General features: G+C 51.4%; 1 protein-coding gene and 1 long non-coding RNA gene across 2 annotated transcripts in view; one reads left to right on the top strand and one right to left on the bottom strand.

Annotated features, from left to right (window-relative positions):
* Positions 1 to 10,686, top strand: part of LOC142906502 (uncharacterized) — a 12,237-nt gene extending 1,551 nt beyond the window's left edge. The window contains exons 1-2 of the long non-coding RNA XR_012930340.1: positions 1 to 6,646; positions 6,683 to 10,686. The exon at positions 1 to 6,646 is cut by the window's left edge and continues 1,551 nt beyond it. This is a non-coding gene — a long non-coding RNA (uncharacterized LOC142906502). The remainder of the gene's footprint in view (positions 6,647 to 6,682) is intronic.
* A 15,935-nt stretch (positions 10,687 to 26,621) lies between these two features.
* Positions 26,622 to 69,978, bottom strand: LOC116957920 (uncharacterized). Its single transcript, XM_032980374.2, has 8 exons — positions 68,889 to 69,978; positions 67,707 to 67,851; positions 61,228 to 61,444; positions 49,599 to 49,731; positions 45,906 to 46,159; positions 43,663 to 43,803; positions 39,402 to 39,630; positions 26,622 to 36,840 (listed from the first exon to the last, which is right to left on the bottom strand). The coding sequence occupies exons 1-8, from the start codon at positions 69,568 to 69,570 to the stop codon at positions 35,813 to 35,815; spliced, it is 2,829 nt and encodes a 942-aa protein (XP_032836265.2). The 5' UTR covers positions 69,571 to 69,978; the 3' UTR covers positions 26,622 to 35,812.
* Positions 69,979 to 72,089: the final 2,111 nt, after the last annotated feature.

The following is a 72,089-nucleotide window of genomic DNA, read 5'->3' as shown; positions in this document are numbered from 1 at the left end:
ATAGACTCGCACAGACACCCACAGACTCACACAGAGACCCATAGACTCACACAGAGACCCACAGACTCACACAGAGACCCACAGACTCACACAGAGACCCATAGACTCACACAGAGACCCGTAGACTCGCACAGAGACCCATAGACTCACACAGAGACACAGAGACCCGTAGACTCACACAGAGACCCATAGACTCACACAGAGACCCGTAGACTCACACAGAGACCCACAGAGACCCACAGACTCACACAGAGACCCATAGACTCACACAGAGACCCACAGACTCACACAGAGACCGGTAGACTCACACAGAGACCCATAGACTCACACAGAGACCCGTAGACTCACACAGAGACCCATATACTCACACAGAGACCCACAGATTGACACAGAGACCCACAGACTCACACAGAGACCCATAGACTCACACAGAGACCCATAGACTCACACAGAGACCCACAGATTGACACAGAGACCCACAGACTCACACAGAGACCCACAGATTGACACAGAGACCCATAGACTCACACAGAGACCCACAGATTGACACAAAGACTCACAGACTCACACAGAGACACATAGACTCACATAGAGACCCACAGACTCACACAGAGACACAGAGACTCACACAGACCCATAGACTCACACAGAGACACATAGACTCACACAGAGGCCCACAGACTAGCACAGAGACACAGAGACACATAGACTCACACACAGAGACCCACAGACTTACACAGAGACCCATAGACTCACACAGAGACCCACAGAGACCCACAGACTCACACAGAGACCCACAGAGACCCACAGACTCACACAGAGACCCACAGAGACCCACATAGACACACAGACACCCACAGAGACACACAGAGACCCACAGACTCACACAGAGACCCACAGACTCACACAGACTCGCACAGAGACCCACAGACTCACACAGAGACCCACAGACTCACACAGAGACCCACAGACTCACACAGAGACCCACAGACTCGCACAGACACCCATAGACTCGCACAGAGACTCATAGACTCGCACAGACACCCACAGACTCACACAGAGACCCATAGACTCACACAGAGACCCACAGACTCACACAGAGACCCACAGACTCACACAGAGACCCGTAGACTCACACAGAGACCCATAGACTCACACAGAGACACAGAGACCCATAGACTCACACAGAGACCCATAGACTCACACAGAGACCCGTAGACTCACACAGAGACCCACATAGACCCACAGACTCACACAGAGACCCATAGACTCACACAGAGACCCACAGACTCACACAGAGACCGGTAGACTCACACAGATACCCATAGACTCATACAGAGACCCGTAGACTCACACAGAGACCCATAGACTCACACAGAGACCCACAGATTGACACAGAGACCCACAGACTCACACAGAGACCCATAGACTCACACAGAGACCCATAGACTCACACAGAGACCCACAGATTGACACAAAGACTCACAGACTCACACAGAGACACATAGACTCACATAGAGACCCACAGACTCACACAGAGACACAGAGACTCACACAGAGACCCATAGACTCAGACAGAGACACATAGACTCACACAGAGGCCCACAGACTAGCACAGAGACACAGAGACACATAGACTCACACACAGAGACCCACAGACTCACACAGAGACCCACAGAGACCCACAGACTCACACAGAGACCCACAGAGACCCACAGACTCACACAGAGACCTACAGAAACCCACAGACACACAGAGACCTACAGAGACACACAGAGACCCACAGACTCACACAGAGACCCACAGACTCACACAGAGACCCCACAGAGACACACAGAGACCCACAGACTCACACAGAGACCCACAGACTCGCACAGAGACCCACAGACTCACACAGAGACCCACAGACTCACACAGAGACCCACAGACTCACACAGAGACCCACAGACTCACACAGAGACCCACAGACTCACACAGAGACCCACAGACTCGCACAGACACCCATAGACTCGCACAGAGACTCATAGACTCGCACAGACACCCACAGACTCACACAGAGACCCATAGACTCACACAGAGACCCACAGACTCACACAGAGACCCACAGACTCACACAGAGACCCGTAGACTCACACAGAGACCCATAGACTCACACAGAGACACAGAGACCCATAGACTCACACAGAGACCCATAGACTCACACAGAGACCCGTAGACTCACACAGAGACCCACAGAGACCCACAGACTCACACAGAGACCCATAGACTCACACAGAGACCCACAGACTCACACAGAGACTGGTAGACTCACACAGATACCCATAGACTCATACAGAGACCCGTAGACTCACACAGAGACCCATAGACTCACACAGAGACCCACAGATTGACACAGAGACCCACAGACTCACACAGAGACCCATAGACTCACACAGAGACCCATAGACTCACACAGAGACCCACAGATTGACACAAAGACTCACAGACTCACACAGAGACACATAGACTCACATAGAGACCCACAGACTCACACAGAGACACAGAGACTCACACAGAGACCCATAGACTCAGACAGAGACACATAGACTCACACAGAGGCCCACAGACTAGCACAGAGACACAGAGACACATAGACTCACACACAGAGACCCACAGACTCACACAGAGACCCACAGAGACCCACAGACTCACACAGAGCACCCACAGAGACCGACAGACTCACACAGAGACCTACAGAAACCCACAGACACACAGAGACCTACAGAGACACACAGAGACCCACAGACTCACACAGAGACCCACAGACTCACACAGAGACCCCACAGAGACACACAGAGACCCACAGACTCACACAGAGACCCACAGACTCGCACAGAGACCCACAGACTCACACAGAGACCCACAGACTCACACAGAGACCCACAGACTCACACAGAGACTCACAGACTCACACAGAGACACACAGAGACCCACAGACTCACACAGAGACCCACAGACTCACACAGAGACTCACAGACTCACACAGAGACACACAGAGACCCACAGACTCACACAGAGACCCACAGAGACACACAGTGTCCCACAGACTCACACAGAGACACACAGAGACCCACAGACTCACACAGACTCACCACACAGAGGTATTGGCACTTGAAGTGTACCGCTACACCGGGATTGCCGCTTCCCGGCCTGGAGCCAAAGAGTGGCGCAATGTAGAAGTAGAACGAGTTGGCAGCAGAGGCGAAGACGACGACCAAATGATGATGCTGATGATGATGCTGATGATGACGCTGATGATGCTGATTATGATGCAGGTGGTGATGATGATGCTGATGATGATTCAGGTGGTGATGATGCAGGTGGTGATGATGCTGATGATGATTCAGGTGGTGATGAGATGGAAACTGGCACTATTTAGACAACAACAACAACCGCCATTCGCCACTAAGTGGCGGTGACGTCACCACGACGCTTGTGCCAGGCTATGTGCACCCTGAGGCCACGTGAAGCGTCGAACGCCCGCTGGCAGGAGGTCACTGGGCAGACCCAGGTGCCACGGGTCGACTGACTGAGACGACCGAGATGACCGGCTGATGTACCGCCTGTGCCCCTCTACTGTGCCAACTATTTGGACACACACACGCACACATACACGAGCACACGTGCACACACGCACACACACACAGACGTACACACACAGACGTACACACACGAGCACACGCGCACACACACACACGCACACACACCCGCACACACACACGCACACACACACGCGCACACACGCACGCGCACACACGCACACACACGCACACACACACGCGCGCACACGAGCACACGCGTTGTGCGGGCGAGCAACAAGAGGCACGTGTGAAGTGTTGTTTTGGGAAAAAATGGAAGGAACCGGAAAGAGAGGAAGACTCCTCACAGAAAATGGCTGACGACGATGATGACGACGACGACAGTGATAATGACGATGACGACGATGATGACGACGACGATGACGACGACGATGATGACGATGATGACGACGATGATGATGACGACGATGATGATGATGACGACGACTTCGAGGGATTGGGTGCCGGAACGATGTGCCGCTAAATCTTGACCCCAAAGCTTTCGTGAGCGCAGGAATTCATATGCTTTGGGTCTTTCGGTAAAGTCGCGTGGATGCAGTGGTGGGGTGGGTGGCACGTGCCCCCCCCCCCCCCCAATGATCCGATCTAAATCCCTAATTTCGATCGGTTCATTGGGGTTTATTGGTAACAAATCGGCATTTTGCGACCCCCGCTGCCACCGTGTAGCAGATTATCACGTGGCCGGGGACTCTATGAGATGATAGGACGACAGTCTGGGTCCATAATTGGCGATAAGTAACGGCAAAGCGGTTATAAGTCACTCGCAGAATTGTGCGCGGTTGCGTCTACAGAGTCCACGACTTCGCTGAAGGCGTCAACACCTTCAGTGAGCGCGTTGCCGATTACACAACGCGCGGTTCCAATTCGACCCCTCGCCATCACCACACACGCGTCTAGTAACAAGCAAGGGACAAGTCCTACTAACAAGGCCTTACTAACAACGACTTACTAACAACTCCTTACTAACAACGCCTTACTAACAACTCCTTACTGACAAGTCCTTACTAACAAGTCCTACTAACAACTCCTTACTGACAAGTCCTTCCTAACAACTCTTTACTAACAAGTCCTTACTAACAACTCCTTACTCACTAACAACTCTTTACTGACAAGTCCTTACTTACTAACAACTCCTTACTCAATAACAACTCCTTACTCACTAACAACTCCTTACTCACTAACAACTCCTTACTGACAAGTCCTTACTCCCTAACAACTCCTTACTCCCTAACAACTCCTTACTGACAAGTCCTTCCTAACAACTCTTTACTAACAAGTCCTTACTAACAACTCCTTACTCACTAACAACTCTTTACTGACAAGTCCTTACTCACTAACAACTCCTTACTCAATAACAACTCCTTACTCACTAACAACTCCTTACTCACTAACAACTCCTTACTGACAAGTCCTTACTCCCTAACAACTCCTTACTCCCTAACAACTCCTTACTGACAAGTCCTTACTTACTAACAACTCCTTACTCACTAACAACTCCTTACTCACTAACAACTCCTTACTGACAAGTCCTTACTAACAACTCCTTACTCCCTAACAACTCCTTACTAACAAGACCTTACTCACTAACAACTCCTTACTCACTAACAACTCCTTACTGACAAGTCCTTACTTACTAACAACTCCTTACTCACTAACAACTCCTTACTGACAAGTCCTTACTTACTAACAACTCCTTACTCCCTAACAACTCCTTACTGACAAGTCCTTACTCCCTAACAACTTTATCATTTTTCATTGCTGTAGGGGTTGCCCCCCACCCCCTCTACCTGGAAATTCTGGCTCTGCCTCTGCGTAGATAGGTTAAAATAATAATAATAAAATAAAACAACCAAACTTCGACGTTTCGATCGCAACACAAGCGACCTGAAACATCGGTTTTCTTTCTGTTTGTTGACTTTATAATTTTGTTTAACCTAATCTACGTGACTTTTTACCGAAAGACCCAACGAAGACGTGGCACCACCTGATCACATTGGCACTGCAAGACAGAGATGAAAGTGTGAACGGCAAAATCACGAAATGTGCATTGGACACCTACTGCAGACTATCTATCTGCCCGTGGATCGTGATGATGATGATGATGACGACGATGACGATTTACTATGTTTTCGTTTAGCAGGTTAAAGCCGACTTAGATGCGTGTAGCGCTTTTATCAGAAGCGCCACCCTTGACATCGCAAACAATCGCTCAACGAAGCGGCCCATCGTTTGTGGACATCCATAGCAGCAGCCAAAGCCAAAGAACTCTCGGACACGCGTGATATCGATTCGACTTGTGGAGGGGAGGGGGCTGGGGGGGGGTGGAAACCGGAGGACGCAGATAAAAATCCACGCGGCCACGGGGAGATGGAAGCGCGCAAACTCCAACTACAGTAAACACCTTGGGTTGCGAGTGAATTGGTCTGCGAGCGAACATTTGTAAGTGAATATTAACTTACATTTTTATTTAAAGCTTTCGTGACTGCAGGTGATTCACATCCTTGGTTCTTTCGGTGAAGTCACCGCCACGTAGAAGGGAAACAATAAAATAATACAAATATATAAAACAATGAAATTCTCACTACGTTTCGACTGCAACACAAGCAGTCATCATCAGGTGTGATGATCAGGTGTGATGATGTGATGATCAGGTGTGTGATGATGACTGCTTGTGTAGCAATCATCATCATCAGGTGTGTGATGATGACTGCTTGTGTAGCAGTCATCATCAGGTGTGTGATGATGATGACTGATTGTGTTACAGTCATCATCAGGTGTGTGATGATGACTGATTGTGTTACAGTCATCATCAGGTGTGTGATGATGACTGCTTGTGTTACAGTCATCATGAGGTGTGTGATGATGACTGATTGTGTAGCAGTCATTAGCTGTGTGATGATGACTGCTGCTTGTGTTGGAGTCATCATCAGGTGTGTGATGATGATGACTGATTGTGTAGCAGTCATCAGGTGTGTGATGATGACTGCTTGTGTTACAGTCATCATCAGGTGTGTGATGATGACTGATTGTGTAGCAGTCATCAGCTGTGTGATGATGACTGATTGTGTAGCAGTCATCAGCTGTGTGATGATGACTGCTGCTTGTGTAGCAGTCATCATCATCAGGTGTGTGATGATGACTGCTTGTGTTACAGTCATCATCATCAGGTGTGTGATGATGATGACTGCTTGTGTAGCAGTCATCATCAGGTGTGTGATGATGATTGCTGATGTGTTGCAGTCGAAACGTCGTGAGAATTTTATTGTTTTATACATATTTTTTATTATTTTATTGTTTCCCTTCTACGTGGCGGTGACTTTACCAAAAGAACCAAGAACATCAACTCGATGAACGAGCGAGGGTCCTAGCAGTACGGGCAGCAGTGCGCGTGCTAGACACGCTTTGTGCTCCCGAGCGTCACGTGATCACGAGCGCGTTTCCCGGAGCGGATGATTGATTGCTCGCGATCGCCCGAAGCTTTTGCCGTTTGTGATCAAATCCACGAGCTCCCTGCGCGCCGGGCGAGGCCGTTAACGTGTCCTAGCCACCGCGGTGTTGTCCCGACTGCCGTGACGGTCACCTCGTAAATTTACGTTGCTGCTGGCGTCACAGCGACGAGCGCGACGCCGCCGCCCCCGTGCCGCCCCATCCGCGACCGCCATCGCACCGATCTCTGTGATGGGCGGCCCCGCCCTGTGATGGCGTCATCCAGCAATCGCCTTTGTGACGTCACGCGCGCGTTGCGACGCCATCGGTTTGCGTCCGTGCAAACTGCGTTGTCGGAGCGAGCGCGAGTGTGTGTGTCCGCCGACCGATGGGCTGTCCGGTACAACAGCCCGACTCTCTCTCTCTCTAAATCGTTCTTGAGGTTAACATTTGTTGAATGTCACCCCGGCCTGAAATCCTGGCTCCGCCCCTGTGTGTTGTGTGTGTGTTGTGTGTGTTGTGTGTGTTGTTGTGTGTGTGTTGTGTGTGTTGTTGTGTGTGTGTTGTGTGTGTGTTGTTGTGTGTGTTGTGTGTGGTGTGTGTGTGGTGTGTGTGTTGTGTGTGTGCTGTGTGTCTGTTGTGTGTGTGCTGTGTGTGTTGTTGTGTGTGTGTGGTGTGTGTGTGCTGTGTGTGTGCTGTGTGTGTTGTGTGTGGTGTGTGTGTTGTTGTGTGTGTTGTGTGTGGTGTGTGTGTGCTGTGTGTGTTGTGTGTGTGTTGTTTGTGGTGTGTGTGTGCTGTGTGTTTGTGTGTGTGCTGTGTGTGTTGTGTGTGTGCTGTGTGTGTGTGTTGTGTGTGTGTGTTGTGTGTGTGCTGTGTGTGTTGTGTGTGTTGTGTGTGGGGGGTGGGGATGGAGGGTGTCGTCGTAATGACGTCGCTCACGTGACATCATCGCTGGGTTTGCTATGACACGGCCATCGTCGTCGCTGCGGTGTTGACACGGCAGACTCTCGATTTTACCCGCGCGCGGTTTATCCGATTTTGCGGATTAACCGTGGGCACCTTCGATTTTGACGAGAATTAACGACGCGTGGATTCTCCCCCCCCCCCCCCCTCCTCAGGCCCAAATTAATAATCTAATCTAAAGACTGTTGTAGATTGTGCGATTCTTGGAAGTGTCGATTGCAAGTCAAATATGTGCTCTGGTTCGTCCGAAATCCATCGCGATCGCCTCTACACTACAGTAGTAGCACATCATTACAACGGTGGGCGGAGCTTGATTGACCTTGATCTCGGCGTGGCTCTGATAGCCGTTTAGTGGGTGGAGTTCTTCTGCACGGGGGGCAGGAAATGAAATTGTTTTTTTTTTTAACCCGTTTTAAGTGAGTGTGATTTTTTTTTGTATGGACTTTTTGTTACTAAAACAAGGTCCGCAAAATTCTCTACTACAAGTGCCTTTTTTTGTTCTTGAATCGACTCAATTTTCTTCACTTGAGCATTGTTTATAATCACGTTTGAGTGAACTTTGAACATAACTCGTGATTTCTTGGCATGGGGGATCTCCTCGGATTATCCACGGCCTTGAATTACCCGCGGCCCGTCATTCGCGCGGAGCGTCGATCGCTCTGCCGCAATTGCCGCCGTTACGTTCGACTGCAAAGCTGCCGCTTACGATTGAGGGCCATTGCTGGTTTGGCCCCCCGCTGTGACCGTAAATCGCTCCGTGTCGTCCGCCCGGCCCATTGATCCCCCCGGGGACCGCGCGGAGGTGGAGCCGAGGGTCTAGCGGCGGTCCGCGCTACAAACCCGGCGACCGCGAGTCCGATTCCCGCTCGCGGCCAACGCCAACGGCCGGCGATGATTATCTGAGCCGGTCATGGGCCTCCTCCCCTAGGTCGACTCAGCCTCAAACGAGTTACCTGGCGCTCTGTTGTAAAAAAAAAACCGCCGTCACTCGGGTAGGCAAAGGCAGTCGAGCGTGGTGCCGGCCACCTTACCCCATCGTGTGCCGTGGTTGCCGGCCTTCACATAGGCGCTGCTCGCTAACAGCACTTGCCTCAACAGTCTGTTACAGGCTACACGGATGGTGGGGGGGGGGAGAGTCTTCGTTGGAAACCTAATAACGGGGGGGGGGAAGACGCAGATCCAGCCACGCGAATGTGGAATTTCCACCGCTCGGCATGACTTGCCGTGACAAATTTGGATATGGTGGAGGAGGCGTGCGGGTAACCTAACGGCGACCACAGCTCTGGGAGGCTCGGCTGGGACCTGTGAGCTGGGCAGCCGCGATGGCTAGGGAGATGTTAACGCCCTCGCCGAGTATCCAGGAGGTCGTGGATTCGATCCTCGACCCTTGATGCTTGCTGCATGTGTGGAGTTTGCGTGTCAAGCCCAGGTGGTCGCGTGGATTTTTCTCCGGGTTCACCGTTTCCCCCCCCCTCCCCCCCCCCTCTCAACATTTAGAATCCACATGCGTCTAGATCATTGTGACTGCTTACAATGTGCACACGATGGATATGCCACTGCATTGGGCTATCGTTTGTGATAGCCAGGTCGCTTCTGAAATATATATCCATGCCCACGTAATGCTCTTAATGTGAGGGCCCACTGCCCACTGCCCATAGTCCACCACCTTCTAACCTCGGGTAGCCGAGTGTGTGCCCTTTGCCCCGGAACATTTACAATTGGGTGACAACACAAAATAATCTAGATTTGACTTTTTTTTTTCCGTGTAGAGGTCATCGGTTATCTTGTAGAGGTCATACCGTGATCTTGTAGAGGTCATCGGTGATCTTGTAGAGGTCATCGGTGATCTTGTAGAGGTCATCGGTGATCTTGTAGAGGTCATACCGTGATCTTGTAGAGGTCATCCGTGATCTTCTAGAGGTCATACCGTGATCTTGTAGAAGTCATCGGTGATCTCGTAGAGGTCATACTGTGATCTCGTAGAGGTCATCCGTGATCTCGTAGAGGTCATGCCGTGATCTCGTAGAGGTCATCCGTGATCTTGTAGAGGTCATACCGTGATCTTATAGAGGTCATCCATACTCTTTGGTTCTTTCGGTAAAGTCACGTAGGTATAAAATAAAATGAATTAAATCACGACGTTTCGATTGCAACACAAGCAGTCTTCATCATCAGGTGGGGAAGACCACAGCAAGCCACTTCAGCAAACACAAATTCTTGCTGTGGTTTTTCCACCTGATGATGATGATTGCTTGTGTTGCAATCGAAAACAAAAACAAACCTAAATTTCGATTTAAAGCTTTCGTGACCGCAGAGATTCACATTCTTGGTTCTTTCGGTAAAGTCACCGCCACGTAGAAGGGAAATAATAAAAATATAAAACAAACCTTATCGTTCACAATTAAGTTTTTGGCTACCAGGGACACTGGGACATCGATTCCATAAACCACCCACAGGAATCTGTCCCGGCCTTATCAGGAGGTTTGTTAGCGTTGGATGGGGTGGATGCGGGGTGGGCTGTGAAGTTGTGGGTCACCTCGGACCGGTGCTTTCCCGTCAGCTTCACGTCCCTCTTGAGAGCGAGGTGCACTGCTACTCCTGGCACTTGCATTGAATGTTATAGCCATCACGTATTATAAAATGTACAATAGCACGCCCAGCGATTGTGTGCGACTCGATGATTCTCACCGGCTCGTGTCACCCACGCTCGTCACTCGCCTAACACTGCCACTTTACAGCATTGATTGTTGTATAGTTCTACGTAAGATGACAGCGATTGAGGGTCGCCAAGAGCGAGGTTGTTAAAAGCGGTGGTGCAGTTACAGCGACAGGGAAACAGGTGGGAGTGGTTTTGGGGTAGTGATCGGCGTTGGGGTAGGCCTGATCCTAGCTGGGAGACAGGGGTGGGGAAGTATTATGTTGAATTTCTATCGCACCGTACGTAGCCAATCACGCTAATCGAAGGCTTGGGGGGGGAAGGACAACAAACTAAACACACAAAAAAACAGTTCTAAAGAAATCAGTTTTGTCAACGTCGATGACCATTTTAAAGTGTGGCGCTCCCAACGGCTTCGCAATATCGGAAGGGAGAGCGTTCCAGACGTAGGCCTCGACAAGGTAAGGGTAAAATGTTGATTTAAAGCTTTCTTGACTGCGGTGATTCGTATTCTTGGTTCTTTCGGTAAAGTCACGTTGAAGGGAAACAAAATAATAAAATATATCTGAAATATATTTAAAATATATATTTTATGTTATATATTTTATTATTTTATTTTATATATTTTATTGTTTCCCTTCAACGTGACTTTACCAAAAGGGAAACAATAAAATAAAAAATATATAGAATAATAAAATATATATTTTATTGTTGCCCTTAAACGTGACTACCGAAAGGGAAACAATAAAATAATAAAATATATTAAACAATAAAATATATTTTATTCTTTTATTGTTTCCCTTCAACGTTACTTTACCGAAAGAACCAAGAATATAAGGTAAGATAATTTACCCTTTTTACCGGGTAAAAGGGTAAAGGTGTTGACATGCCAAGGGGTAAGGTAAAGGGTAGGGTAAAGGTAGCGTGAAGTATTACCCGGTAGGGTAAAGACAGCGTGAAGTATTACCCAGTAGGGTAAAGGTAGCGTGAAGTATTACCCGTTAGGGTGACGGTAGCGTGAAGAATTACCCGGTAGGGTAAAGGTAGCGTGAAGTATTACCCACTAGGGTAAAGGTAGCGTGAAGTACTACCTGGTAGGGTAAAGGTAGCGTGAAGTCTTACCCAGTAGGGTAAAGGTAGCGTGAAGTGTTACCCAGTAGGGTAAAGGTAGCGTGAAGTATTACCCACTAGGGTAAAGGTAGCGTGAGGTATTACCCAGTAGGGTAAAGGTAGCGTGAAGTCTTACCCAGTAGGGTAAAGGTAGCGTGAAGTATTACCCACTAGGGTAAAGGTAGCGTGAAGTATTACCCACTAGGGTAAAGGTAGCGTGAAGTATTACCCAGTAGGGTAAAGGTAGCGTGAAGTATTACCCGGTAGGGTAAAGGTTGCGTGAAGTGTTACCCAGTAGGGTAAAGGTAGCGTGAAGTATTACCCACTAGGGTAAAGGTAGCGTGAAGTATTACCCAGTAGGGTAAAGGTAGCGTGAAGTATTACCCACTAGCGTAAAGGTAGCGTGAAGTATTACCCAGTAGGGTAAAGGTAGCGTGAAGTATTACCCAGTAGGGTAAAGGTAGCGCGAAGTATTACCCGGTAGGGTAAAGGTAGCGTGAAGTATTACCCGGTAGGGTAAAGGTAGCGTGAAGAATTACCCTGTAGGGTAAAGGTAGCGTGAAGTATTACCCAGTAGGGTAAAGGTAGCGTGAAGTATTACCCGGTAGGGTAAAGGTAGCGTGAAGAATTACCCGGTAGGGTAAAGGTAGCGTGAGGTATTACCCAGTAGGGTAAAGGTAGCGTGAAGTATTACCCAGTAGGGTAAAGGTAGCGTGAAGTATTACCCAGTAGGGTAAAGGTAGCGTGAAGTATTACCCGGTAGGGAAAAGGTAGCGTAAAGTATTACCCACTAGGGTAAAGGTAGCGTGAAGTATTACCCAGTAGGGTAAAGGTAGCGCGAAGTATTACCCGGTAGGGTAAAGGTAGCGTAAAGTATTACCCGGTAGGGTAAAGGTAGCATGAAGAATTACCCTGTAGGGTAAAGGTAGCGTGAAGTATTACCCGCTAGGGTAAAGGTAGCGTGAAGTATTACCCAGTAGGGTAAAGGTAGCGTGAAGAATTACCCGGTAGGGTAAAGGTAGCGTGAAGTATTACCCGGTAGGGTAAAGGTAGCGTGAAGTATTACCCAGTAGGGTAAATACAGCGTGAAGCATTACCCAGTAGGTTAAAGGTAGCGTGAGGTATTACCCAGTAGGGTAAAAGTAGCGTAAAGTATTACCCGGTAGGGTAAAGACAGCGTGAAGCATTACCCAGTAGGTTAAAGGTAGCGTGAAATATTACCCGCTAGGGTAAAGGTAGCGTGAAGTATTACCCGGTAGGGTAAAGACAGCGTGAAGTATTACCCGGTAGGGTAAAGGTAGCGTGAAGTATTACCCGGTAGGGTAAAGACAGCGTGAAGCATTACCCGGTCGGGTAAAGGTCGCGTGAAGTATTACCCGGTAGGGAAAAGGTAGCGTAAAGTATTACCCAGTAGGGTAAAGGTGGCGTGAAGTATTACCTGGTAGGGTAAAGGTAGCGTGAAGTATTACCCGGTAGGGTAAAGGTAACGTGAATTATTACCCGGTAGGGTGAAGGTAGCGTGAAGTATTACCCGGTAGGGTAAAGACAGCATGAAGTATTACCCACTAGGGTAAAGGTTGCGTGAAGTATTACCCGGTAGGGTAAAGGTAGCGTGAAGTATTACCCGGTAGGGTAAAGGTAGCGTGAAGTATTACCTGGTAGGGTAAAGGTAGCGTGAAGTATTACCCGGTAGGGTAAAGGTAGCGTGAAGTATTACCCGCTAGGGTAAAGATAGCGTAAAGTATTACCCGGTAGGGTAAAGGTAGCGTGAAGTATTACCCAGTAGGGCAAAGGTAGCGTGAAGTATTACCCGGTAGGGTAAAGGTAGCGTGAAGTATTACCTGGTAGGGTAAAGGTAGCGTGAAGTATTACCCGGTAGGGTAAAGGTAGCGTGAAGTATTACCCGGCAGGGTAAAGGTAGCGTGAAGTATTACCCGGTAGGGTAAAGACAGCGTGAAGTATTACCCGGCAGGGTAAAGGTAACGTAAAGTATTACCCGGTAGGGTAAAGACAGCGTGAAGTATTACCCGCTAGGGTAAAGGTAGCGTAAAGTATTACCCGGTAGGGTAAAGGTAGCGTAAAGTATTACCCGGTAGGGTGAAGGTAGCGTGAAGTATTACCCAGTAGGGCAAAGGTAGCGTGAAGTATTACCCGGTAGGGTAAAGACAGCGTGAAGTCTTAACCCGCTAAATACGGTGCCTTGTTTACCGCTAAAAGCTCCGTGGCGTAGTCCGTGGCCTCTATTTAACAAGTAATCATTAAATAAAAACTTTTAAAAACACGCTTTTATGAAATGTACGAGTAATGTCAGAACTCCACGACTCCAGGAAGTGACCCCGAAGCTCGCCATAATATATATAAAAAGGAATGTTTAAACATTTATTTTTAATGATATAATCTAGTATTGTCATCGGTGTGACATAAGTATACCAAGTTTGCAGTCGATACCACATTGGGAAATGGGTTAAAGCTGAGTTACAAGATTTGAGGATACATCAACGACAACAACAGTGAGTTTAAAGAAAGCGTGTACAATTGGAATAATCGAGAGTATTCTATATGATAAAAGCGCTCTACCTAGCATTTACCTGCTACAAACCTTGTTCATGTGTAGTAGTACCCCAGTAATTACCCTGTGATCGGGTAGTTTGTATGGGGTAAGGGTAAAAGGTAGTGTAAAGGTAGGCACATATTCTTGGTTCTTTCGGTAAAATCACGTTGAAGGGAAACAATAAAATAATAAAAATATATATATAACAATACAATTCTCACGACGTTTCGACTGCAACACAAGCAGTCATCATCAGGTGTGAAAACCCAACGGCAAGAGCATTTGAAAGAAGTGGCAGTTTGTATTAAATAAATAAATACAAACCGCCACTTTTAATAAATAAATACAAACCGCCACTTTTAATAAATAAATACAAACCGCCACTTCTTTCAAATGTTCTTGCCGTTGGGTTTTCACACCTGATGATGACTGCTTGTGTTGCAGTCGAAACGTCGTGAGAATTTTATTGTTTTATATATATTTTATTGTTTCCCTTCAACGTGACTTTACCGAAAGGGAAACAATAAAATAATAAAATATATAATAATGAAATATATATTTTATTATTTTATTGATTTCGTGCAGTCACGAAAGCTTTAAATCAGAAAGGTAGGCTCGTGTTTTTAACCTTTTACCTTACCTGCTGAAGGGTAAAAGGTAGGGTAGAGTGATTGTATTGTGTAAGGTAAAAGGTAGGGTAAAGGTAGGCTCGTTTTTACCTTACCTGCTGATTTTTTTTATTATTTTCATCGTCACGTAGTCACGTAGAAGGGAAACAATAAAAATATATTTTTATTATTTTAATGTTTTTTTAATTCTTTTATCGTCACGTAGAAGGGAAACAATATTATTTTATTGTTTCCCTTCCTAACTCGAATGCCTTGTCTTCGAGTTAGTCTACTCACTCGCTGGGTGTGCCCCGTACTCTGAATAGTCTACACACTTATTGGGTGTGCCCCGTACTCTGAATAGTCTACACACTTATTGGGTGTGCCCCGTACTCTGAATAGTCTACACACTTGCTGGGTGTGCCCCGTACTCTGAATAGTCTACACACTTGCTGGGTGTGCCCCGTACTCTGAATAGTCTACTCACTCGCTGGGTGTGCCCCGTACTCTGAATAGTCTACACACTCGCTGTGCACGTGAGCCTTGGGGTCCTATCTCTAATCACCATCGCCTACACTTATAATAAACAATCGCACGTTGCTCTCCGCAGCAATCACAGCACCATGTCGCAGAGTGCACTATGCACACGTGCCACCCAATCACAGGGTGAGCTCGCACCGTCTGCACGTGGTTTGCGTATGGATGGGATTCAGGGTGGAGCGTGAGCTATGACCTCTACAATATCACTAATGTATCCATGTGCATGGGTCTCCGATCCGGTCGATAGTCAAAACACTCCCCCGTGCATTTCCATTCCATACATATGTAGTGGGTTCCAGGACACGGAGACGGCAGAGTAGAAGCAGCACTATTTATTTAAACCTTAACAAGGGTTACACTTGAAGGGGTAGCGGTCCCTCCACCCGTATAACTCAGGAACACACCCCAGGCTCTCTAGCCTAAGCTCTAGGCTCCCAGTTCCTCCTGGTAGGGCTCTAAGGGAGGCTATCAGATCATCTGGCCCTGGTTAGGCACAGATCTCGGCACCCCGCCGACCAGACCGGCCCTTAGAAGGACTCTGACTCTGGGGCTCTGGGGCCGCACCACTGGCTTGCTGTGCCGGCCCTGAAAAGGGCAGCGGTCACAGGAGTTCAGGGTCTCACCTAGCTGGCCTTCTTTCTTAACTGGTTGCTTCAGCCTCGGGCCCAACACTCTGCCCCGAGCTCCCTGGCTCCCCCACCGCACTTTATACCCACTGGAGCCTTAGCGGACGTTGTTGTAGCCACCAAGGTGTGGGTGAACCACACCTTCCCGTGCCATGTGTTTACTCCCCACAGCACCCCTACATCTATGAAGTGCACAGACGGGACAAGGCAGTTGCCCGCCTGTGTCTGCAGAGGAGAGCTTTGATCTGGTCCAGAGCGCGTTGAGTGACCCCCTTTGTGGTGCTGCTGCACCGCCGTTCAGGGGGCTCATCCCCCCCCGCCCCCGCCCCCGCTCGGGGCTCGTGGGCACAGCGGCCTCGCCATCCCGTGCGGCTGGCTCCCGGCCCTCTCCCTCGACCGCGGGGGGGGGGGGGGGGGGTCTCCTCGACCGCCCCCCGTGCGTTCGTCGGCCGGGCCCCCGTCGACCGCTTCCGTGAAACTTCTTTACGTCGGGCGACGCCCGCCCAGGGCCTTGCCGGCCCGGCAAAACCCCCGGCGGCCGCTGTCGGGGCAAACCGGGCCGGGTGCACGGCGCGCGGCGGTGCGGTCGGCTGCGGCCGACGGGGCCCTCGCGTCGCGGTTAGCCCCCGTGGGGCGGGTGGGTGAGGGTGTCTCCCGGGACGGCCCGCGCGGGGCTGCCCAACCCTGGCCGTCGACCGCCCGCGGGATAAACGTCGGGTCGGGGCACCGCTCTGTCAGCGCCCCCAGGGGTGTTCCTCCCTCCCCTGGGGTGCTGCTGCCGGCCTACGCCGGCGGCGCTAAGCAGAGCCGACTTTGTTAGAGGACCGCGGCCTCCCGAAGAGGTCAACGCTGCGGACCTTTGACGAAGGGGCCCGTCGGGGCGGAAGGGGTCGAGCACCCTGGCTCGTAGGGCAGACGGCTCGCTCCACACCTCCACCAGGCACGGCCACACCCCCCCCCCCTAAGTCGCTTGCCCCCTCGTGTCCCCTCAGTTCCTACCATCCGCCCCCGCCATCTGCCGCCCTCTCTATGCCCACCCCCCCCACCCCCCACCCCCCCCATCTTCACGACGTGCGACTCTTACTAACCTCATCGCCATCCATCCACACTCTAAAAATCCACTGCCTCCCCACTCCCACCAACCATCAGCTCCATTCACCTCGGCCTCTGTGAAATTCCCGCTCAGTCTGTAACAAGTCCGGCTAACCTCCCCAACCCCCCCTCCCCCCCATTTCCTTTTTCTCAAAAACCCTTCAAGCCCTTAGCAATCACAGAAACCTGCGTATCCACATTCAAACACTGCCACCACAGCTAAGCTTTCCATATCCCGCACCAACTTCATCCATTCCCCACGACCATCTGGCATGCCTCTGGATGGCGTTGGGTTGCTCTTCTCCGCCTGGATCCCATCGTTTCCATCTGTTGCCCTTCCATCCTTTGCCGCTTTCGAATTTCAACTTTCCTCTTTCTCGTTCCCCTTGGCAATTTAATTTCAAATCATTTAACGCCCCCCCCCAACCCCTGGTCAGCCCTTCTCGTTCTTTGACGACTCGGATCGCCTTCTCTCCACTCACCTTCCTATCTCATCTCCGCCGATTCTTCTGGGACACTTCAACCTCCGTCTTACTTCCCCATCTAGGTCATCGACTTGAATGTATCTCGCCGACGCTTTCAATCTGAACCTCTCATCTCCTCCGACTCAACTTCTCCGGTAGCACGCTTCACCGTCTTCACTTTCCGCTTGCTCAGCTTCCCATGCCCGAGTTGATCCTCGTCCTCCGTCCCATCACCTATTACTTTCTGATTTTTTTTGTTGCATGTTCATAGTTCCATTTATTTTGGTAGAGCCCTGTGAGCCATTCGGCTCTTGAATTGGGTGCAACCGCAACAAACAAACAAACTAAAACACGAACAAGAAAACATCTTAAAGTGACTCTGTGTGTTGACTGTGCAAACAGAAAATCCATGGGAAAAAAAACTTCAAAATATTCCTGAAAAAAAGCACCGTACACCACCAGCGCTGTGTGCAAAAATCCCAGTGGGATGCAAGTCAAACAACAACAACAACAACCACAAGACAACTTAGATTAAGGCCATCAGTCTAACTGACCGTGACACTCTCAATTCCATCCTCCTCACTCTACAGCCCTTCCTCCGCCCCCTCCCCCCACCTCACCTCACCGCCGAAATCTACGCTCGCTTCATCACTCTGCACTTCCATTATCTTACCTCCCACCCCAATCTGATTTCCCCCTACCTCCACCCATACAAAGCACCATCCATCCCACATTCTGCACTTCCCAAATTCACGAGACACTCTTGCCCCTCTGCTGCCATTCACCCATCATAATCATCCTCCTAGGCCTTGGCTGACACCTGGGCTACAGATTCAGCTTCGCCTCATACACAAAGCCGAGCGAACCTGGAAAACCCTACCCACTGCCGATTCCCACTCTACTTACATTTCCTCACTTCCGGATTCCACTTCGGCACCTGAGGCTGCTCACCAATCCTACTTTCTATCCCTCATGTATTCCCTTTCCACACGCCCTGCGGGCTATTTTCTACCTTAAAACACTGCGCTACACCCTTCTCCATCCTCAATTGCCATTACTTATTTTGCCTCCCTCCCCCCCCCCCCCCCCCCGTAGTCCTCTCCAACTATTCCTCGGAAAAGGTTACCCAGATCTGTTCTACCCTCCTCACTTTTCTCCCTTCTATGCCAGCGCCATACCTGCCTGCCCCTCTCCTCGCCTCCTCCTCTAATTCTTCGTCCCCTTTAAATGGCCTCCTTCCCCCGCTTCCCTCTCCGAGCTCTCAAACATTGTCTACAGAAACCTCGCCCCACTATTTTCTCCCTTGATCCCCCTACCGCCACCCCTGCTTCCATCCGCAATCCTCACTACCCCCCCCCCCCTTCCTCCCTCCCTCCTAGCTCTCTTCAATTCCTCCCTTTCATCTGGCATCTTCCCCGACTGCTTCAAAGCCGCCATCATCCTACGCCAGGCTCAAAACAACTTTCCCTAGATCCTTCCATCCCTGCACACCAAATCGCCCTATTCCCTTTGCTTTCCGTACTTCTCAAAACTCCTCGAATGCGTAGTTCACACCCCGCCTCACTCCCTGCATCTCTTCTCACCCTCTCTATCCCCTCCACCAGTCTAGTTTCCGCCCTCTACATGCCACCGAAACCACTTGTCCCCTTGGCTAACTCACGTCATCCGTAAGAGTTTGTTTTTGGGTTGGATCGCGTAAATGTATAAATGCGTCGTTAAAACCCGCAACCACCCGACACAGCCAACTAGTAAGGGTCTTCACGTAAACAGAACGTGGCCAATTCGTCACTAGTACAGCACTCGTGTGTAGTGTATAGTGTAGTGTATGGTGTAGTGTATAGTGTAGTATACTAGTACAGCACTAGTGTATAGTGTAGTGTATAGTGTAGTGTATAGTATAGTGTATAGTGCAGTATACTAGTGTATAGTGTCGTGCATAGTGTAGTGTACTAGGGTAGTGTATAGTGTAGTGTATAGTGTAGTGTATGGTGTAGTGTATAGTGTAGTATACTAGTACAGCACGAGTGTATAGTGTAGTGTATAGTGCAGTATAGTAGTGTATAGTGTCGTGTATAGTGTAGTATACTAGTGTAGTGTATAGTGTAGTGTACAGTAGTGTATAGTGTAGCGTATAGTGTAGTGCATAGTAGTGTATAGTGTAGTGTATAGTGTAGTGTATAGTGTAGTATACTAGTGTAGTGTATAGTGTAGTGTATAGTGTACTATACTAGTGTAGTGTGTAGTGTATAGTGTAGTGTATAGTGTAGTATACTAGTACACCACACCGGTTGCGTGTTGTAGAGCCAAGCCACACCATTTACAAAACCTAAAAAATCCTCTTACGGATGATATTGCTCGCGAAAGCCTTCGTGTTAAACTATACTGGTCGCGAAAGCCTTCGTGTTAAACTAACTCACGTCACTCGGGCCTTCCATCCGTCCTAATTTCGCCCGACCCGTCTGGGGCTCTCCACACCCTTGATCCCTCCGTGCTCTTGTCCACTCCGTCTGACCTCGGCGTCTCTAGGACCCCACTTCATCGTCTCCGCCCTCGCCTCGCTTCCCGTTCGTCCACCGCCGTCTCCTTTGACAAACGCGCTGCACTTCACAGACCGGCGGGTATCGATTTCAGACTGGTGGCGACACCATTCACGTATCCGTTCCCTCGGAACTCCCGCGTGATACAGAGGGAGCGACACTTCGTTGTGGCGACTGCAGGCTCTGCACAACACACACACACAGACGGGCAACAACGCTTCTTCTGGTGCTGCCCGTGGTGCTCGGTCTCCCTGCCTACGCCCTCGCCACTCCACAACAAATTCAAAACTCGGCCGCATGCACCACAGCCGTCTTTAACTTTCCCTTCACCTCTCTTCACTTCCTTATCCTTCAACAACTTTACTGGCTTCCTGTCACTGCTGTCTCTTTAAATTGCTCACCTTGGTTTTCAAAGCTGTGCCTGGACCCTCCCCCCCTCCCCACCTTACTTCTCTTCTCTCATTTCCTTATGCGTCCCATCACGCCCGCTCTAGTCACAGCTCTGCCTACCTTTTTGCGGCCTCTCCACCCCTGCGCTGAGTCTCGCGTTTGCTCTTTATATCTGCTTACCCCCTTACACTGGAAGAAAATCCCTCTCCACATCCGACTCACCCCCTTCCCTTTCCCCTTTTCGCACTGCTGTCAGGTCGCCCTATGTCTTACCTCTACTCGCCTTTTCCCTGCCAACTTCCGCCACCCCTACCTGCACCACCCAGCACCCCTAAATGCCTCCACCGCTGCAGCCTCCGCCTCGCTCTCTCCACCCTCGTCACCACCCCATCCCAAATCCCTCACCTCGCCATTTTGTACCATACTCGGTAAACATTGTCAAGGGCATTGCTGAACGGCGCCTTTATAGATAAAAAAAAGTCAAATAGAATAGTGTCCGTCGATTCAACGAGTCTGGGCTTGAGACCCATTCAAGTGAACCTCATGGTGGTACCCGGGGCTCTCGCATAATGTCCGCGATGCAGTCATTTCTAGTCCGGTGACGGTCGTCAATGCGGTCAATCGACTCGCCTCTTAGCGAGCCGCGCGCTACGATGTGCTACTACGGCGCGTACGAACGTTCGGGGTTTCAGCGGAATCGTCCTCGCCGCGTTTCGACATCGCGGGGGGAGTGTGGCACCGACTTCAAGTTGATTGGTACCCCAGTCGCGGAGTTAAGTTACGCCCCGTGGGGAAAAAAAAACCCATAGTGTCCCATAAATTAACATGTCTAATTGCCTCGACCATTTTGTATTACAGTAAACACCTTGGATTGCGAGTGACTTGGTCTGCGAGCAGTTTTGCAAGACGAGCAAAAAAACATTTGTAAGTGAATATTAACTCGATAAAGGAGCGAGGGTCTTGGCAATACGAGCAGCAGTACAGAGCGCGTTAGACACGCTCTGTACTGCCGAGCGTCACGTGATCACGCGCTTTGATGCACGAGCGCCCTGGATTACCAAACGCGTTTCTGGAACGAATTATTGCTCGCAATAGCAAGGTTTTACTGCCTTTGGTTACCCCCCCCCCCCCCCCCCCGGGGGTACTGCCAGAAGGATCAAGTGTGGTAACAGCGCGAAACGCAGCCGCGTCTCTACGGTCAACGTCCACAGCATCGCCACTAGGTGGCAGCAGCCTCGCCGCGTTGTAATGGGGCCTGAGTTTCACTCGTTATTCGCGGGACCGCCTTCCGCGGTCTTGGGCCTCCCGCGAATCGCGTCTGGTGATAGCCAGGTCGCTTCTTTAAAACACACATATATAAGTTAATACCTCAGTGGGATTTTAAGCTGTGCAAGATAATACATTAAAAAAAGTATTGTTAAGTGTTATTTCTAGTCGGGACGACAGCGCTGTCGTCCCGACAGGCCTGTTCCTTCACCTGAAGAAGGCTACTTGTGTTGTGGCCGAAACGTCGTGAGAATTTTTATTTTATTATGTTTTATTTTTATTATTTGATTTCCATTCTACGTGGCGGTGACTTTACCGAAAGAACCAAGAAGATGAATCCCTGCAGTCACGAAAACTTTAAATCAAGAAATGTTATTTCCAGATTTTAAGTTTTCATGACTGCAAGGATCCATACTCTTTGGATCTTTCAGTAAAGTCACGTAGGTGAAAAAAATATGTAAGTAAAAAATTGAGTACAAAAATAATGAAATTAAATCACGACGTTTCGGAAGCAACACAAGCTTCCGTCATCAGGTGGGACAACCGCAGCAAGTGTTATTTGTATGTTTTTTGTTTGTTTGTGATTTGTTTACTAGACTATCGTGCGTGTGTGTATTGTTTTTTTTTGCTGTTGGAACGTTCTCACCCCGTGCCCTCTTTCTTGGACATCTGTGGCAAAAAAAAAGCTTCGTAGCTATATCTCGTGGAACTTTTTTTTATCAGTATGATAGTATGGAAAATAAGAATAGGTTTACGCTTTCTGGCAATAAAACAGTTAAGATGTTCAGATACCAAATAGATAACTTTTGCGAGCAATCAAGTCTCCATTAGCCACACAGCGCTTGTGGTGAACAGCTATATAGCTGCTCACCCCTAGCGATAGATGCTCTGATACGTGCGTAACGAACGACTTCCACGACACGTTCAGGCTTGCGTCCTTCCTTTATTAAGTTATCACTGCTCGGCTCCGCACTCTTTAGATAGTCGCCCTCCCTCTCTCCCTCCCTCTCTCTCTCTCTCTGGCCGCATGCGCGCGGCTCTCTGCTCCTCCGTTCCCGCGCGGCTTCCCTCGCTCTCGCTTCCCCGCGCACCGCTGGGTCGACGGCGCGCCGGGAGTCGGGAGAGCTTCTCCCGCGGCCGCCACGCGGTCGCTGGCTGACGAGATGACGGAGACGCAGCCCGGACCCCGAGGCTCCCCGGACCGAACCCCCCCCGAGTCCTCCTGCCTCTCCTTATATTCTCCTTATATCCTCCTTGGCAAAAGCGAAGCCCCGCCTCTAACCACGAAGCCCCGCCTCTGACCACGAAGCCCCGCCTCTGACCACACCCCCTTCAGAACCTTCTCGATGCTTCCCGCTCGTACCCCTGAGCCCCGCCCATGCACTTTGGCCCAGATCGAACCCCGTAGCCCGGATTGGCTAAAGGCCGATGCGGCAATGCCTACGCAGCCCTCCGTGCGCCGGTGGTGCTCTCCTCGTTACACCGTGCGTTGTTTTTGCACTGGTCCGCCTTTTGGCATTGTCCTCTGGTCCGACACCGGTAGCGAGGTAAGGCCACAAAGAAGGCCTCAGTCTCCGCTGTAGGCCAAAGAGTTTCAAAGGCAACGCGTACATCATGAGAGCAATGATTGTTGCACACTCTTTGGTTCTTTCGGTAAAGTCGTCACATAGGCATAAAATAAAATGAGTCACGACGTTTCGGGCGCTACACAAGCGTCCGTCATCCTAGTGGGAAAGCATTAGGTCTGCTGCTGGAGGCAGACTGTTTTAGAAAAAATAAATAACCAAATGGTATGGATTCCTGCAGTCACGAAAGCTTCAGATCAAGATTGATTGTTTGCATGTTCACCACACGAACTGTGTTGTGGTTAATGGAGTACTTGATTCCTCATTGATGGTTTTAACATATTAACACAACTCGATTTATTTCCAGATAAGGGGTAAAAAGCTATTCTTATTTTTTCATAGCTTTATAGCTCATCGGATTCCTCCAGTATAAAGTACAAGTTATGATTCTATCTTTTGCAGTGCCCAATGCCTCGATGTCTCTCTTCTTTCTTTCTCTTATTATTCTCGAATTGCGTTCTGCATAGATAAGTTTCCGTTTGAGTCACAGGCTGCGTAGTACCAAGCTGTGGTCCGATGAACGGCGAGGCGTTCATTCAGCACTGCCGGATGAACGGTATTCAGCGTCTAGATTTGAAGCTTTCGTGACTGCAAGGATCCATACTCTTTGGTTCTATTCGGTAAAGTCACGTAGGTTCAAAAACAAAACAACAAAAATCACGACGTTCTGGCCACAACACAAGTGGCCTTCATCAGGGACCGGACTGTGTTCACTCCAGCGCTGTCCTCTGGACAGTCCGGTCCCTTCACCTGTTGAAGGCCACTTGTGTTGTGGCCGAAACGTCGTGATTTTTGTTGTTTTATTTTTTACCTACGTGACTTTACCGAATAGAACCAAAGAGAACGGTATTCAGCTTGTACGGAGGTAGGTCGAACTTCTTTCATGGTATATGTAGCCAACTATGCTCATCGGAGGTGCGGGGGAAGTACAACAAACTATGGACCTCATCTGTGAGTCTATGGGTCCCTGTGTGAGTCTATGGGTCCCTTTGTGAGTCTATGGGTATCTTTGTGAGTCTATGGGTCTGTGTGAGTCTGTGGGTCTCTTTGTGAGTCTATGGTCTCTGTGTGAGTCTATGGGTCCCTGTGTGAGTCTATGGGTCTCTTTGTGAGTCTATGGGTCTCTGTGTGAGTCTATGGGTCTGTGTGAGTCTATGAGTCTCTGTGTGAGTCTATGGGTCTCTGTGTGAGTCTATGGGTTCTGTGCGAGTCTATGGGTCTCTGCGTGTGTCTATGGGTCTGTGAGTCTATGGGTCTCTTTGTGAGTCTATGGGTCTCTTTGTGTGTCTATGGGTCTCTGTGTGAGTCTATGGGTCTCTTTGTGAGTCTATGGGTTTCTGTGTGAGTCTATAGGTCTCTTTGTGAGTCTATGGGTCTCTTTGTGAGTCTATGGGTCTCTGTGTGAGTCTATGGGTCTCTTTGTGAGTCTATGGGTCTCTTTGCGAGTCTCTGTGTGAGTCTTTGGGTCTATTTGTGAGTCTATGGGTCTCTTTGTGAGTCTATGGGTTTCTGTGTGAGTCTCAGTGTGAATGTGTTGAACTTCTTTTGCACAGTATGTAAGCCATCTGTGCTCATCGGAGGTGGGGGGAAGGGCAACAAACTATGGGTGTCTGTGTGAGTCTGGGTCTGTCTGAGTCTATGGGTCTCTGTGTGAGTATATGGGTCTCTGTGTGAGTCTATGGGTCTCTGTGTGAGTCTATGGGTCTGCGTGAGTCTATACATGCATGTATGTTGAAATTCTTTCGCACCGAATGCAGCCAACTGTGCGAATCGCATGTGCGTGGATCATAAACCAGTGATTAATGACAGTCATTCGTGCTAGGGTTCGTGTGATAATTAGGGGTAGTGTTAGCGGCACGTGTATTGTGAGGGTTATAGTGGTAGCATTAGTGTTCGGGGTTGTAACGGGGGTAGCATTAGTATTAGATTTAGTGTAAGGGGGTTTTGATATGGATTACCGTTCACCTTCAGGGGGTAATTTTAGTTTCAAGGGGTATTGTTAGTGGTCGCTAGTGTCAGAACTCACAACGCACGTCCTCACGTTTTGGCAAACATTTTTTTATTATTATAATCAACTCTGCAATTCGCACACCATCAAACTATCATCGGAACACTCCACCCCCCCCCCCTCCCTCCCATAGCACCATCGGATACCGTGGCAGTACGATCGGACGCGGTCACAGGACGGTCAAAATCGTGGAAACGATCAGTACCGTCACCAGGTTGGCGCCAAGGAACCCCGGCGATCGGTCGCGGTAATGGGAATGCAAATCGGAAGGACGGCAACAAACACGGAGGATCGGCAATCGGCGGTCACGGACAACGCTAAGCCCACGTCGTCGTTAATTTGGGGGTTAGATAAACAGAAGAAGCCCTCATCAAGTCTTAATGATGCTGATCGGTTCCACGAAGCCGGACGTCAAGTGATTTTGGTCGTTAAGCGAGTATAGGAAATCCACGTTCAATTCTTAATTCGTTCCGGTAGCATCAAAAGTGACCCGTTTTCACCCGAAAGACGTACTTGATGGTATCTAAACAGTGGATGTTAATACACAACAGGTACTAACAACATGAGAAAACACACAGCATTGAAAGGAACTTGGTTAATCAATGCATTCATATTCACTGTAGCTACGACAGCCCATCGTGAACGGGGGAATGGTCGGTAATGGAATACATTGGGCTCCATGGAAGTCCGTCATTAAGTTACGAGTTGTTAACAGGAGTTCTGCAAAGGTGTCTCTCGTTAAACCCATGCCACCTCCACCACTGCCACCACCCACCAATCAGTGAGGGGGTTTGGGGGCCGTCCATAAATGACGTCACGCGATTTTGGACGATTTTTGACCCCCCCTCCCTTGTCACATGACGTCACAAAAAGTCAGAACCCCCCTCAAATGACGTCACAACGCTCTGCCATCCCCCCCCCTCCCCAACAAAAAAATATGAATAAAACATTCTACAAATCGCTTTAAACTATTGTTGTCATTGTAGTTGCGGTATTTAATGTGGCGCTGCACTCTGATGTTGTAGGAGAAAACATTTATTAAAAAGTTTATTTAATTAAGTAGAACGCGTTGCCTGTATTTATTTACGGTTGTGAATTTTGACGTGACGTCACATTTCTCAAACCCCCCTCCCCCCCCCCCCCCCGCTAGGTGCGTGACGTCATTTATGGACAGCCCCATAAGTGGCACGGAGCGACAACTGGGACATCGGCAGCAACAATCCCCGACTCAAATCGCAGTCCCGGCAGTCACCCAGGAAAACGATCGGACGCCACCCGGCAAGATTCCGCCCGCCGAGGAAACATCGGCTCACGGGTGTGGGGGGAGCAAATCCGGCGTTCCGACAAATCGCAGTACAACAGAGGGTCATCTCACACACACACGCACGCACATCCATCGGAACGCCATCGGAACCCCCCCCCCCACGCCGCCGCAAGCAAAGATCTCAACGCGCGTTATCGATTGCCACCAACGGGTAAAAACTACGCCCACAGCTACAATCGGACGCCGTGCAAATCGGATGCATGGAATCATCAACACGCCGTCAAAATACCGCCGGATACAGGAATAATTATTGTCCTTAAATGACGTCACGCGATTGTGGACGATTTTGTGAGCCCCCTCCCCCCCAACACTCGTCACACGACGTCACAAAGTCAGACACCACCCTCAAGTATGCCGTCACAAATGTCTGACCCCCCCCCCTCCCCTCAAATATGACGTCACAAATGTCTGACCCCCCCACCCTAAAATATGACGTCACAAATGTCTGACCCCCTCCCACCCCCCCCCCAGGTGCGTGACGTCATTTATGGACGGCCCCTTATCAGATCAAATCTGGCACACAATCAAGTGACCACCATCCACAGTGACTACAGAGACACCATCGATCGGAGAAACAATCAGGAACAATCAGGAACAATCAGGAACAATCAGAAACAATCAGGAACAATCAGAAACAATCAGGAACAATCAGAAACAATCAGGAACAATCAAGAACAATCAGAAACAATCAGGAACAATCAGGAACAATCAATCAGAAACAATCAGGAACAATCAGGAACAATCAGAAACAATCAGGAACAATCAGGAACAATCAGAAACAATCAGGAACAATCAGAAACAATCAGGAACAATCAGGAACAATCAGAAACAATCAGGAACAATCAGAAACAATCAGGAACAATCAGAAACAATCAGGAACAATCAGGAGTGCAATCATGACGACAGTCGCGTCTACCATGGGAAACGCAACGAGTCAATCGCTGCCCGTCGATTTTTGGTTGGTACAAAAAAGTATAAAATTATTTCATCTTTATAATTGGTCGCCGCTCTCTGATCGGCCATCCACAACCGTGGCTCTCATGGTATTGTCACCCAGACAACACCGTGACTAACACCCTGACAACACCCATACCCTGACAACACCGTGACTAACAACAACTACACCCTGACAAGACTGAACACAGTCAGGAAACACAGTGACAGCTTCACCCACAAACGATGCAGACGATTGGCAACACCCTGACAACACCCTAACAACACCCTGATAACACCAACACCCTGACAACACCCTGACACCCACACCCTGACTAACACCCTGACTAACACCCACACCCTGACTAACACCCTGACAACACCCACACCCTGATTAACACCCTGACAACACCCACACCCTGACAACACCCTGACTAGCACCCACACCCTGACTAGCACCCACACCCTGAAAACACCCTAACACCCACAGCCTGACTAACACCCTGACTAACACCCACAGCCTGACTAACACCCTAACACCCACACCCTGAAAACACCCTGACTAAAACCCACACCATAACACCCTGACAACACCCTGACAACACCAACACCCTGACAACACCGTGACAACACCCTGACTAACACCAACACCCTGACTAACACCCACACCCTGACAACACCCTGACTAACACCAACACCCTAACACCCACACCCTGACAACACCCTGTCTAGCACCCACACCCTGACAACACCCACACCCTGACAACACCCTAACACCCACACCATGACAACACCCTAACACTCACACCCTGACAACACCCACACCATGACAACACCCTGACTAACACCCACACCCTGACAACACCCTAACACCCACACCCTGATAACACCCTAACACCCACACCCTGACTAACACCCTGACAACACCCTAACACCCAGACACCCTGACAAACACCCACACCCTGACAACACCCTGACTAACACCCGCACCCTGACTAACACCCTGACTAACACCCGCACCCTGACAACACCCACACCCTGACAACACCCTGACTAACACCCGCACCCTGACTAACACCCTGACTAACACCCACACCCTGACAACACCCTGACTAACACCCACACCCTGACTTAACACCCTGACCATCACCAAACACCCCCCCCCCCCGGACAACCCTGATGACACAAGGGGCGTGGACAACACCCCGCCAACACCGTGACTGACAACCCACCTACACCGTCGTCAACACCGCAAACGCCCCGGAACGCCCCGGAACGCCCCGACACCACGAACAGGGCACGAACAACCAGCGCGGCACAGCCACAAAACACCGCGCCACGTCCACCGACAACCCCCAAACCACCACCACCACCACCACCACCCACCCCACCGTAACACAACAGGCGGAAACGGTCCTCAGAAAAGACTGAAACACAAAAACAACCTTTGAACTTTGGGATGTCGTGACGGGGTTCGGATCATTTTAAAAGACCGATCGGAAGAGAGAGAGAACCCCCACCACCACCACCACAACACAACATATTTGTGCGATTATAAATATTTTGACACAATTAGCACCCCACCTTGATTGTAATGAGGGTAGTTAGCCGGTGTGGTGGTGTTTTGTTGTTGTTGTTATGCTACACCGATGTGTGTGTGTCTACATCAAGGTGCACATGGCCTGGCACGAGCGTCGTGGCGATGTCACCGCCACTTAGTGGCGAATGGCGGTTGTTGTTGTTGTTGGTGATGGTCGTGGTTAGAATTATTGTGAATGTCGTAGTGGTGATAATGGTGATAATGGTGGTAGCAGTGGTCGTGATGGAGGCGTTCGCGGTGATGAAAGTGGTGGTGTTGATGATGATTACGCTCTGTAACGCAATTTTTGTTCCTGGGCAGCAAGGGTTACTTCGCAATTGCTTATGCCTACAAAGTATAGAAAATGTTGCGTGTACCGGCACAATTGCGTTCCCGTTTGTGTACTTGTCAGAGTGAGGGGTGGGGGGTGGTGAGGATAGAGGAAGTCACTCTAAAGAGCACCCCCATGGGAAGTTGCCCCCTTGCCAGCGAAGACCCTCCCCGTTGTCCGCCGTCTGCGTGTTCATCCGCCTTCACGGGATGACCGATGAAACGCGCGCCCCTGAGATGTTGGCACGAATTAAAGACTCCCCCCACCCCAACCTCCACTCAAGCGCAAATTAACGATCCCAACAAACAAGGAAAAATTAACGGTTATCACATCACTCATTGGTTTTTTTTTCCGGTTAAGTCGCGTACGTAGAAATACCAATAAAATTAGACGAAAGTAAATCAATCGCGACGTTTTCGAGAGCAACACCTGATGAAGATCGCTTGCGTGGCGGTCGAAACGTCGCGAATTATTCATTTTAGTAGAATTTTATTGGTATTTCTACGTACGTGACTTCACCGAAGAAAAAACCAATGAGTAATTTATGCAGCCACGAAAGCTTTAATTCTTGGTTATCACATTGTCGTTCTGGCGAAATGCTCATCGGACGTAAACTAAACTATGCGGATTAAACCACGAGCGAAACTAATTTCATTTTACCAAGGTAAGGCTCTGCAGCCGTTTTTCAAATGCGCACCTGGCTTGCACCAACGACGGCTCACAGAGACACGGAGATGCATCGAGACCCACAGAGACACACTGCAACTCAGAGACCCATAGACTAAACTATAAACTAAACTAGTTCTTATTTTACCACTGAAACCCCCACTGAGCTGCAATTGCAGCCCTTCTTCAGAAGCAATCTGGCTATCACAAACGATAGCTCAACGAAGTGGGATCATCGTCATGTGGAAATCCATAGCAGCAGCCAAATAACTCTAAACACATAGAGACACATGGAGACACATATAGATATATAATCTGGAAATCCATAGCAGTAGCCAAATAATAATTTATAGAGGCCCATAGAGACGCATAGAGGCCCATATAGATACATAGAGGCCCATAGAGACGCATAGAGGCCCATATAGATACATCGAGACACAGAGATACAGAGGCCCATAGAGACACATAGATACATAGAGGCCCATAGAGACACATAGAGACACATATAGATACATAGAGGCCCATAGAGATGCATAGAGGCCCATAGAGACACATAGAGACACATAGATACATAGAGACCCATATAGATACATAGAGACACATAGAGATGCATAGAGACCCATAGAGATGCATAGAGGCCCATATAGATACAAAGAGACACATATAGATACAGAGGCCCATAGAGACACAGATAGATACATAGAGACACATATAGATACAGATACATAGAGACACATATAGATACAGAGACCCATATAGATGCATAGAGGCCCATATAGATACATAGAGACACATATAGATACATAGAGGCCCATAGACACACACAGAGACACATATAGAGACACATATAGATACATTGAGGCCCATATAGATGCATAGAGGCCCATATAGATGCATAGAGGCCCATATAGATACATAGAGGCCCATAGAGACACATAGAGACACATAGATACATAGAGACCCATATAGATACATAGAGGCCCATTGGCGAAACTAAACAATTTCTTATTTTACTGGCGTGGAAATGTGCGGCAGATAAATACCCTCGATGCATGTTTCTGAATGTGGAGGGGAGAAAACCGGATGACTCGGGGGGGGGGGGGGAAATCCACACGACCACGGGGCGAGAGACGCGAAAACTCCAAATTTACAGCAGACATCAGGGTCGGGACCGAACCAATGACCTCCTGCATACCAGGCGAGGTAGTGCATCTCTCCCATCGTGCTCAAACCGAAGAAATGCACCGCTCCAGTGAAAACGAATTCCACGGTAGTTGCGATACCTTTACAACGGCGGGGCGGAGCTTGACTGACGTCCGATTGGCCGTCGCTCTGCTGTCATCCTCACTCAGTGGGCCGAGCTTAACGCTGCCCGGGCGGGGGGCCGGGAAATTGTTATCGTCACCGAGCCACGGGGGGGGGGGGGGGCGACTTAAATCGTTCGTTCCAAATCGAAAGAGGGAAATCGTCTCGAGCGATTCCTCCGATCGTTTATCGCGTCGAGCCTTCGATTGAACCTCGCGGGCCGGTAACCCCCGGGGCTCCCGCATAATGCCCACGGATGCGCAGTCATTTTCACCCTGTCGATGGTCGGCGAAGCGGCAATCGACCTCGCCCCCGCGGGCTGCGCACGACGGATGCACTGCACTGCACCCGTCCGTTCGGTTCCTGTCGGCGAAGTCACCGTCGGTACGAGATCAAATAAATTAAACCGCCACGTGATTTTAACACGGGCGAGCACCGTCATCGGCTAATTGTTCTCTTGCACGTGGTTGTCCCCAACCCAACCTGATGACGGGCTTGCTTGCGCGGTCGCGCCCGAAACGCCGCGATTTGATTTGATTTATTTTCTCTACCCCGCGTGGTGACTTCACCGAAAGAGCCAAAGGGTTACGGATACCCCTGCAGTCACGAAACCTTCAAATCTACGATGCACCGCCAAGGTGCGAGTAACCGCGGCGAGAGCGTTCAGGGTTTCGGCGATGACGATTTCGGATCCATTGGTTTTACCCCCCCCCCCCCAACACAGTCGCGGAGTGAAGTTACACAACCCCCTGGGGAAAAAAATAAAAAATAGTGTCCCAGAAGTTAACATATTTCATCGCCTCGGCCATTTTGTATTATCTGGTACCCACCCAGGGTACTGCCATGAGGATAATTTCACAAAACTGTACGACGGCAGGGAAACGGAAGCGTTGGGGCAAGTGGCTGTATCGTGGCGAGCAGCAGCGGCAGCGGCTACGAAGGGTCACGACCGTGGCAACACGAAGTGAGGTGGCTTAGCCAGAAAACCATCTCCCCGAAGTGGCAACGCTCGCTCCACACCGCGCCAGGTACTCAGGACCGATTCAGACAATCGTCACCGGTGCCGGTGGCCGTGAGCGGGAATCGAACTCGGTGCCTCGGCCGCTGCCCCCCACCGAATTGGCGTCAGCATGGGATCGAGCGTCTCCCCCTCGCTCATGCGCAATGGGTTTCTGTTAGCGAGTAGCAGCAGCAGCACTGGGGTACAGACAGAGGGGGTGGGTGGCCAGCACCATCAGACAAAGATCCCCCCTGTGTAGCCTGCAACAGGCTGTTGGGGCAAGTGCTGTTACACACACACAGACAAAGATCCCCTGTGTAGCCTGTAACAGGCTGTTGGGGCAAGTGCTGTTACACACACACAGATAAAGATCCCCTGTGTAGCCTGTAACAGGCTGTTGGGGCAAGTGCTGTTAGCGATCAGCAGCTATGAAGGCCGGCACGGCACAGGAGGGGGTGGGTGGCCAGCAACCACGCCCGGCCACCTTTGTCTCCCCAGTGGCGATGTCTACCACACACCATGACACACACACACACCCACCGGGGTACAACAACAGGCACCACCACCGCCCAACTGAGGTACGTTTTGCTGTTTAGCAGCTGCAAATCAGATCGGACCGGTCTCCCTCTAGATACACTCCGACGGGAGAGAGGGGGGGAAAAAACGCCCGAATCGACACAATTGCCTTGCACAGTTCATATAACATATATACAGTGCGGTTTGGTACAGTGCACATCCGTGCGGCAGGGAAGTGCCTTGTACAGTAAGTGCCTTGTACAGTAAGTGCCTTGTGTACAGTGCGCGCCCACTGTTCGGTGCCCTACCGTGCGTGGTGCGCCTTGTACAGTGCACGTCGAGGTATAGTTATGGTACAGTGTTATCTTGCACAACACGTTAAGCGATGATTTTGGTCGTTAAGTGAGTAATTGGAAATGCACGGTTAAGGGCTTAATTTTCTCCGATAGCATCGGAAGTTACCTCCGTTTTTCACGCTAAAAAAAACCTACGTAATTTATATTTGAAGAATGAATATTAATTACACAAATATATACTGAAAACAGAATGAACACATACTATGCAAAGAAACGTGGTTAATCGATGCATTCATTCATATTTACTATACCTACAACAGCCCGTCGTTAACAGGGGAATGGTTGGTAAGCGAATACATTGAGCTTTACGGAGCCACTACACTACTATATACTACACTATACACTACACTATACACTACTATACACTACCATACACTATACACTACACTATACACTACCATACACTATACACTACTATACACTACTATACACTACACACTATACACTACTATACACTATACACTACACACTATACACTACACTATACACTACTATACACTACACTATACACTACTATACACTACACTATATACTACTACACACTGAGCTCTATGCAGGCCCTACACTACACTATACACTACTATACACTACACTATACACTAATACACACTGAGCACTATGCAGGCCCTACACTACACTATACAATACACACTACACTATACACTACTACACACTGCGCTCTATGTAGGCACTACACTATACACTACACTATACACTACACACTGAGCTCTATGCAGGCACTACACAACACTGTACACTACACTATACACTACACTATACACTACACACTGAGCTCTATGCAGGCACTACACTATACTATACACTACTATACACTACACTATACACTACTATACACTACACTATACACTTACTCAGTCGTTCATATGTAGAGGAGTATTTCTTTCATATAACCGATATATATGAGGGCTTCATTGGGGGTTATCGGTTGTCGCTAATAATAATACAAATGGTAAACGTTATTTTGTCAATATAAAAAAATAATAATTTATTATTACATCGGGAAATATTGTGTACTGTACTGCTCCTGAAAAAAAAATCTACTTTTTGTATCGATTGTTTTTACCAAAAACCACAGCAATACAATGCAACACAACAATGCAATAGCACAACAATACAATAAAACAATGCAACACCACACAACAATGCAACGCCACACAACAATGCAATACCACAATATAATACAACAATGCAATACCACAACAATGCAACGCCACACAACAATGCAACGCCACACAACAATGCAACGCCACACAACAATGCAATAACACAATACAATACAATGCAATACCACAACAATGCAACACCACACACCAATGCAACGCCACAAAACAATACCACAATACAAATAGAGCAATGCAATACCACACAACAATGAAACACCACACAACAATACAAATGCCACAACAATAGAACACATACCACAATTACCCATACAAGCACAACTATCATTACAATACAATACCACACAACAGCTGCCTTGGATTCCAGATCCAAGGCAGTGGCCGGACGCTGATAGTGGACCAGGCATTCTGCTTGACCCTTGCAGAGACCCAGGAGATTCCAGGGGTAACTTGTAAACTTGATGCCACGGTGGCTAGGAGATGTTGACTACCTCACCCGGTGACACAGCAGGTCGTGGGTTCGATCCCGGACCCTGACGCCTGCTGCTGTATATTTGGAGTTTGCGGTGTCTCTCTCTCCCTCCGTGGTCGCGAGGATTCTTCTCCGTTGCGATCCGGTTTTTCACATTTAGACTCAACGTCACGAATAAGTGGCTGCCGCTTCACGTCCTCAAGTTCCACGTTTTGATTTTTTTGTTTGTTACTTTTACTCCGACACTGAATTGTAAACCTGAAGTCACGGTGGCTCGGAAATGTTAACGCCCTCGCCCGGTATACAGGAGGTTGCGCGTTCAATCCCGGACCCTGACGCCTTCTGCGTATTTGGAGTCTGTGTCTCTCTCGCCCCCTGGTGGTACACGTGGATTTTTTTGTCAAGGTCCCGCGGTTTTTTTCCCGCCTTCACATTTAGAAGAAATGTTCATCACGCGTTTAGAGTATGTGGCTGTTGCTATGAATGTGCACGTGATGATGATGATGATGATCCATCACGTGGTTGAGCTGCTATCGTTTGTGATGGGCAGGCCGCTTCTGAAAACAGAGCTACATACGAGCTCAGTGGGGCCTTACGCCCTGGTAAAATAAAAAAAAATAGATAGTTGTATATTTGTAAGTTTAGTTTAATTGACTGGCTCCGAGAACTCTGGAATTCACGGCTGTGTTTAAATCCCGAGCGAGCGATCCGGCGTCTTCGGATCTGGGCTGCTCTCGAGGTCCGGCCCGGGTCGATTCACATCCAGGGCCGCGTTCTCTTTGAGATCTGGTTCTGGGATTTTATCCGGCTCCTGGTTTCCGGGAAATGGTTCCGAATTCCCTTCGCGATCCAATGCCGGGCTTTCGATCAGTCGCCCGTTTCCCTCGCGCTCCGGTTCCGGGTTTTCGGCCACTCCTGGATTCCCATCCGGCACCTGGGTTTCACTGGATCCCCGTCCCTGGTTTTCCTCACGATCCGGTGCTGGCTCCCGATCAGGTGCCGGGTTCCCTTTATGATCCTGTGCCGGGTTTTGACCGTGCTGCGGGTCTCCCTTGAAGTCCGGTTCCTGGCTCTCTTCACGAACTGGCTCCGGACTCTGATCCGGCGCCGGGTTTTGATCCGTTTGAGAGTCTCTCCCGACGTCCGGTTCCCGGCTCTCCCCTCGTCGAAGCGCCTCCGGGCTCCCTTCGCGATCCGACGCCGGGTTTTCACCGGCTTCCGTGTCTCCCACGACATCCGGTTCCGGGCTCTCTCCCGGCTCTCTCCGCGGCTCCGGGCTCCGATCCCCCGCCGGATCTTTATCCTCCTCCTCCTCCTCCTCATCGCCAAGACCCGGAGAGGTTTTCCCTTTACAATCCGGATCGGGATCCCGATCCGGCTCCCGGCTCCCCACCAATCGCAGAGTCTCCCCGCGTGCACCGCCCGCCGCCCTCTCGTCGGGAAGGGGCTCCGGGTTCTCGTTGTGATCAAGCTCCGCGTCTCCTGCGTCGTCGGCGCGCCCCGCGGGAGGACGACGCAGGAGTGCGACGACCGCCGCCCCGCCGGTCCCCGCGTCTCCCTCGCCGGCCGAGTCCCCCGACGGCCGTCGCCCTTGCCGGCCGAGGCGGCGGCGGTGAAACCACGGCACGGTGCTCAGCACCATGGCGCCCAGGAGCGGTGGCACGCCGGCCAGGTAGAAGGCGATGTCGTACGAGCCCAAGCGGTCTCGCAGGATGCCTTGGGTAGCGGGGGTGGGCGGGGTGGGCGAGCGGGGTGGGTGAGCGGGGTGGGCGAGCGGGGTGGGTGGGGTGGGTGAGTGGGGTGGGTGAGGGAGGGGTGAGCGGGGTGGGTGAGTGGGGAGGGTGAGGGAGGGGTGAGCGGGGTGGGTGAGTGGGGTGGGTGGGGTGGGTGAGTGGGGTGGGTGAGGGAGGGGTGGGTGGGGTGGGTGAGGGAGGGGTGGGTGAGTGGGGTGGGTGAGTGGGGTGGGTGAGGGGGTGAGGGAGGGGTGGGTGGGGTGGGTGAGTGGGGGGATGAGGGAGGGGTGAGTGGGGTGGGTGAGTGGGGAGGGTGAGGGAGGGGTGAGTGGGGGGGGGTGAGTGGGGTGGGTGAGTGGGGGTGAGGGAGGGGTGAGTGGGGTGGGTGAGTAGGGGGGTGAGGGAGGGGTGAGTGGGGGGGGGGGTGAGTGGGGTGGGTGAGTGGGGGGATGAGGAAGGGGTGAGTGGGGTGGGTGAGTGGGGTGGGTGAGTGGGGGGAGGGGTGAGTGGGGTGGGTGAGTGGGGTGGGTGAGTGGGGGGGGGGGTGAGTGGTAGGGTGAGGGAGGGGTGAGTGGGGTGGGTGAGTGGGGGGGTGAGGGAGGGGTGAGTTGGGTGGGAGAGCGGGGTGGGTGAGTGGGGTGGGTCAGTGGGGTGGGTGAGTGGTAGGGTGAGGGAGGGGTGAGCGGGGTGGGTGAGCGGGGTGGGTGAGCGGGGTGGGTGAGTGGGGTGGGTGAGCGGGGTGGGTGAGCGGGGTGGGTGAGTGGTAGGGTGAGGGAGGGGTGAGCGGGGTGGGTGAGTGGGGTGGGTGAGTGGTAGGGTGAGGGAGGGGTGAGCGGGGTGGGTGAGCGGGGTGGGTGAGGGTGAAGTAGACACGGGGAGTATGCGTGGAGAGGAGAGAGACGTGGGGAGTGGGAGTGAGGATGGACAGACAGGGGGTGGGGGAGAGAAACTTGGCTATACGAGGCACAACGAAGCAGTCCATCAATAGCGATCACAACGGACCAGACGTAGCCACTACTGCCACCACCACTACCACCACCATGACCACTATCACCTGGGCCAATCCAGGCGGGGACAGGCGGGGACACGCGGGGAGATGGGAGACACGGGGAGATTACGGGGGAGACACAGGGAGAAAGACACACGGAGAGAGAGACACACAGGGAAACACACACACACACGGGGACACACACACACACGGGGAGACACACACAACCGCCATTCGCCACTAAGTGGCGGTGACGTCACCACGACGCTTGTGCCAGGCCATGTGCACCCTGAGGCCACGTGAAGTGTCGAAGGCTCGCTGCTGGCAGGAGGTTACGGGACACACCCAGCAGGTGCTATGACTTGCCTAACCGATGCACCATCTGTGCCCCCTACTTTGCCAACTTGCTGTGCTTTAGCCACCCGGCGCTCCGCTCGTTGTTCTGAGCGTCGCTCCTCCGCCCTCCGTTGTTGTTGGAGGGCGACTGCCTCCAATTTGCGCAGTAGCCTCGCGGTGCACCTAGCCTGGCACTGCCCAGTAGCAGCGTCCTTCACGAGCCTCTCCATAGAGGCCGATCTTGACACCGCTGGTACCAGTCATCGGCAAGTCCACTCAGCTCCACATCCTCCTGTACCACATCACTCCATCTCTTCTCTAGCCCCACGCGCAAACATTCCCAAAACACACCACTACCACCACAACCACTACTACCACCACCACAAGCACTAACTACCACCATAACCACTACTACCACAACCACCATCATCACCACTCTCATTACCACCACTACCACTACCATCATCACCATCACCACCACCACAACCACCATCATCGCCACTCTCATTACCACCACTACCACTACCATCATCACCACCACCACTACCACAACCACCATCATCACCACTCTCATTACCACCACTACCATCATCACCACCACCACCACTACCACAACCACCATCATCATCACTCTCATTACCACCACTACCACTACCATCATCACCACTACCACAACCACCATCATCACCACTCTCAGTACCACCACTGCCACTACCATCATCACCACCACCACCACTACCAGAACCACCATCATCACCACTCTCATTACCACCACTAACACAACCACCATCATCACCACCACAACCACCATCATCACCACTCTCATTACCACCACTACCATCATCACCACCACCACCACCACTACCACAACCACCATCATCACCACTCTCATTACCACCACTACCATCATCACCACTACCACTACCATCATCACCACTCTCATTTCAACCACTACCATCATCACCACCACCACCACTACCACAACCACCATCATCACCACTCTCATTACCACCACTACCATCATCACCACTACCACTACCATCATCACCACCACAACCACCATCATCACCACTCTCATTACCACCACTACCATCATCACCACCACCACCACAAACACAACAACCACCACTACCTCCACAACACGACCACCGCCACCACCACCACGAATGAACGTAGGATGTACGCGAGGATTGTGACGACGTCTCCCGATTGCGGCGTACCGGCGATGGGGGGCCCTGCCGTCATGGGCACGGCCATCAGGCCCAGGAGGCCGCCGATGGCCTGCGAGGCGCTGGCCGGCCCCACCAGCTCGAAGGCGACGGGGGCCATGACGCAGATGAAGCAGCCATCCACGAGACCCATGGCGAGGCAGAGTGCGATGAGGGCAGCCCACGCGGGGCACAGGGGGAGCAGCATGGAGAACAACCCCATCAACACAAACGATATCACCTAGACACACGCACACACAGTGACACACACAGTGATACACACAGACGACAACAACCGCCATTCGCCACTAAGTGGCGGTGACGTCACCACGACGCTTGTGCCAGGCCATGTGCACCATGAGGCCACGTGAAGTGTCGAACGCTCGCTGGCAGGAGGTCACGGGGCAGACCCAGGTGCCACGGGTCGAATGACTAAGATGACTGGCTGGTGCGCCACCTGTGTCCCCTACTGTGCCAACCTGCTGTGCTTTAGCCACCCGGCGCTTTGCTCATTGTTGTGAGCGTCGCTCCTCCGCCTCCAACTGCCCAGTAGCGTCCTTCACGAGCCTCCTCCACAGAGGCCGATCTTGACACCGCTGGTACCAGTCATCGGCAAGTCCACTCAGCTCCACGTCCTCCTGTACCACATCACTCCATCTCTTCTCTAGCCCGTGCCGCGCCCGCTTAGCCCCCTCGATCCGGCCGAACAAAAGCTGTTTCGGCATGCAGTGGCTGGGCATGCGGGCTACATGATCCAGCCATCGCAGCCTTGCCTGCCGGAGGAGCTCACCGATGGGACCTTGTCCAGATCAAGGATTTTTGAGCTCACTACAAAATCCAGCCTGGTTAAACCCAGGATGGATCGTAGGCAGGCTAGCCTAAATGTTTCTAACCGGCGAAGATGTTACCGTTAGGGGGGTCCACGTTTCGCAAGCGTAGAGAAGGGAGGGAATGACCGTGGCCGAGAAGACCTGAAGCTTAGTGCGGAGTGACAGACCAGGTAGCTTCCACACAGCGTTACGCAACCGATGAAAAGATATTGCCGCTCGACTGATTCCGAGTGAGACCTCTGCTGTTAAACTGGAGCCGGTCATAAGCACACTGCCCAGGTATGGGAAACTCTCCACTCTCTCCACAACTGCCCCATCACCGATTGGGAGTTGTGGGGGTGGAGTGTCCGATGGTACAAAATACCCAGTCAGGTGCTTAGTTTTGGTGGGCCTGATGGTAAGGCCCCATTGTCTTAGTGGCACAATCTAGTCTCAGCAGCAGCGTCTCCAACTCCTCCTCTGAATGAGCAGCTATTACCAAATCATCGGCATACATAACGTGGTTGAGCAATAGGGAGCCATCCCTTGACCGCACCCGGGCATCGATCAGCCTCCCATTATATCTGTACCAAATGGAGATTCCCCCGGTACAGCTATTGAAGGCTTCATGAACTACGTGGACCAAATAGATGTTAAATAATGTGGGAGCCAGAGGACATCCCTGTCGCACCCCAAGGTGTACAGGGAATGGGCTCTGACTCCCAGCCACGTAGTTTTACCCGGGCCCGCTCACCATCATGAAGGTCCTTAATGATCGAAAGCAGAGGGTCAGGGACTCCAAAAGCACCACCAACAACAACCCAGAGCCCAGGCCTACTGATGGTATCATAGGCCTTGGCCAGGTCAATAAAGCAGAGATGTAGGTCTTGCTGGAATTCCCTACACCTCTGCTGTAGCAGACGGACAGAAAATATGGCATCTGTGCAGGACCGCCCTTTCCTGAAACCGCATTGGGGCTCCACAAGCCTCTCCTCAGCGTGCCTGGCAAGGCGATGTTGAATAATCCTTGCCAGGACCTTTCCCGGCCCACTGAGGAGTGAGATGCCCCTGTAGTTGTTACAGTCTGTGCGGTCCCCCTTCTTAAAGAGGGGGACCACCAGGGCATCCTTCCAATCCTGCGGAACCCGTCCAGTGGTCCAGACTGTTGTTATGATGTCATATAGGGCAGTCTGTGCACAAACGCCACCCTCCCTCAGCATTTCGCTTGGGAGATCATCTCTGCCCAGTGCCTTTCCTGGTCTCAGACTCTGGATCGCCTTCAGTCCTTCAACAGATGGCACCTCAGCCAGCCACTCACAGGGGGTGACTTCCTCCTCCAATATTTGAGCCTCAGCAGGGTCATCCCCACTTTGTCCGATGATGTTTTCCCGGCTGAGGGATTTCCCCTCCCCCAGTACCTCACAGAAATGCTCAGAAAATCTGCAAACCTGTTACTGGGGGTCGGAGATTGGATCACCGTTTTTTCCCCTAATGATGGTAATAGGTGTGGCGCTGTAGGTTACTTTTTTGATGGAGTTAAAGAGCTATTTGTGATCGCGGGCCACTGAGACAGACTCCATCTCCTCAGCAACCCGCGACCACCACCCATCCTTGCAGCGCCTCACGGCTCTCTGAACCTCCGAGCGAAGGCTGCGGTAAGCCTCCTCATTCTCTGACGTGGGATTCTGTAGTCGATGACAGTGGGCCTGTCGCTTTTTCTCAACCATCCTGAACACCTCCTCTGTCAGCCAGGGTCTCTGGGGAGGTCTGGACCGTGTACTCAAAGCAGCTATTGCAGCTGCATGAGCCACAGTCCTAAACCTCGCCCATTTCCCCTCGACATCAGGAGTGGGGGACGATGCCAACCCCAGCTGCAAGTGATGATGAAATTCTCACTTGCAACTTTCATCAGCTAGCTGAGACCAGGCCACTAAGGGTTTGAATGGGGTCCTGGGTGTACACCCACAACCGGAGTGGAAGAATGGCAGGCGCATCTTACAGATGACAAGTCGATGGTCAGTGGGCAGATCAGCTCCATGGTCCTGGTGTCAAGGACATGGGCCCGCATCCGCTGGTTTGTCACTGTAGTCCAGCAGGTGTTCTTGCTTGGACCTGGCATTCATCCATGAAGTGGTGTGGATGTGCCGATGCCGGAACAGTGTGTTGGTAATTACAAGCCCATGGGCTGCACAAAAATCTAGAAGCCTGCCATTGTTATTGAGCTGATCTGGCCCATGCCTTCCAATTACTCCAGACTAGGTGCCATCATCGTGACCAACTCGGGCATTGAAGTCACCCAAACAAGATAACTCTATCCCGAGGGGCCACTTTAGCTAGCACCTGTGACAGGAGGTCATAGCAGGCATCTGACTCATCGGCCTTGCCTGCATCCCTCCATGGATGTTCATCTTCGGTGGGGGCATAAGTAACCACGACCACCACTCCTCACATCCGGTTGATGGGAAGGCGAGCCCAAAGTAGCCTGGGTCTTACAGCTTCCCACACCTCACCGCCACGCTCCCAGGCCCTCTTCATTCTTTTGTTCAGAAGAAGAGCCACTCCCTGTTATTTGGTAGTCTCCTGCCCTGAGTAGAGGACTGTCCACCCCTCATGGTGGCAGGAGCCAGGGCCAGTCCACCGGACCTCCAGAATACCACAGATATCCCGGCGGTACCGTTCCAGCTCCCAGCAGAAGAGTGGCAGCCTCTCCTCCGCAGTGAGCATTATAACATTCCACGTGGCTATCCGTAGTGGCTTTTTGTTGTTTCTGGAGAAGCCCCGAGGGTAAAGATTCAATATCCTGGCTCCGCCAATTGGGGTATGGCCAGGAGACATCATAGACGCCTGTCCCCCCGGGGCGTCCGGCACAAGCTTATTAATTAGATATTTCAGACGTGGTTTAGTGGTAATTTATTGAAGGTGGTGGGGTTACCAGCCCCTCGCACCCATCCGGAGCCCCCATTTAGCCGCTGTGGTGGCTACAAACGCCCTGAGGGGAAAGGCCAATCGGAATTGGCCCTCCCCCCCACAGCACTGTCCACGACAACATTGCCCGTCCGGCACCACGGGGAGGTAGGGGGTTGTTTTGCCGTAAGTTTACTAGGTTTTGATTTAAAGCTTTCGTGACTGCAGTAATTCATATTCTTAGCTCTTTCGGTAAAGTCACGTTGAAGGGAAACAACAAAATAATAAAATATATTTATATATATTTTAGGTTTGTTTTCTTTTTCATTCGTACCTGATGATGAATGCTTGTGTTGCAATCGAAACGTCGTATGCCATCATTTAATTTGTTTTCCTTTCTACGTGACTTTACCGAAAGAACCAAAGAGTAATCATCAAAGCGTTTTGCTGGCGAAGGCACACGTGTGTGCGTGTGTGTGCGTGTGTGTGCGTGTGTGTGCGTGTGTGGTGCGTAAGAGAGAGAGGATCATGATGATGGCGGTGGTGGTGGTGGTGGTCACCTGCAGGAAGACTTTGTTCACCCCGGGAATGAGATCGACCACGCGACCGGACACCAGGCGCCCCACTCCGGACGTCACCCCGATGCAGATGAGGAGGACCTCCCCCTGCTCGTCGGGAAATCTCTCCTCCACGTGCTTCATCTGACGCACAAAGACAAAGATCCATCACCACCCTCCCCCCCTCTCCGTATAGTGGCCCTGTAACAGACCGGTTTGTACAAGTGGCTGGGAGTAGCAGCAGCAGCAGCGTCCATGAAGGCTACCGGCACTGTGGCAACACACAGAGGGGGTGGGTGGCCAGCACCACAAGACAAAAACAAAGGTCCCCCGTGTAGCCTGTGACAGACTGTAGGGGCAAGTGCAGTTAGTGAGTAGCAGTGCCTATGAAGGCTACCGGCACTGTGGCAACACACAGAGGGGGTGGGTGGCCAGCACCACCACGCCCGGCCGCCTATGTCTCTCCCCCAGCGCTAGCGATATTCACTACACCACCACCACTACATCACCACCACCACACCACTACTACACCACCACCACTACTACACTACTACTACACCACCACCACTACACCACCACACCACTACTACACCACCGCTACACCACCACCACACCACTACACCACCACCACTACACCACCACCACTTCACCACCACCGCACCACCACTACTACACCACCACACCACTACTACACCACCACCGCTACACCACCACCACCACACCACTACTACACCACCACCACACCACCACCGCTACACCACCACCACCACACCACCGCTACACCACCACCACCACACCACTACTACACTACCACCACCACTACTACACCACCACCGCTACACCAGGGTACTCATTTGAGGCCGAGTCTACCTAGGGGAGGAGGCCCAGGGGTCTCTGCCGGGTTCGTAGCGCAGCGTGGCGCTAACCGCTGCGCCACCGCTCCCCACATCCGCCACCACCCGACACGACCAATCAGTGAAGGATTTGTGTCACGCAAACACAAAACGAGGCCGTTGGTTACGAGTTCAGCACTAACCGGTTGTTGTGTGTTGGAGAACTACAACATTTACAATTATAGTGTAGTGTGTAGTGTAGTGTACAGTGTAGTGTATAGTGTGTAGTGTATAGTAGTGTAGTGTATAGTGTAGTGTATAGTAGTGTAGTGTATAGTAGTGTAGTGTATAGTAGTGTGTAGTGTGTGTAGTGTATAGTGTAGTGTATAGTAGTGTGTAGTGTAGTGTATAGTGTAGTGTATAGTAGTGTAGTGTATAGTGTAGTGTATAGTGTAGTGTGTAGTGTATAGTGTAGTGTATAGTGCAGTATACTAGTACAGCACTACTGTAGTGTAGTGTGTAGTGTCGTGTGTAGTGTCGTGTATAGTGTAGTGTGTAGTGTATAGTGTAGTATACTAATACAGCACTACTGTAGTGTGTAGTGTAGTGTGTATAGTAGTATATAGTTTAGTGTGTATTGGAGGGTGTAGTGTATAGTGTAGTGTACAAGTACAGCACTAACCAGTTGTATGTTGGGGAGTTAAACCCAAAACGACATTTACCATTCGAATAGCTGGTGACGTTTCGCCGCTAATTACAACAACCACCAGCAGCAGCAGCATCAGGCGATATCCAGAGTTGTGGAGAAAGAAAGAAACAGGACGTGGTGGATATGGGGGGTAGCGGATATGGGGGACAGCGGATACTGGGGATAATGTAATGAGGTAGTGTGTATGAGGTAGCTGATATGGGGGGTCGCGGATACGGGGGATCGCGGATACGGGGGACAGTGGATACGGGAGTGGTGTACATGAGGTGGTGTACATAAGGTAGTGTATACGAGATAGCAGATATAGGGGGTAGCGGATACGGGGGATAGCGGATAAGGGGGGGTAGCGGATACGGGGGACAGCGGATACTGGGGATAATGTAAGGAGGTAGTGTGTATGAGGTAGCGGATATGGGGGGTCGTGGATACGGGGGATCGCGGATACGGGGGATCGCGGATACGGGGGACAGTGGATACGGGAGTGGTGTACATGAGGGTGTACATGACGTAGTGTATACGACATAGCAGATATAGGGGGTAGCGGATACGGGGGATAGCGGATAAGGGGAGGTAGCGGATACGGGGGATAGCATATACGGGGTATAGCGGATACGGGGGTGGTGTACACGCGGTCGTGCATACGAGGTAGCGGACACAGGAGCGGCGGATACGGGGGATGGCGGATAAGGGGGGAGGGGACTCACCAGGTGCACGTAGGGAACGAAGTATCCGAAGAGAGCGAGCGGCACGCCGAGGGCCCAGGTGCGGTAGGAGGGGAGACGCCACAGGCTCCAGTCGAAGACTCGCAGGCACCGGGAGAGGCGGCGTGACCACGTGGAGGGGGACCCCCCCGGGGGAGGGGGGGGAGTCTCCCCCCGCCCCCCCGGGGAAGCGGCGTCGGCGGGGACGCCGGGAGACACGGCGGCGTCGCCCCGGGACAACTCCCACAGCACGCGAGCTGTGACACGCGGGGACAGGCGGGGACAGGCGGGACAGGCGGGGACAGGCGGGGACAGGCGGGGACACGGAGGGACAGGCGGGGACACGGGGGGACACGCGGGGACACGCGGGGACAGGCGGGGGACAGGCGGGGGACAGGCGGGGAGATGGGAGACACGGGGAGATTAGGGGGGAGACACAGGGAGAGAGAGACACACGGAGAGAGAGACACACACGGGGAGACACACACACATACAACAACAGCAACCGCCATTCACCACTAAGTGGCGGTGACGTCACCACGACGCTTGTGCCAGGCCATGTGCACCCTGAGGCCACGTGAAGTGTCGAACGCCCGCTGGCAGGAGGTCACGGGGCAGACCCAGGTGCCACGGGTCGACTGACTGAGATGACTGGCTGATGCACCACCTGTGCCCCATACTGTGCCAACCTGCTGTGCTTTAGTCATCCGGCGCTCCGCTCGTTGTTGTGAGCGTCGCTCCTCCGCCCTCCGTTGTTGTTGGTGGGCGACTGCCTCCAACTGCCCAGTAGCGTCCTTCACGAGGCTCCTCCACAGAGGCCGATCTTGACACCGCTGGTACCAGCCATCGGCAAGTCCACTCAGCTCCACGTCCTCCTGTACCACATCACTCCATCTCTTCTCTAGCCCGTGCCGCGCCCGTTTAGCCCCCTCAATCCGGCCGAACAAAAGCTGTTTTGGCATGCGGTGGCTGGGCATGCGGGCTACATGACCCAGCCAACGCAGCCTTGCCTGCCGGAGGAGCTCACCGATGGGACCTTGCCCAGATCTTTCAAGGATTTGTGAGCTCCTCACACAATCCAGTCTGGTTAAACCCAGGATGGATCGTAGGCAGGCCAGCCTAAATGTTTCTAACCGGCGAAGATGTTCCATTAGGGGCGTCCACGTTTCGCAAGCGTAGAGAAGGGAGGGAATGGACCGTGGCCGAGAAGACCTGAAGCTTAGTGCGGAGCGACAGACCAGGTAGCTTCCACACAGCGTTACGCAACCGATGAAAATATATTGCCGCTCGACTGATTCGGAGTGAAACCTCTGCTGTTAAACTGGAGCTGGTCATAAGCACACTGCCCAGGTATGGGAAACTCTCCACTCTCTCCACAACTGCCCCATCACCGATTGGGAGTTGTGGGGGTGGAGTGTCTGATGGTACAAAATACCCAGGCAGGTGCTTAGTTTTGGTGGGGCTGATGGTAAGGCCCCACCTCTTAGTGGCACGCTCCAGTCTCAGCAGAAGCGTCTCCAACTCCTCCTCTGAATGAGCAGCTATTAACAAATCATCGGCATACATAAGGTGGTTGAGCAATAGGGAGCCATCCCTTGACCGCACCCGGGCATCGATCAGCCTCCCATTATATCTGTACCAAATGGAGATTCCCCCGGTACAGCTATTGAAGGCTTCACGAACTACGTGGTCAAAATAGATGTTAAATAATGTGGGAGCCAGAGGACATCCCTGTCGCACCCCAAGGTGTACAGGGAATGGCTCTGACTCTCGGCCACGTAGTTTTACCCGGGCCCACTCACCATCATGAAGGTCCTTAATGATCGTGAGGAGAGGGTCAGGTACTCCAAAAGCACGAAGAACAACCTAGAGCCCAGGCCTACTGATGATATCATAGGCCTTTGACCAGGTCAATAAAGCAGAGATGTAGGTCTTGCTGGAATTCCCTACATCTCTGCTGTAGCAGACGGACAGAAAATATGGCATCCGTGCAGGACCGCCCTTTCCTGAAACCGCATTGGGGCTCCGCAAGCCTCTCCTCAGCGTGCCTGGCAAGGCGATGTTGAATAATAATGGGCCAGGACCTTTCCCGGCACACTGAGGAGTGAGATGCCCCTGTAGTTGTTACAGTCTTTGCGGTCCCCCTTCTTAAAGAGGGGGACCACCAGGGCATCCTTCCAATCCTGCGGAACCTGTCCAGTGGTCCAGACTGTTGTTATGATGTCATATAGGGCAGTCTGTGCACAAACGCCACCCTCCCTCAGCATTTCGCTTGGGAGATCATCTCTACCCGGAGCATTTCCTGGTCTCAGACTCACAGGGGGTGACTTCTTCCAATATTTGATGCACACACACACACACGGGGAGACACAGACAAAGACAAAGATCCCCCGTATAGCCTCAACAGACTGTAGGGGCAAGTGCTGTTAGCGAGCACCTATGAAGGCCGGAACGGTACACGAGGGGGTGGGTGGCCAGCACCACGCCCGACCGCCTTTGTATCCCTAGTGGCAATGTTTACACACCGCACCAGGTACTCATTTGAGGCTGAGTCGACCTAGGGGAGGCCCGGGACCGGTTCAGATAATCGTCACTGGTGTTGGCCGTGAGCGGGAATCGAACCCGAATCGCCAGGTTCATAGCGCAGCGTGCTAACTGCTACACTATCGCTCCCCACACACACACGGACACACACACACGGGGAGACACACACACACGGGGAGACACACACACACGGGGAGACACACACACACGGGAGACACACACACACGGAGAGACACACACACGGACACGGGGAGACACACACACGGACACGGGGAGACACACACACACACACGGGGAGACACACACACACGGAGAGACACACACACGGACACGGGGAGACACACACACGGACACGGGGAGACACACACACACACACACGGGGAGACACACACACACGGGGAGACACACACACACACACGGGGAGACACACACACACACGGGGACACACACACATGGACACACACACACACACACGGGGAGACACACACACACGGGGAGACACACACACACACACACGGGGAGACACACACACACGGGGAGACACACACATACACACACACGTGGAGACACACACACACACGGGGAGACACACACACACACACGGGGAGACACACACACACACACGGGGAGACACACACACACACGGGGAGACACACACACACAAACGGGGAGACACACACACACAAACGGGGTGACACACACACACACGGGGAGACACACACACACACGGGGAGACACACACACACACACACACGGGGAGACACACACACACACGGGGTGACACACACACACACACGGGGTGACACACACACACACGGGGAGACACACACACACACACGGTGAGACACACACACACACGGGGTGACACACATACACACACGGGGAGACACACACACACACGGGGAGACACACACACACACGGGGAGACACACACACACACGGGGAGACACACACACACACACGGGGAGACACACACACACACACGGGGTGACACACACACACACACGGGGAGACACACACACACACGGGGTGACACACACACACACACGGGGAGACACACACACACACGGGGTGACACACACACACGGGGAGACACACACACACACGGGGTGACACACACACACACACGGGGAGACACACGGAGGCACCGACCCGTGTGCACGACCCTGCCCTTGACGCTGGTGGGCGTGGGCAGCGCGTGGGGGGTCTTCGCGGGGCCGTGCCAGGCTGGAGGGAGGTAGGTGCAGCTCGCCATGATGAGTCCAATCATGAAGAGACTCATGAACTGGGCACAAGAAACAGCAGCAGCAGCTGGTGATGATGATGATGGTAGTCATTATGGTGATGTGACAGTAATTGTGGTGGTGGTGAGGTTATGATGATGGTGGTGGTAGGGTTATGATGATGGTGGTGAGGTTATGATGATGGTGGTGGTGGTGGTGAGGTTATGATGATGGTGGTGGTAGGGTTATGATGATGGTGGTGGTAGGGTTAAGATGATGGTGGTGGTGAGGTTATGATGATGGTGGTGGTGAGGTTATGATGATGGTGGTGGTGAGGTTATGATGATGGTGGTGGTGAGGTTATGATGATGGTGGTGGTGGTAGGGTTATGATGATGGTGGTGGTGGTGAGGTTATGATGATGATGGTGGTGGTAGGGTTATGATGATGGTGGTGGTGAGGTTATGATGATGGTGGTGGTGAGGTTATGATGATGGTGGTGGTGGTGATGAGGTTATGATGATGGTGGTGGTGAGGTTATGATGATGGTGGATGTGGTGAGGTTATGATGATGGTGGTGGTAGGGTTATGATGATGGTGGTGAGGTTATGATGATGGTGGTGGTGGTGAGGTTATGATGATGGTGGTGGTGAGGTTATGATGAAGGTGGTGGTGAGATTATGATGATGGTGAGGTTATGATGATGATGATGATGGTGAGGTTATGATGATGGTGGTGGTGAGGTTATGATGATGGTGGTGGTGAGGTTATGATAATGGTGGTGGTGAGGTTATGATGATGGTGGTGGTGAGGTTATGATGATGATGGTGGTGGTGAGGTTATGATGATGGTGGTGGTGAGGTTATGATGATGGTGGTAGTGGTGAGGTTATGATGATGATGGTGGTGGTGAGGTTATGATGATGATGGTGGTGGTGAGGTTATGATGATGATGGTGGTGGTGAGGTTATGATGATGGTGGTAGTGGTGAGGTTATGATGAAGGTGGTGGTGAGATTATGATGATGGTGAGGTTATGATGATGATGATGGTGAGGTTATGATGATGGTGGTGGTGAGGTTATGATGATGGTGGTGAGGTTATGATGATGGTGGTGGTGAGGTTATGATGATGGTGGTGGTGAGGTTATGATGATGATGGTGGTGGTGAGGTTATGATGATGGTGGTGGTGAGGTTATGATGAAGGTGGTGGTGAGATTATGATGATGGTGAGGTTATGATGATGATGATGATGGTGAGGTTATGATGGTGGTGGTGAGGTTATGATGATGGTGGTGGTGAGGTTATGATGATGGTGGTGGTGAGGTTATGATGATGGTGGTGGTGAGGTTATGATGATGGTGGTGGTAGGGTTATGATGATGGTGGTGGTGAGGTTATGATGATGGTGGTGGTAGGGTTATGATGATCGTGGTGGTGAGGTTATGATGATGATGGTGGTGGTGAGGTTATGATGATGGTGGTGGTGAGGTTATGATGATGGTGGTGGTGGTGGTGAGGTTATGATGATGGTGGTGGTGGTGAGGTTATGATGATGGTGGTGGTGAGGTTATGATGATGGTGGTGGTGGTGGTGGTGAGGTTATGATGATGGTGGTGGTGGTAGGGTTATGATGATGGTGGTGGTGAGGTTATGATGATGGTGGTGGTAGGGTTATGATGATGGTGGTGGTAGGGTTATGATGATGGTGGTGAGGTTATGATGATGGTGGTGGTGGTGGTGAGGTTATGATGATGGTGGTGGTGGTGAGGTTATGATGATGGTGGTGGTGGTGAGGTTATGATGATGGTGGTGGTAGGGTTATGATGATGGTGGTGGTAGGGTTAAGATGATGGTGGTGGTGGTGAGGTTATGATGATGGTGGTGGTGAGGTTATGATGATGGTGGTGGTGAGGTTATGATGATGGTGGTGATGAGGTTATGATGATGGTGGTGGTAGGGTTATGATGATGGTGGTGAGGTTATGATGATGGTGGTGGTGGTGAGGTTATGATGATGGTGGTGGTGGTGAGGTTATGATGATGGTGGTGGTAGGGTTATGATGATGGTGGTGGTAGGGTTATGATGATGGTGGTGAGGTTATGATGATGGTGGTGGTGAGGTTATGATGATGGTGGTGGTAGGGTTAAGATGATGGTGGTGGTAGGGTTAAGATGATGGTGGTGGTGGTGGTGGTGGTGAGGTTATGATGATGGTGGTGGTGAGGTTATGATGATGGTGGTGGTGAGGTTATGATGATGGTGGTGGTGAGGTTATGATGATGGTGGTGGTGAGCTTATGATGATGGTGGTGGTGAGGTTATGATGATGGTGGTGGTAGGGTTATGATGATGGTGGTGGTGGTGAGGTTATGATGATGATGGTGGTGGTGGTAGGTTTATGATGATGGTGGTGAGGTTATGATGATGGTGGATGTGGTGAGGTTATGATGATGGTGGTGGTAGGGTTATGATGATGGTGGTGGTAGGGTTATGATGATGGTGGTGGTGGTGGTGAGGTTATGATGATGGTGGTGGTGGTGAGGTTATGATGATGGTGGTGGTGGTGGTGAGGTTATGATGAAGGTGGTGGTGAGATTATGATGATGGTGAGGTTATGATGATGATGATGGTGAGGTTATGATGATGGTGGTGGTGAGGTTATGATGATGGTGGTGGTGAGGTTATGATGATGGTGGTGGTGAGGTTATGATGATGGTGGTGGTGAGGTTATGATGATGATGGTGGTGGTGAGGTTATGATGATGGTGGTGGTGAGGTTATGATGATGGTGGTAGTGGTGAGGTTATGATGATGATGGTGGTGGTGAGGTTATGATGATGATGGTGGTGGTGAGGTTATGATGATGATGGTGGTGGTGAGGTTATGATGATGATGGTGGTGGTGAGGTTATGATGATGGTGGTAGTGGTGAGGTTATGATGATGGTGGTGGTGGTGGTGAGGTTATGATGAAGGTGGTGGTGAGATTATGATGATGGTGAGGTTATGATGATGATGATGGTGAGGTTATGATGGTGGTGGTGAGGTTATGATGATGGTGGTGGTGAGGTTATGATGATGGTGGTGGTGAGGTTATGATGATGGTGGTGGTAGGGTTATGATGATGGTCGTGGTGAGGTTATGATGATGGTGGTGGTAGGGTTATGATGATGGTGGTGGTGAGGTTATGATGATGATGATGGTGGTGGTGAGGTTATGATGATGGTGGTGGTGAGGTTATGATGATGATGGTAGTGGTGAGGTTATGGTGATGATGGTGGTGGTGAGGTTATGATGGTGGTGGTGAGGTTATGATGATGGTGGTAGTGGTGAGGTTATGATGATGGTGGTGGCGGTGAGGTTGTGATGATGATGGTGGTGAGGTTATGATGATGGTGGTGGTGAGGTTATGATGATGGTGGTGGTAGGGTTATGATGATGGTGGTGGTGAGGTTATGATGATGGTGGTGGTAGGGTTATGATGATCGTGGTGGTGAGGTTATGATGATGATGGTGGTGGTGAGGTTATGATGATGGTGGTGGTGAGGTTATGATGATGGTGGTGGTGGTGGTGAGGTTATGATGATGGTGGTGGTGGTGAGGTTATGATGATGGTGGTGGTGAGGTTATGATGATGGTGGTGGTGGTGAGGTTATGATGATGGTGGTGGTGGTAGGGTTATGATGATGGTGGTGGTGAGGTTATGATGATGGTGGTGGTAGGGTTATGATGATGGTGGTGGTAGGGTTATGATGATGGTGGTGAGGTTATGATGATGGTGGTGGTGGTGAGGTTATGATGATGGTGGTGGTGGTGAGGTTATGATGATGGTGGTGGTGGTGAGGTTATGATGATGGTGGTGGTAGGGTTATGATGATGGTGGTGGTAGGGTTAAGATGATGGTGGTGGTGGTGAGGTTATGATGATGGTGGTGGTGAGGTTATGATGATGGTGGTGGTGAGGTTATGATGATGGTGGTGATGAGGTTATGATGATGGTGGTGGTAGGGTTATGATGATGGTGGTGAGGTTATGATGATGGTGGTGGTGGTGAGGTTATGATGATGGTGGTGAGGTTATGATGATGGTGGTGGTAGGGTTATGATGATGGTGGTGGTAGGGTTATGATGATGGTGGTGAGGTTATGATGATGGTGGTGGTGAGGTTATGATGATGGTGGTGGTAGGGTTAAGATGATGGTGGTGGTAGGGTTAAGATGATGGTGGTGGTGGTGGTGAGGTTATGATGATGGTGGTGGTGAGGTTATGATGATGGTGGTGGTGAGCTTATGATGATGGTGGTGGTGAGCTTATGATGATGGTGGTGGTGAGCTTATGATGATGGTGGTGGTGAGGTTATGATGATGGTGGTGGTAGGGTTATGATGATGGTGGTGGTGGTGAGGTTATGATGATGATGGTGGTGGTGGTAGGTTTATGATGATGGTGGTGAGGTTATGATGATGGTGGATGTGGTGAGGTTATGATGATGGTGGTGGTAGGGTTATGATGATGGTGGTGGTACGGTTATGATGATGGTGGTGGTGGTGGTGAGGTTATGATGATGGTGGTGGTGGTGAGGTTATGATGATGATGGTGGTGGTGAGGTTATGATGATGGTGGTAGTGGTGAGGTTATGATGATGGTGGTGGTGGTGGTGAGGTTATGATGAAGGTGGTGGTGAGATTATGATGATGGTGAGGTTATGATGATGATGATGGTGAGGTTATGATGGTGGTGGTGAGGTTATGATGATGGTGGTGGTGAGGTTATGATGATGGTGGTGGTGAGGTTATGATGATGGTGGTGGTAGGGTTATGATGATGGTCGTGGTGAGGTTATGATGATGGTGGTGGTAGGGTTATGATGATGGTGGTGGTGAGGTTATGATGATGATGATGGTGGTGGTGAGGTTATGATGATGGTGGTGGTGAGGTTATGATGATGATGGTAGTGGTGAGGTTATGGTGATGATGGTGGTGGTGAGGTTATGATGGTGGTGGTGAGGTTATGATGATGGTGGTGGTAGGGTTATGATGATGGTGGTGGTAGGGTTATGATGATGGTGGTGGTGGTGGTGAGGTTATGATGATGGTGGTGGTGGTGAGGTTATGATGATGGTGGTGGTGGTGGTGAGGTTATGATGAAGGTGGTGGTGAGATTATGATGATGGTGAGGTTATGATGATGATGATGGTGAGGTTATGATGATGGTGGTGGTGAGGTTATGATGATGGTGGTGGTGAGGTTATGATGATGGTGGTGGTGAGGTTATGATGATGGTGGTGGTGAGGTTATGATGATGATGGTGGTGGTGAGGTTATGATGATGGTGGTGGTGAGGTTATGATGATGGTGGTAGTGGTGAGGTTATGATGATGATGGTGGTGGTGAGGTTATGATGATGATGGTGGTGGTGAGGTTATGATGATGATGGTGGTGGTGAGGTTATGATGATGATGGTGGTGGTGAGGTTATGATGATGGTGGTAGTGGTGAGGTTATGATGATGGTGGTGGTGGTGGTGAGGTTATGATGAAGGTGGTGGTGAGATTATGATGATGGTGAGGTTATGATGATGATGATGGTGAGGTTATGATGGTGGTGGTGAGGTTATGATGATGGTGGTGGTGAGGTTATGATGATGGTGGTGGTGAGGTTATGATGATGGTGGTGGTAGGGTTATGATGATGGTCGTGGTGAGGTTATGATGATGGTGGTGGTAGGGTTATGATGATGGTGGTGGTGAGGTTATGATGATGATGATGGTGGTGGTGAGGTTATGATGATGGTGGTGGTGAGGTTATGATGATGATGGTAGTGGTGAGGTTATGGTGATGATGGTGGTGGTGAGGTTATGATGGTGGTGGTGAGGTTATGATGATGGTGGTAGTGGTGAGGTTATGATGATGGTGGTGGCGGTGAGGTTGTGATGATGATGGTGGTGAGGTTATGATGATGGTGGTGGTGAGGTTATGATGATGGTGGTGGTAGGGTTATGATGATGGTGGTGGTGAGGTTATGATGATGATGGTGGTAGGGTTATGATGATCGTGGTGGTGAGGTTATGATGATGATGGTGGTGGTGAGGTTATGATGATGGTGGTGGTGAGGTTATGATGATGGTGGTGGTGGTGGTGAGGTTATGATGATGGTGGTGGTGGGGTTATGATGATGGTGGTGGTGGTGGTGGTGAGGTTATGATGATGGTGGTGGTGGTAGGGTTATGATGATGGTGGTGGTGAGGTTATGATGATGGTGGTGGTAGGGTTATGATGATGGTGGTGGTGAGGTTATGATGATGATGGTGGTAGGGTTATGATGATCGTGGTGGTGAGGTTATGATGATGATGGTGGTGGTGAGGTTATGATGATGGTGGTGGTGAGGTTATGATGATGGTGGTGGTGGTGGTGAGGTTATGATGATGGTGGTGGTGGGGTTATGATGATGGTGGTGGTGGTGGTGGTGAGGTTATGATGATGGTGGTGGTGGTAGGGTTATGATGATGGTGGTGGTGAGGTTATGATGATGGTGGTGGTAGGGTTATGATGATGGTGGTGGTAGGGTTATGATGATGGTGGTGAGGTTATGATGATGGTGGTGGTGGTGAGGTTATGATGATGGTGGTGGTGGTGAGGTTATGATGATGGTGGTGGTGGTGAGGTTATGATGATGGTGGTGGTAGGGTTATGATGATGGTGGTGGTAGGGTTAAGATGATGGTGGTGGTGGTGAGGTTATGATGATGGTGGTGGTGAGGTTATGATGATGGTGGTGGTGAGGTTATGATGATGGTGGTGATGAGGTTATGATGATGGTGGTGGTAGGGTTATGATGATGGTGGTGAGGTTATGATGATGGTGGTGGTGGTGAGGTTATGATGATGGTGGTGAGGTTATGATGATGGTGGTGGTAGGGTTATGATGATGGTGGTGGTAGGGTTATGATGATGGTGGTGAGGTTATGATGATGGTGGTGGTGAGGTTATGATGATGGTGGTGGTAGGGTTAAGATGATGGTGGTGGTAGGGTTTAGATGATGGTGGTGGTGGTGGTGAGGTTATGATGATGGTGGTGGTGAGGTTATGATGATGGTGGTGGTGAGCTTATGATGATGGTGGTGGTGAGGTTATGATGATGGTGGTGGTGAGCTTATGATGATGGTGGTGGTGAGGTTATGATGATGGTGGTGGTAGGGTTATGATGATGGTGGTGGTGGTGAGGTTATGATGATGATGGTGGTGGTGGTAGGTTTATGATGATGGTGGTGAGGTTATGATGATGGTGGATGTGGTGAGGTTATGATGATGGTGGTGGTAGGGTTATGATGATGGTGGTGGTACGGTTATGATGATGGTGGTGGTGGTGGTGAGGTTATGATGATGGTGGTGGTGGTGAGGTTATGATGATGGTGGTGGTGGTGGTGAGGTTATGATGAAGGTGGTGGTGAGATTATGATGATGGTGAGGTTATGATGATGATGATGGTGAGGTTATGATGATGGTGGTGGTGAGGTTATGATGATGGTGGTGGTGAGGTTATGATGATGGTGGTGGTGAGGTTATGATGATGGTGGTGGTGAGGTTATGATGATGATGGTGGTGGTGAGGTTATGATGATGGTGGTGGTGGTGAGGTTATGATGATGGTGGTGGTGAGGTTATGATGATGGTGGTAGTGGTGAGGTTATGATGATGATGGTGGTGGTGAGGTTGTGATGATGATGGTGGTGGTGAGGTTATGATGATGATGGTGGTGGTGAGGTTATGATGATGATGGTGGTGGTGAGGTTATGATGATGGTGGTAGTGGTGAGGTTATGATGATGGTGGTGGTGGTGGTGAGGTTATGATGAAGGTGGTGGTGAGATTATGATGATGGTGAGGTTATGATGATGATGATGGTGAGGTTATGATGGTGGTGGTGAGGTTATGATGATGGTGGTGGTGAGGTTATGATGATGGTGGTGGTGAGGTTATGATGATGGTGGTGGTAGGGTTATGATGATGGTCGTGGTGAGGTTATGATGATGGTGGTGGTAGGGTTATGATGATGGTGGTGGTGAGGTTATGATGATGATGATGGTGGTGGTGAGGTTATGATGATGGTGGTGGTGAGGTTATGATGATGATGGTAGTGGTGAGGTTATGGTGATGATGGTGGTGGTGAAGTTATGATGGTGGTGGTGAGGTTATGATGATGGTGGTAGTGGTGAGGTTATGATGATGGTGGTGGCGGTGAGGTTGTGATGATGATGGTGGTGAGGTTATGATGATGGTGGTGGTGGTGGTGAGGTTATGATGATGGTGGTGGTGGTGAGGTTATGATGATGGTGGTGGTGAGGTTATGATGATGGTGGTGGTGGTGGTGAGGTTATGATGATGGTGGTGGTGGTGGTGGTGAGGTTATGATGGTGGTGGTGGTGGCAGGGTTATGATGATGGTGGTGGTGAGGTTATGATGATGGTGGTGGTAGGGTTATGATGATGGTGGTGGTAGGGTTATGATGATGGTGGTGAGGTTATGATGATGGTGGTGGTGGTGGTGAGGTTATGATGATGGTGGTGGTGGTGAGGTTATGATGATGGTGGTGGTAGGGTTATGATGATGGTGGTGGTAGGGTTAAGATGATGGTGGTGGTGGTGGTGAGGTTATGATGATGGTGGTGGTGAGGTTATGATGATGGTGGTGGTGAGGTTATGATGATGGTGGTGATGAGGTTATGATGATGGTGGTGGTAGGGTTATGATGATGGTGGTGAGGTTATGATGATGGTGGTGGTGGTGAGGTTATGATGATGGTGGTGGTGGTGAGGTTATGATGATGGTGGTGGTAGGGTTATGATGATGGTGGTGGTAGGGTTATGATGATGGTGGTGGTGGTGAGGTTATGATGATGGTGGTGGTGAGGTTATGATGATGGTGGTGGTAGGGTTATGATGATGGTGGTGGTAGGGTTAAGATGATGGTGGTGGTGGTGGTGGTGAGGTTATGATGATGGTGGTGGTGAGGTTATGATGATGTTGGTGGTGAGGTTATGATGATGGTGGTGGTGAGGTTATGATGATGGTGGTGGTGAGGTTATGATGATGGTGGTGGTGAGGTTATGATGATGGTGGTGGTAGGGTTATGATGATGGTGGTGGTGAGGTTATGATGATGATGGTGGTGGTGGTAGGGTTATGATGATGGTGGTGAGGTTATGAGGATGGTGGATGTGGTGAGATTATGATGATGGTGGTGGTAGGGTTATGATGATGGTGGTGGTAGGGTTAAGATGATGGTGGTGGTGAGGTTTTGATGATGGTGGTGGCGAGGTTATGATGATGGTGGTGGTGAGGTTATGATGATGGTGGTGGTGGTGAGGTTATGATGATGATGGTGATGGTGAGGTTATGATGATGGTGGTGGTGATGAGGTTATGATGATGGTGGTGAGGTTATGATGATGGTGGTGAGGTTATGATGATGGTGGTGAGGTTATGATGATGGTGGTGAGGTTATGATGATGGTGGTGGTGGTGGTGAGGTTATGATGATGGTGGTGAGATTATGATGATGGTGGTGGTGAGGTTATGATGATGGTGGTGGTGAGGTTATGATGATGGTGGTGGTGAGGTCATGATGATGGTGGTGGTGAGGTTATGATGATGGTGGTGGTGAGGTTATGATGATGGTGGTGGTGGTGGTGAGGTTGGTGTTGACGGTGGTGAGATTATGAAGACGATGGTGGTGGTGAGGTTATTATGATGGTGGCTGTGGTGAGGTTATGATGATGATGGTGGTGGTGGTGAGGTTATGATGATGATGGTGGTGGTGAAGTTATGATGATGGTGGCGGTGAGGTTATCATCATGATGATGGTGGTGGTGGAGGCTGTGTGTATGATGACGATGGTGGTGGTTATGGTGAGTCTGTGTGTATGATGATGATGATGGTGGCGAGTCTGTGTGTATGATGATGATGGTGGTGGTAGTGATGGTGAGTCTGTGTGTATGGTAGTGGTGGTAGTGGTAGTAGTGGTGAGTCTGTGTGTATGATGATGGTGGTGGTGATGGTGGCAGTGGTGGTGAGTCTGTGTGTATGATGATGATGATGGTGGTAGTGGTGGTGAGTCTGTGTGTATGATGATGATAGTGGTAGTGGTGGTGAGTCTGTATGTATGATGATGATGATGGTGGTGATGGTGGCAGTGGTGTTGAGTCTGTGTGTATGATGATGATGGTGGCAGTGGTGGTAGTGATGGTGAGTCTGTGTGTATGATGATGGTGGTAGTGGTGGTGAGTCTGTGTGTATGATGATGATGGTGGTGGTGATGGTGGTAGTGGTGGTGAGTCTGTGTGTATGATGATGGTGGTGGTAGTAGTGGTGGTGGTGAGTCTGTGTGTATGATGACGATGGTGGTGGTGATGGTGGCAGTGGTGGTGAGTTTGTGTGTATGATGATGATGATGGTGGCGGTGGTTGTGAATCTGTGTGTATGATGATGATGGTGGCGGTGGAGGTGGTGAGTCTGTGTGTATGATGATGATGGTGGCAGTGGTGGTAGTAGTGGTGGTGAGTCTGTGTGTATGATGATGATGATGGTGGCGGTGGTGGTAGTGGTGGTGATGCTGTGTGTATGATGACGATTGTGGTGGTGATGGTGGCAGTGGTGGTGAGTCTGTGTGTATGATGATGATGATGGTGGCAGTGGTGGTGAGTCTGTGTGTATAATGATGATGGTGGCAGTGGTGGTGAGTCTGTGTGTATGATGATGATGGTGGTAGTGGTGGCGAGTCTGTGTGTATGATGATGATGGTGGCAGTGGTGGTGAGTCTGTGTGTATGATGATGATGATGGTGGCGGTGGTGGTAGTGGTGGTGAGTCTGTGTGTATGATGATGATGGTGGTGGTGGTGGCAAGTCTGTGTGTATGATGATGATGGTGGCGGTGGTGGTGGTAGTAGTGGTGAGTCTGTGTGTATGATGATGGTGGCGGTGGTGGCGAGTCTGTGTGTATGATGATGATGGTGGCGGTGGTGGTGGTAGTAGTGGTGAGTCTGTGTGTATGATGATGATGGTGGGGGTGGTGGTGAGTCTGTGTGTATGATGACGATGGTGGTGGTAGTAGTGGTGAGTCTGTGTATGATGACGATGGTGGTGGTGGTGGTGGTAGTGGTGGTGAGTCTGTGTGTATGATGATGATGATGGCGGTGGTGGTGGTAGTGGTGGTGAATCTGTGTGTATGATGATGATGATGGTGGTAGTGGTGGTGAGTCTGTGTGTATGATGATGATGGTGGCGGTGGTGGTGGTAGTGGTGGTGAATCTGTGTGTATGATGATGGTGGTGGTGGTGGCGAGTCTGTGTGTATGATGATGATGGTGGCGGTGGTGGTGGTAGTAGTGGTGAGTCTGTGTGTATGATGATGGTGGCGGTGGTGGCGAGTCTGTGTGTATGATGATGATGGTGGCGGTGGTGGTGGTAGTAGTGGTGAGTCTGTGTGTATGATGATGATGGTGGGGGTGGTGGCGAGTCTGTGTGTATGATGACGATGGTGGTGGTGGTGGTGGTAGTAGTATTGCTGCTGGGTGTGTCACCTGCAGGGTGTGCGCTAGCCCGATGGAGGTGACGCTGTGCTTGATGACGAGCGGCATGACGATGGTGAAAAGGCTGCTGCCGGCCGTGACGAAGCCGTTGACGAGGCCCAGGCGGGCCGTGAAGTGGCGGCCCAGGATGACCAGGGACGGCTGGTAGGCCAGGGAGCAGCCGCTGGCAAACAGCAGGCCGTACGTCACGTACAGCTCAGCCAGCGATCTACACACGCACACCACACATAGCACACACACAGGACATAGTACACACACGCACACAACAACAACAACCGCCACACGTCACTAAGTGGCGGTGACGTCACCACGGCGTTCGTGCCAGGCTATGTGCACGTTTTAGCCACGTGGAAGGCCCGCTGGCAGGAGGTCACGGGAAAGACCCAGGTGCCATGGGTTAACTGACTGAGGTGAGTGGCCAATGCACCACCACCTGTGCCCCCCACTGTGCCAACTTGCTGCGTTTTAGCCGCCCAGCGCTCCGCCCGTTGTTGTGAGCGTCGCTCCTCCGCCCTCCGTTGTTGTTGGAGGGCGACTGCCTCCAACTGCCCAGTAGCAGCGTCCTTCACGAGCCTCCTCCACAGAGGTCGATCTTGACACCGCTGGTAGCGGTCATCGGCAAGTCCACTCAGCTGCACGTCCTCCTGTACCACATCACTCCATCTCTTCTCTAGCCCGTGCCGCGCCCATTTAGCCCCCTCTATCCGGCCGAACAAAAGCTGTTTCGGCATGCGGTGGCTGGGCTTGCGGGCTACATGACCCAGTCAATGCAGCCTTGCCTGCCGGAGGAGCTCACCGATGGGACTGTGTCCAGATCTTTCAAGGATTTGTGAGCTCCTCACAGAATGCAGCCTGGTTAAACCCAGGATGGATCGTAGGCAGGCCAGCCTAAATATTTCTAACCGGCGAAGAAGTTCCATTAGGAGGGTCCACGTTTCGCAAGCGTAGAGAAGGGAGGGAATGACCGTGGCCGAGAAGACCTGAAGCTTAGTGCGGAGCGACAGACCAGGTAGCTTGCACACAGCGGCGTTACGCAACCGATGTTAAGATAATGCCGCTTGACCTGATTCTGAGTGAGACCTCTGCTGTTAAACTGGAGCCGGTCATGAACACACTGCCCAGGTATGGGAAACTCTCCACTCTCTCCACAACTGCCCCATCACCAATTGGGAGTTGTGGGGGTGGAGTGTCCGATGGCACAAAATACCCAGGCAGGTGCTTCGTTGTGGTGAAGCTGTGTGTATGATGACGATGGTGGTAGTGGTGAGGCTGTGTGTATGATGATGGTGGTGGTGGTGGTGAGGCTGTGTGTATGATGACGGTGGTGGTAGTGGTGGTGAGGCTGTGTGTATGATGATGGTGGTGGTGATGGTGAGGCTGTGTGTATAATGATGGTGGTGGTGAGGCTGTATGTATGATGACGATGGTGGTGATGGTGAGGCTGTGTGTATGATGATGGTGGTGGTAGTAGTGGTGGTGAGGCTGTGTGTATGATGACGGTGGTGGTGGTGGTGATGGTGAGGCTGTGTGTATGATGACGATGGTGGTGGTGGTGAGGCTGGGTGTATGATGACGATGGTGGTGGTGGTGAGGCTGTGTGTATGATGACGATGGTGGTGGTGGTGAGGCGGTGTGTATGATGATGATGGTGGTAGAGGTGATGAGGTTGTGTGATGATGACGATGGTGGTGGTGGTGAGGCTGTGTGTATGATGACGATGGTGGTGGTGGTGAGGCTGTGTGTATGATGACGATGGTGGTAGAGGTGATGAGGCTGTGTGATGATGACGATGGTGGTGGTAGTGGTGGTGGTGAGGCTGTGTGTATGATGACGATGGTGGTGATGGTGAGGCTGTGTGTATGATGACGATAGTGGTGGTAGTAGTGGTGGTGAGGCTGTGTGTATGATGATGGTGAGGCTGTGTGTATGATGACGATGATGATGGTGGTGGTGGAGAGGCTGTGTGTATGATGACGATGGTGGTGGTGAGGCTATGTGTATGATGACGATGGTGGTGGTGGTGAGGCTGTGTGTATGATGACGATGGTGGTGGTAGTGGTGGTGGTGAGGCTGTGTGTATGAGGACAGTGATGGTGAGGCTGTGTGTATGATGACAATGGTGGTGTTGGTGGTGAGGCTGTGTGTATGATGACGATGGTGGTGGTGGTGATGCTGTGTGTATGATGACGATGGTGGTGGTGGTAGTGAGTCTGTGTGTATGATGATGATGGTTGTGGTGGTGGTGCTGTGTGTATGATGACGATGGTGATGGTGAGGCTGTGTGTATGATGACGATGGTGGTGGTGGTGGTGAGTCTTTGTGTATGATGACGATGGTGGTGGTGGTGGTGGTGCTGTGTGTATGATGGCGATGGTTGTGGTGATGGTCAAGCTGTGTGTATAATGACGATGGTGGTGGTGGTGCTGTGTGTATGATGACGATGGTGGTGGTGGTCAGTCTGTGTGTATGATGACGATGGTGGTGGTGGTGCTGTGTGTATGATGACGATGGTGGTGGTGAGGCTGTGTGTATGATGACGATGGTGGTGGTGCTGTGTGTATGATGACGATGGTGGTGGTGCTGTGTGTGATGACGATGGTGGTGGTGCTGTGTGTATGATGACGATGGTGGTGGTGCTGTGTGTATGATGACGATGGTGGTGGTGCTGTGTGTATGATGACGATGGTGGTGGTGCTGTGTGTGTGATGACGATGGTGGTGGTGCTGTGTGTGTGATGACTATGGTGGTGGTGGTGCTGTGTGTATGATGACGATGGTGGTGGAGGTGGTAATGGGTCTGTGTGTATGATGATGGTTGTCGTGGTGGTGCTGTGTGTATGATGACGATGGTGGTGGTGCTGTGTGTATGATGACGATAGTGGTGGTGCTGCTGTGTGTATGATGACGATGGTGGTGGTGCTGTGTGTATGATGACGATGGTGGTGGTGCCGTGTGTATGATGGTTGTGGTCCTGTGTGTATGATGACGATGGTTGTGGTGGTGGTGCTGTGTGTATGATGACGATGGTGGTGGTGCTGTGTGTATGATGACGATGGTGGTGGTGAGGCTGTGTGTATGATGACGATGGTGGTGGTGCTGTGTGTATGATGACGATGGTGGTGGTGAGGCTGTGTGTATGATGACGGTGGTGGTGAGTCTGTGTGTATGATGACGATCGTGGTGATGGTCAGGCTGTGTGTATAATGACGATGGTGGTGGTGCTGTGTGTATGATGACTATGGTGGTGGTGGTCAGTCTGTGTGTATGATGACGATGGTGGTGGTGCTGTGTGTATGATGACGGTGGTGGTGAGTCTGTGTGTATGATGACGATCGTGGTAATGGTCAGGCTGTGTGTATAATGACGATGGTGGTGGTGGTGCTGTGTGTATGATGACTATGGTGGTGGTGGTCAGTCTGTGTGTATGATGACGATGGTGGTGGTGGTGCTGTGTGTATGATGACTATGGTGGTGGTGGTCAGTCTGTGTGTATGATGACGATGGTGGTGGTGCTGTGTGTATGATGACGATGGTGGTGTTGAGGCTGTGTGTATGATGACGATGGTGGTGGTGAGGCTGTGTGTATGATGACGATGGTGGTGGTGCTGTGTGTATGATGACGATGGTGGTGGTGCTGTGTGTATGATGACGATGGTGGTGGTGCTGTGTGTATGATGACGATGGTGGTGGTGCTGTGTGTATGATGACGATGGTGGTGGTTGAGGCTGTGTGTATGATGACGGTGGTGGTGAGTCTGTGTGTATGATGACGATGGTGGTGGTGAGGCTGTGTGTATGATGACGGTGGTGGTGAGTCTGTGTGTATGATGACGATGGTGGTGATGGTGAGGCTGTGTGTATAATGACGATGGTGGTAGTGGTGCTGTGTGTATGATGACCACGGTCGTGGTGGTGGTCAGTCTGTGTGTATGATGACGATGGTGGTGGTGGTGCTGTGTGTATGATGACGATGGTTGTGGTGGTGGTGCTGTGTGTATGATGACGATGGTGGTGGTGAGGCTGTGTATGATGACGATGGTGGTGGTGGTGAGGCTGTGTGTATGATGACGATGGTGGTGGTGCTGTGTGTATGATGACGATGGTGGTGGTGCTGTGTGTATGATGACGATGGTGGTGGTGCTGTGTGTGTGATGACGATGGTGGTGGTGCTGTGTGTGTGATGACTATGGTGGTGGTGGTGCTGTGTGTATGATGACGATGGTGGTGGAGGTGGTAATGGTTCTGTGTGTATGATGATGGTTGTCGTGGTGGTGCTGTGTGTATGATGACGATGGTGGTGGTGCTGTGTGTATGATGACGATAGTGGTGGTGCTGCTGTGTGTATGATGACGATGGTGGTGGTGCTGTGTGTATGATGACGATGGTGGTGGTGCCGTGTGTATGATGGTTGTGGTCCTGTGTGTATGATGACGATGGTTGTGGTGGTGGTGCTGTGTGTATGATGACGATGGTGGTGGTGCTGTGTGTATGATGACGATGGTGGTGGTGAGGCTGTGTGTATGATGACGATGGTGGTGGTGCTGTGTGTATGATGACGATGGTGGTGGTGAGGCTGTGTGTATGATGACGGTGGTGGTGAGTCTGTGTGTATGATGACGATCGTGGTGATGGTCAGGCTGTGTGTATAATGACGATGGTGGTGGTGCTGTGTGTATGATGACTATGGTGGTGGTGGTCAGTCTGTGTGTATGATGACGATGGTGGTGGTGCTGTGTGTATGATGACGGTGGTGGTGAGTCTGTGTGTATGATGACGATCGTGGTAATGGTCAGGCTGTGTGTATAATGACGATGGTGGTGGTGGTGCTGTGTGTATGATGACTATGGTGGTGGTGGTCAGTCTGTGTGTATGATGACGATGGTGGTGGTGGTGCTGTGTGTATGATGACTATGGTGGTGGTGGTCAGTCTGTGTGTATGATGACGATGGTGGTGGTGCTGTGTGTATGATGACGATGGTGGTGTTGAGGCTGTGTGTATGATGACGATGGTGGTGGTGAGGCTGTGTGTATGATGACGATGGTGGTGGTGCTGTGTGTATGATGACGATGGTGGTGGTGCTGTGTGTATGATGACGATGGTGGTGGTGCTGTGTGTATGATGACGATGGTGGTGGTGCTGTGTGTATGATGACGATGGTGGTGGTTGAGGCTGTGTGTATGATGACGGTGGTGGTGAGTCTGTGTGTATGATGACGATGGTGGTGGTGAGGCTGTGTGTATGATGACGGTGGTGGTGAGTCTGTGTGTATGATGACGATGGTGGTGATGGTGAGGCTGTGTGTATAATGACGATGGTGGTAGTGGTGCTGTGTGTATGATGACCACGGTCGTGGTGGTGGTCAGTCTGTGTGTATGATGACGATGGTGGTGGTGGTGCTGTGTGTATGATGACGATGGTTGTGGTGGTGGTGCTGTGTGTATGATGACGATGGTGGTGGTGAGGCTGTGTATGATGACGATGGTGGTGGTGGTGAGGCTGTGTGTATGATGACGATGGTGGTGGTGCTGTGTGTATGATGACGATGGTGGTGGTGCTGTGTGTATGATGACGATGGTGGTGGTGCTGTGTGTATGATGACGATGGTGGTGGTGATGGTGAGCCTGTGTGTAAGATGACGATGGTGGTTGTGATGCTGTGTGTATGATGACGATGGTGGTTGTGATGCTGTGTGTATGATGACGATGGTGGTTGTGATGCTGTGTGTATGATGATGATGGTTGTCGTGGTGGTGCTGTGTGTATGATGACGATGGTGGTGGTGCTGTGTGTGATGACGATGGTGGTGGTGCTGTGTGTATGATGACGATGGTGGTGGTGCTGTTTGTATGATGACGATGGTGGTGGTGCTGTGTGTGTGATGACGATGGTGGTGGTGCTGTGTGTGTGATGACTATGGTGGTGGTGGTGCTGTGTGTATGATGACGATGGTGGTGGTAATGGGTCTGTGTGTATGATGATGATGGTTGTCGTGGTGGTGCTGTGTGTATGATGACGATGGTGGTGCTGCTGTGTGTATGATGTCGATGGTGGTGGTGCTGTGTGTATGATGACGATGGCGGTGGTGGTGCTGTGTGTATGATGACGATGGTGGTGGTGCCGTGTGTATGATGGTTGTGGTGCTGTGTGTATGATGACGATGGTTGTGGTGGTGAGGCTGTGTGTATGATGGTTGTGGTGCTGTGTGTATGATGACGATGGTGGTGGTGAGGCTGTGTGTATGATAGTTGTGGTGCTGTGTGTATGATCACGATGGTTGTGGTGGTGAGGCTGTGTGTATGATGGTTGTTGTGCTGTGTGTATGATGACGATGGTGGTGGTGATGCTGTGTGTATGATGACGATGGTGGTGGTGCTGTGTGTATGATGACGATGGTGGTGGTGGTGCTGTGTGTATGATGACGATGGTTGTGGTGCTGTGTGTATGATGACGATGGTTGTGGCTGTGGCACCACCTGGCGAACGAGGAGCTCAGGATGCCGATGAAGGCGACCGTGGAGCCAACCACGGCCGTGCGGCAGCAGCCGAAGCGGTCGGAGCACACGGAGACGATAGGAGACAGCAGGAAGATGACTCCCATGGAGAGTGAACCCACCCACGCTGCGCAACAACAACAACAACACCCACGCTGCACCACCACCACAACAACAACAACAACCACAACAACACCCACGCTGCACCACCACAACAACAACAACAACCACAACAACAACCACAGCAACAACCACCACAACAACAACAACCACCGTGATCAACACCACCACAGCAACAACAACACCCACGCTGCGCCCACTACCACCACCACCACAACAACAACCACCGTGACCACCACCACACAACAACCAAAGCAACAACCACCGTGACCACCACCACACCACAACAACCAAAGCAACAACCACCGTGACCATCACCACCACCACAACAGCAACAACCACCGTGACCACCACCACCACCACAGCAACAACAACCGTGACCACAACCACCACAACAACCACCGTGACCACCACCACAACAGCAACAACAGCAACAACCACCATGACCACCACAACAACAACAACCACCGTGACCACCACAGCAACAACAACCACCGTGACCACCACCACCATAACAGCAACAACAACAACAACCACCGTGACCACCACAACAGCAACAACCACCGTGACCACCACCACTACAACAGCAACCACAGCAACCACTGTGACCCCCCCATATCTCACCGTTTCTCCATAGTATCCACATCCCCCCCCGCATCTCCTCGTGTCTCCCAATCTCCCTCCGTGTCTCCCCTCATCTTCCCCCACGTATCTCCCCCGTGTCTACCCCCCCCCGTGTCTCCCCACCGTGTCTCCCCCCCGTGTCTCCCCCCCGTGCCTCCCCCCAGTGTCTCCCCCCCGTGTCTCCACCCCGTGTCTCCCCCCGTGTCTCTCCCCCGTGTCTCTCCCCCCCCCGTGTCTCCCCCCCGTGTCTCCCCCCGGTGTCTCCCCCCGGTGTCTCCCCCCCGTGTCTCCCCCCCGTGTCTCCCCCCATGTCACCTCACCCCCCGTGTCTCCCCACCCCATGTCTCCCCACCCCGTGTCTCCCCACCCCGTGTCTCCAAGTGTCTCCTTCCGTGTCGCCTCCTCCCCCCCCCCCCGTACCGGTCTTGAAGCGCAGGCTGGTGTCGTCGCTGTCCCCAAACCTCTCCAGCATGGCCACGTAGAGCACCCCAAACGAGTTCTGGATGCCAAAGATGGAGCCGTTGCACCACGTGGCCGCTACCACCACGAGCCAGCTCCTCCAGCCCCCCTCGCGCTGCCCCTTCCCCCGCACCTCTCCCCCGCCCTCCTCATCATCGCCGCAGTTCTCCTGCTTCTGCTGCAGTCCGCAGAGTCCCTCCTCCTCCTGCTGCTGCTGCTGCTGCAGGGAGCCACAGCTACGCCGCTTCTCCTCGTGGTTCCTCATCATCCTGGGGTGGAGGAAGGAGGGAGGGAGGATGAGGAGAGATGGAGGATGAGGAGGGAGGATGAGGAGGGAGGGAGGATGAGGAGGATGAGGAGGGATGATGAGGAGGAGGGAGGGAGGATGAGGAGAGAGGGAGGATGAGGAGGGAGGATGAGGAGGGAGGATGAAGAGGAGGGAGGGAGGGAGAATGAAGAAAGAGGGAGCATGAGGAGGATGAGGAGGGAGGATGAGGAGGAGGGAGGGAGGGTGAGGAGGGAGGATGAGGAGGAAGGGAGAATGAAGAGAGAGGGAGGATGAGGAGGGAGAGGAGGGATGTTGCGCACTCGAAATGAAGGACGTGGGGAGGTTCTCCAAGTCGAGGGCAAACGCAGTTATCATGGTCAATCTGTAAGATGCAACAGCACGTGGTGTCACGCGCAGCAATCCTCAACCGAGTCGCCATTAACCACGTGACTGGTGTACACGTCCGGTTAATCAATAACCCTGCCAGCCACCTACAGGCCCAACTCAGTCATCGCATGCTGGTGCACACGCGTGCATTGATGTACTCCACAGCACACAGGGACTTATGAAAAGAGTGGCCCATTCCTAATGTGGCACAGGGAGGGAGATGGGTGAGAAGGATGTGGTTTAATGCCAGAACATTCTCTCTCCTGATTGCGTGTAAGGGTGCCGGTTCAGATAATTGTCACTGGCGTTGCCCGTGAGTGGGGAATCGAACTCGGGGCACCAGGTTCGGAGTGCGGGGCGCCAACCGATATACTATCGCTTCCCACACTCACACACCACACCCATCCAAGTACAAACAATTTGCCACGAAGTGGCAGTGACGTCACCACGACGCTTGTGCCAGGCTAAATGCACGTTTGAGGCCACGTGAAGTGTTGAACGCCCGCCGGCAGGAGGTCACGGGACAGACCCAGCAGGTGCCATGGGTCGACTTAATGAGATGATTGGTGCACCATCTGTGCCCCCTACTGTGCCAACTTGCTGTGCTTTAGCCACCCAGCACTCCGCTCGTTGTTGTGAGCGTCGCTCCTCTGCCCTCCGTTGTTGTTGGAGGGCGACTGCCTCCAACTGCCCAGTAGAGCGTCCTTCACGAGCCTCCTCCACAGAGGCCGATCTTGACACCGCTGGTACTGGTCATCGGCAAGTCCACTCAGCTCCACGTCCTCCTGTACCACGTCACTCCATCTCTTCTCTAGCCCGTGCCGTGCCCGCCTAGTCCCCTCAATCCGGCCAAACAAAAGCTGGCTGGGCATGCGGTGGCTGGGCATGCGTTGGCTGGGCATGCGGTGGCTGGGCATGCGGTGGCTGGGCATGCGGTGGCTGGGCATGCGGTGGCTGGGCATGTCGTCTACCTCGCCTGGTATATGGGAAGTACATGGGTTCGATCCCGACTCTGACAATGACTGCAGCTGTATATATTTGGAGTTTGCGTCTCTCCGTTGGTCGCGTTGATCTTTCTACAGCTCCCCTCGGTTCTCCCCCTCCGCATTGTTGAATCAACGTCACCACGCGTCTTAGAGGGCCATTTGGCTGCCGTCGTGAACTTCCACGCGGTTGATGGCGTTGATAAGCCGCCAACTTCGTCGAGCTGCTATCGCTTGTGATGGCCACCGGGGTCGCTTCGGAAAGCGAGCTTCTACGTAGCAGCTCAAGTTTTCAAGTTTCATGTATTAGGTATAGCCCTGTGCGCCATGCGACTCTTGAGTCGGGCGCAACCGCAACAAAGTAAACATGAACAGAGAAACATCTTAAAGCGATGACGACGCGCAACAGAAACATCCTGGGATAAACCAGAAAATCTTCCAGAATTAAAAACAAAACACCGTTTTACAACGCTGTGTGCAAAAATCCCAGTGTGATGCAAGACAAACAATAACATACTCTTTGGTTCGATTCGGTAAAGTCACCACGTAGGTAAAAAAATAAAACAACAAAAATCACGACGTTTCGGCCACAACACAAGTGGCCTTCATCAGGTGAAGGGACCGGACTGTCCAGAGGACAGCGCTGGAGTGAACACAGTCCGGTCCCTTCACCTGATGAAGGCCACTTGTGCTGTGGCCGAAATCGTCGCGATTTTTGTTGTTTTATTTTTTACCTACGTGACTTTACCGAATAGAACCAAAGAGTATGGATCCTTGCAGTCACGAAAGCTTCAAATCTAGAAAACAAACAATAACAACCATAAGGCAATTTAGATTCAAGTTATCAGGCCAACTCCGCACTTCCGCAAGAAACATGGCTTACACCCGGTCAAAATACAAAAATAGAATTTCGTGTTTGTTTATATCCTTGGGCCTAACCGTGTGGTTTGACTCCCACCCTATCGGATATAAAAAAAAAATCGATTCGGATGAGAAAACCACCACCGGTTTGTTTGCATGCGATTGTTGATAACCCCCAGCTTGTGCGGTCGCCCGTGTGAGTGTGTGCTGTGTGTTTTAATGCGTGTCTCTATGTGAGTGTGTGTGGAGGAGGCTCGTCAAGGACGCTGCTACTGGGCAGTTGTAGGCAGTCGCCCTCCAACAACAACGGAGGGCGGAGGAGCGACGCTCACAACAACGAGCGGAGCGCCGGGTGGCTAAAGCACAGCACAGTAGGGGGCACAGGTGGTGCATCAGCCAGTCATCTCAGTCAGTCGACCCGTGGCACCTGCTGGGTCTGCCCCGTGACCTGCCAGCGGGCGTTCGACACTTCACGTGGCCTCAAGGTGCACATGGCCTGGCACAAGCGTCGTGGTGACTTCACCGCCACTTAATAGCGAATGGCGGTTGTTGTTGTATATATCTAAGTGTGTGTATATCTAAGTGTGAGTGTTTGTATATATATCTCTAAGTGTGTGAGTGTGTATATCTAAGTGTGTGAGTGTGTGTGTATATCTAAGTGTG

The sequence above is a fragment of the Petromyzon marinus genome, chromosome 66 (assembly GCF_048934315.1).
Source record: "Petromyzon marinus isolate PM22_M1 ecotype Great Lakes invasive population chromosome 66, UKy_Petmar_22M1.pri1.0, whole genome shotgun sequence".
NCBI lineage: Eukaryota > Metazoa > Chordata > Hyperoartia > Petromyzontiformes > Petromyzontidae > Petromyzon > Petromyzon marinus.
Note: the sequence above shows the minus strand (reverse complement) of the source record. Positions and strands in the feature narration are given on the sequence as shown.

Bases quoted from the DNA above. Each gene is read 5' to 3' on its own strand.
- LOC116957920 (XM_032980374.2), bottom strand. From the start codon at position 69,570: ATGATAACTGCGTTTGCCCTCGACTTGGAGAACCTCCCCACGTCCTTC. The intron at 43,804-45,905 runs GTGAGTCCCCTC...TTTGTGCGTCAG, and splicing joins TCGTTCCCTACGTGCACCTG to ATGAAGCACGTGGAGGAGAG. The intron at 39,631-43,662 runs GTGACCACCACC...GCGTGTGTCTAG, and splicing joins TGAACAAAGTCTTCCTGCAG to GTGATATCGTTTGTGTTGAT.